The sequence below is a fragment of the Camellia sinensis genome, chromosome 13, assembly GCF_055761805.1.
Source record: "Camellia sinensis isolate YWXY chromosome 13, ASM5576180v1, whole genome shotgun sequence".
NCBI classification, from domain to species: Eukaryota; Viridiplantae; Streptophyta; class Magnoliopsida; order Ericales; family Theaceae; genus Camellia; species Camellia sinensis.
In genome coordinates this window covers 9,607,388-9,679,476 of record NC_138973.1, presented here as the reverse complement: position 1 = coordinate 9,679,476, position 72,089 = coordinate 9,607,388, and the positions used below count along the sequence as shown (strand labels likewise).

The following is a 72,089-nucleotide window of genomic DNA, read 5'->3' as shown; positions in this document are numbered from 1 at the left end:
TGATTCATAGACCTGCACAAGTTTTCATATATGAAATCGATATCTAATAACAAAGACATTCACTAAATGGCATACATATGCTGACAACGAAAGAATACAAACTACAACAATATCACATGTATACAAACTACAAAAAGTCACCAACAATAATTTCGAAGGGTTACATCAAATGAATACATTAAAATAATATCACGAGTGTGTGTTCTTCCACAGTAACCCCTCATCTGAATTATCGTAACCATGACATCTCTTCTGCATGTCTATAAATTGTAGTACCTCAACTATGATCATTTTCCAACCCATCTGAATAGTTATTTACAGCCCATCTACTTAATTTAATTTTCATGTATACGAGAAATGTCTTCAAGGGGTGCAGGCAGTTCACGCCGTCGAAGCCTTCCAAAAATTGTGGCTACTACCTCCATTTAGTTATGACTACATGACCGAAAATTACTCTAGCCCGAAGGATTATTATGCTGGTATTCAGGTAGAATGGGCGTTCAGGGTAATGGAGCAAGAGAGCTTGTTTAATGATCTACGTAACTTAGGGGCACCGGTACCTCATCGTCATTCATTGAACATGCCTAGATGAAATGTGGGTGACTATGAGCAAGCAGTTAGCAGAATTAAAAAGGACAACAATAGAATGTTGCTGCAGAGATGTCGACATTTCATGCTTCAACTAGCCACCGAAATGGCGGAAACAAGCAACAGAGAATTGACTGTGACAGAGCGAAATAATGTCTTAAACAATGAAAAATATCTCTCTGACCACTACATGTCAGATGAGGAATGACAAATCAAACATCTAAGTTTTTTTCAATATGTGTGTATGTTGTATCGGGTCTATGTTGTCGGTGTGTAAGGCATTGTTGTTGTTCAACTACATTGTTAAACATCCATTGCACTATGTATTACTGTTTTATGAAGCTTAAGTTTATAAAAAGTCTACATTTATGTGTGCAGACATGTAAACATGACCTGCACATTTCTCTTTGCATTGGTAACTCGTGGATAGCCATTACAGTGTATCTTATATCTTTTCGTCATACATCCAACCAAGTTCATTCATTATCATCATTATCAATTAGTATGACAGTGTCAGGTTGGTATATTCTTTTTTGAAATAATGTTCCATAATCAATTTCAAGGAAGCAAAAATAAAATGTTTACATTATAGGGAGCAAACGTATGAGCTTTGCTGAATAACCACATATCCCATGAAAGTATAGACCAATTTAATCTGTAAATTATGGATATAAATCAGAAAATAAAATGATAAACAGTTATAAGGGGCATTAGAAGGGGCATATGCCATATGATAATCTTTACAATAATGCAAGACAGATAATGTTGTGCATTTTAAGTGAAACCATTAGAGAAGTCGTAATTGAAAACAATATAGACAGTTTGTTTGACATTGTAAATTCTCATTTTATTGATAACTCGTGGGTAAGCATTACAAAGCCATTGCAAGAGAAATCGTTTGGTCATACATCGAAACAATTTCATTCATTATCATCATCATCTGACATCTCAATGTCAAATTAATACGTAGCATTCATGCTCCAAGAGAAATATTGTTGTGCATCATCCATTAACCCATCTTCGGTACACTCATTCGCTGTCTTCCAAAGTTTGGACCTTTGCAAATGTTGGGTCATGCAATTAACTTTGTCGTGAATACGATGCAATGCCCTTTGCAACAACTGTGGAGTGTTAATTGGCATACGCATAGCTAATCATCGATGAAATTTAATATGAACTTCACGGCATAGCTCAACATGAACACTTGCTTGAGTTATATGAAATTCCCACTCAGCTGTCATGGTATTGACAGTGTGATGTGAGTAACACAAATTTGGATTTAATAAGTATGCGAATTCATCTCCATCTGCAACCCAATGGCGACCCATTGTTGAATATAGATCAACCATCGTATATCTCATAATGATATCTCTCAGTTTTTCTATAAACAGGTAGGTCTGGTATGGTGTGATACTTATAGCAGTCATTCGGAAAAGTAGTTCCAACATGTAGAATACGGAAAAAGAAGATAGACGCGATTACTCATGTCTTTGCAATCAGACATGCTGACAATGACTTGTCGTTACAGTAAACTACACATGAGAGTTGTATGTTTTAAATTGTTGTAAGAGCGTTGTCATGTTGACCTTTACGACGTGAAAAAATGTGCATAAAAATTATACGAGTTGTCACTTCCACATGAAGTGACTAGTTAGTCTATATTGAAGGGTTTGAACCAGATAAGTTTTAGGTGATAGCTGTGTTTTAAAAGTTATTGTAAGAGCATTGTCATGTCAACCTTTATGACTTGGAAAACCGTGCTTCAACATTATAGGAGTTATCAATTTGACAGATTTCAAATCCACACAGTTTAAGAGGGTTTTTAGCATATTTGAAATCCACTACTCAAACTTTTCAGAAGAACTAAGCATTTACCAATATATAAAAATTTCAGAGAAATGACTGAATTGATAAAATGGCCTTCTCTCACGTAATGAATTTTTTTTAAAAAAAAATAGAAAAACAGTTTACCACCTAACAAAATATGGCAACACATTGAATATTACATGCAAGGTGAGTTTGACATTATATATGTGAATGACATTATATTTGGTGCTACTAATGAAACATGAAGTAAGGAATTTGCTAAGTGTATGCAAGGTGAGTTTGAGATAAGCATAATGGGGGAGCTAAATTATTTCCTTGGGCTTCAAATCAAACAATGTAGGAAGAGATTTACATCAATCAAGCTAAGAACATAAAGGGATTAGTCAAAAAGTATGGTATGTATGATTCAAAAAAAGCTGGAACACCTATGAGCACATCAATTAAGCTACACAAGGACGAAAAATCAATTGAAATTCAGAGCACATCAATTAAGCTACCTATGAGCACATCAATTGGAGGACTTTGATTTGAATTATGATCACATCCCTATTAAATGTGATAATACTATTGTCATCAACCTACGCAAAAATCCGATTCAACACTCATGGACAAAACATGTTGAAATTTGACACCAGTTTTTAAGAGATCATGTTCAGAAAAGATATTATTTTTGAGTTAATAAACACCGACAATCAATTGGCAGATTTTTTTACAAAACCCCTAAGCGAGGATCACTTTATCTTTATTCGTGGCGAACTTGCAATGTTGAATTCTATTTACAAGGTTTTATTGTGAATATGAAACTCAAATTTTTCTGAAAATGATGTATGTGTACTGTTACATTAATATGGAAACATTCATATCAATTAAATGATATCAAGTCTCTCATACATTTCTTTTGCATAACTGTTTGGTGTTATCAACTTTGTAGCATTTTCCTCTCTATCTGTTAATCTCTTCTGCATCTTTAAATTAATATGAATTTGCATATACTTTTTTACTTGTTTAATGTCTTAAAACCTCATCATCCTCTGTAGCCCCAGATTGCCCTTCCATCTTTTTTACTTGATTTGCATTATGATCACATCCTTATTAAATGTGATAATACTAATGCCATCAACTTAAGCCAAAATCCGGTTCAACACTTACTAACAAAATATATTGAAATTCAACACAACTTTTTAAGAGATCATGTTCAAAAAGGGATATTGTTCTTCAATTTAGAAACACCGACAATCAATTGGTGGATATTTTCACAAAATCCCTAAGTGAGTATCGCTTCAATTTTATTAGTGGTGAAATTGGAATGTCGAATTCTACTTAAAAGGTTTTGCTGTGAATGTGAAACTAGAATTTTAATATTTTGATATGAACATATTTATATCATTTGAATGTTATCAAGTTTCTCATACATTTCTTCTTCAATATCATTCTGATGGCAATCAATTTGTTTTTATTATTGTTGTTATCTAAAAGACAACCTAAGAGTGGGTGAATTAGGTTTGAACAATTAAAAAATAATAATACCCCAATAAATATTATAAATAGCACAACAAATAATTAATTCCAAGTAGTAGATGAATAACTGTTGATGACAATGTTGTTGCTATGCAGAGTGGTCGTCTACCGGATGTCCTCCCAGATGTCCACCCAGATGTTCGATGGGGTCCCGGTCATCAAGGATGGCTTCCGCGGATGTTGAGGATATTGCTGGGTTGACAGCCGGTGAGAAGTAGATTTGAACTAGAGCAAAACTGGGCCAGGAGCCATTGGCCGATCATCTGGACGTCTAGTCCCTGTTGGGTTAACTGTTGCTTGAACTGCTCCTGTGCTGGGCCGTTTTGGGCACTGACTTGGACTCATTCATAGCACTATTTTTGCACTCCAAACATATATTTTTAGGATAAGAAATTAGGTGAAAAATAATGGAATAAAACATAAGTTTTGAATCTATATTTCTTTTCCAAATAAATCAAAAACAGAATCAAATAAATCATCAAAATAAATAAGTCTAACAGTCTCTTCCTTTTTGATGATTGCACACCATGATGTTTTGATTTGTTTGGAAGTAAGAAAAGCTCCCCCTCAAGTCATGCTCCCTGAATAATTGCTCATACTAGATACACAAGTTAATACATTAGCAGTAAATATAATTTTAATCAAAACATGATATGAGACTAAGATACCAGATTAGTAGTTGACATAGTTTGAACTTTGAGGGCTAGACATGTCATGTGGATCAATTCATAACACAAATAATTAAGTCAAATTATCCCTAAAGATCATACATGAATGAAAATCATCAAGCTGAAGATCATATTAAAATTTTAAAAATATAAAAAAAAAAATCTAGGAGTCTGAGATTGTAAATGGTAATACGATGCAGAAGCAACCAAATGAGTGAACACATAAGAAGAGAAGAGAAGAGAATAGAGAGAAAGAGGGATAGATGTATAATTTAATAGTTTGAAGATTTAGATGGATGAATTGTGTTACTTCTGTAAAATAATGTCAATCTGTTATCTTTAGTACTTGTGGACTAGTCCGACATGAAGATTATTTTTTACGGGATCGGATATGAATGGAATTATTATAGAATTATGGAAGATTATGAGAATGAATAGAATAAAAAATTGGATAAATGATGTGTATAAAATTATACCCTAGGATAAAAGAATTGTTATGAAGAATTGGATTATTAGTACTATGGTTAAGATAAAATAAAAATATATTACATATATTACATAAATTTTTATATATTCAATCTAACTTTATGTGAAAGTTACCATTATCGTTATGTAAATTTTAGACCTTAACAATTTCACTTTGAAAACTTTTTTTTTTTTTTTTGTAAAATTGTATTTTATAATGAGCATTCAAAAAAACAGATTTAATATGGAATTTTGATTCTAAAACGAGTTAAGTTGGGATTGTTTGATTCAAGGCATAAAAAATTGAAAACTAGGTTGGTTGGTTGATTCAGTTTTGAGTTTAGCACTAACTAAATCAATTCAATCCACGTCCTATCTTATCTATTACCTACCTCCATACTCTATTGTAAGCAGGGCTTTGTTCGCTAGCTGCAACCTATTTTAGGGCTAGTTTGGATTATGTTTCAAGCAATCTTGTGGATTAGTACGATTTGAAGTACATGCAGTCACTTGAAATCGCATGTTCAACATGCAACTTCATATGAAATCACATCTTCAACATGCAACTTCAATTGAAATCCATCCACCTTCAATTGAACCCCCATTCTCACCATGCGACATTCCTATGGATTTCAAGTACGATTTGAATACACTCACTTGAATTTCACCAATCCTGTCCTGTGGATTTCAAGTATGATTTGAATACACTCACTTGAATTTCACTAGTCCTGTGGGATTTTAAGTATGAAATGAATATACTCACTTGAAATCGCATGTTGAAAACGCAACTTCAATTGAAATTGCATGTTCAACATGCAACTTGAATTCAAATCGCATCCTCAACATGTAACTTCAATTGATGTCCCATTCCCACCATCCGATTTTCAGCAGTCAGTATTCACTTGAAATCGCATGTTCAAAATACAACTTCAATTGAAATTGTATGTTCAACATGCAACTTTAATTCAAATCGCATCCTCAACATGCAATTTCACCACTCCTGTAAGTGTTACCCACTTGAAATCGCATGTTCAAAATGCAGCTTCAATTGAAATAGCATGTTGAGAATGCAACTTCTTTTGAAATCGCCTGTTCAAAGTGCAACTTTTCTTGAAATTGCATGTTAAACATGCGATTTCACCTGCCATGACTATTACAACGATTTCAAGTATGATTTGAAGTACGGCGTTTGCAGTAATATTTCTTTATTGTTAAAAAAATTTCTTATAATTTTTTTTTATCAGTGACAAACTTGAAATCGCATGTTCAAAATGCAACTTGATTTGAAGTTGTATATTCAACATGTGATTTCAAGTGAAGTTGCATCTCCAACATGCGATTTCATTGGTAACACCCACCTCTTGTCAATGTTAAATCGTGACGGATTTTCGAAAAATGTAAAAAAAAAAAAAATTATAAAACACTGAAATCATATTCTCTTCATTGGTAACAGGCAAGATTCTTCTATTCAATCTATTTTTTTTATTGCTTATTTAACTTCGAAAACAATGGTGAACGCCAAACTCAAACTTTTCAGCTCAACATTTTCTTTCTACGAATACTATATTTGAATATTTCAAGAGACAAAGCTTCCAACACAATAATCTTTATCATGAAGATTACATACGTAAAATATTCATTTAACACAAAATCATTTATTTATTCATAATTTTTTTTTATGCTAGTTAAGGGTTATATTCTTCAATAACGTTTTGTGTTTGATGATTTTATTTTCCAGTTTCAATGGAAGGAAAACGATACAATATTGCAATGTACTATAATGGTGGAATAATTAATGATGAGGGTGGAATTGCATATGAGGGTCCTGATCCAAAATGGGTATAAGTTAATCGAAATATTTCATTTATCGATCTCCGCAATCGATTAATCGATGCTACAGGGGTAGACCACAATGTTGGGAATGTTTTGATTACATATAGATTTCCATTTAGAAGTTACCCTCATGTTGTTTACTACACATCACTTGTTATCACAGATGATGATGGTGTTGATGGTACATTTGATATAATTGACTCAACTCCTGGTTATAACATTGCTAAGTTATATATCACTATGGAGCCTATCTATCATGACCCAAACCCAGTGCCCAAAGGTTCAGCGTTGTAACAATTTATTTTTTATTCGTGGTGCTAAAATTAATTAAATATTTTGGGTGTTATACCATTAATGTTTTTCCTTATACTAATGTTAATGTTGATGTGCTAGGTACAAGTGAACAGACTCCCATGGATGCGTATTCCCCAATTAATACACATGACCATCACTTCAAACCTACTTACTTTGCATCATCCAGTCATGACTCCCATGGAGATCATTTCAAACCTACGTACATTGTACCTATCGGCGTTAACTCTGATGGGGTAAAAGATATTCAACCACGGTCCACCAATGAAATGTGTGCAACAACCACATATGCTGTACAGGAAATGATTCCAAATGACATCCATATCCCAGGGGATGATGGTTTGGACCTTAAAGACGACAATGCGGATGAAGGAGTTGGTCTATCAACTGAAGGGGGACATAATGTTTTTGGTACTTTTCACCAAGTCGCATCTCCAATGTTTACTGAGGATACATGGTCAAATGTTAATGATCCGTCCATACTGTTGCTAGTTGATGTCACTGGGATATGAGATGCAACAAAGGAGTTAAGCAAATGGCTATTGTTTCGAAACAAGGAAGACTTACAAATTGCAGTAAACCGTTATGGCGTGATGAGAAACACTTACCATGTAACACCCTGGAATAATACACTATAATAAACAATAATAACTTGATCATTTAATCCCAAAAGGTCAACTTTCTTATTGAACTAATAATCAATTAATTACAATTTAATAGATACATTCCCACGATGTCCAAATTCATTTTTCAGTTCAATGAACTAGATGACTTAACAAAATATAAGCCCCCTGGGCGTACAACATCACAAAATACATATGGTAGTTCTATTACAAAATCCCAAAACAAAACACAATGGTTGGAACACAGTGCTTGCGCCAACCCTTCAATGAGGCTGAACTTCGTCAATTCCTGAAAAATAATTAAGGGTTGAGCTAGATGCCTAGTAGGAATACATTTACCCAGGTATCTAATCCTTTATGTAATGAAATAATACAATAAAATTCATCCTCACAAATAAATCATCAACAATTCACAATGAACTGTAATAATATAACACAAACAATTGCAATTCATATCTTCATGTAGAACTGTTAAACATCCACAACCATGGGGATCATGTCCCACATTCATCTACATGAGTCCTCTTGAAAACAACCTTTACTTTTACATTTAGAAAACAACCCCCACATTTGCCAACTATTTTACAGCGGGAAGTAGGCACCCTAAGGAAAACCATCCGGTTTTCCACTTTCGCCGGCTATTATACGGCGGGACTGTGTGGACACCCCAAAACTTTTTCACACATTCGTCCAGCGATAAGCCTAGACAGGGCATTTGGGCACCTTTTTAAACTCCCCGCGTGGGTGCTAACACAACACCACATTTACCCAAAACCGTCATCACACTTGGACTCATGCATGCTTAACAATTAAATCACATTTCAATCCCAAGATCAAACATCAAACATTACCATAGATGAACATCACATAAACTCGAAGAACAATAGCATACAAGCCACAATTCCTTTAACTACATCAACATCCACATTTCCATCTTTCCCCTTTTTACAAATTGTCATGGATCAAGAGAATTCCATTACATTTGGTATTTTCTATTCAATATGGGAGCTTAGGGTTTCATCTAATTTGGGGGTTTCCCTTCTTTATCACCAATCTAGATTCTAACCACATTTACATTCATATTTTAAAGACGGAATTGAGAGATTTCACACAAAATATTAAACAAATGAATTAGCAAGCGAAATAAGAGTTAATCCAACAAAGTCTTCAATTAATTCACAAATCACACACTATACCATGAAATCCCTTCAAAAGTGAAGACATACAAGGATAAAAGTATCCCTACCTCAACTATCAAGCCAAAAATCCAAGCTTCTTCACGAATCAATCGCAAACTCATAATCCAATCGGTGGATAATGATAATCTTCAAGTGTTCTTCGTCCCTAGCAAGCGATTTTGGGTGGATTTCAAAGGTATGAGGGGTATTTAGTGGTAGAAATCTAGGGTTTCATAGAGAGAGAAAGAGGAGATGGAAGATAGAACAAAAGAGATGAGAGAATGATCTAGAATCACCGAATTTAAAAAGCTGATACGCGTTCCCCACTCGAGCGTGACTTCTTATGCTCGAGCGAACAGACACAATAAATAAGGCTCACTCGAGCGACAACTTCTTTGCTCGAGCGGAGAAAGAGAAACCTCAGAAGTTTTGCAGCGCTACAGTGAAACTTTTGGAAGCTAACATTTCACGCTCGAGCGGACGGCTGCAACAAAATGCTGGGAGCAACAATTCTATGCTCGAGCGGCGGTTTCCCTGCTCGAGCCGCCCTGAAAACAAAATGTCACATACCATGTAATGGTGAAGTCAACAACAGACTTGTGGAAATTGCATTGCAAAAATGGGTGCGAGTGGAAGCTCAGAGCATGTAAGCGTGTCAAACATAGTTTATTTAAGATTACTAAATATGAAGGACCTCACACATGTGTATCTGCAACATTTACACAAGATCATGCAATGTTGAGCATGAAGTGCGAGAGCTTGTAAAGGCGGATCCATCAATCAAGATCTCTATACTGAGAGCCAGTATTAGGCAAAAGTTTGATGGTTTCTTATCATCTTATAATAAGGCTTGGAATGCAAAGCAAAAAGCCATTGCAAATATCTTTGGGGATTGGAATGAATCATGTAACGCCCTCAAAAATAAATGCATAAATCACTCATTCATAACATCGTTAGACATAGGAAAATAAAATATATTCATTCATCAGAGTATTCTTTACAAAAAGTGCTACATGTTGACAACAAAAGTAAATGCCCAACGGGTTTACAAACTTTCCAAGTCAACACTTGGTTATCACAAAAGAGAGTTCTAACTCTTTACATCTTAAGCCCTTGGCCTGGAATTACATATAACATCAACAAAATAACAAAAAAGAGTCTTCAACTCCTAAACCTCCCAAGCTATCTTGGAGGCGGCATATCACCTGCACCTGTAAAATAGTGTCTCAAATAGGGTGAGCCAAAGCCCAGTAGAGATATACTAAACCAAATATAAGAAATAACTAAAACATTAGCATCTAATAAATGTTCGACACATGTACATTGATTAACATCATTTCTATAACCCATCAACATTGATATTCATCTTTCAACTCGGTTTCATTTCTATTTCCAATTCACTTTATTAACATGGCTCATTTATCCGAGTAATTCAAATGAGACTACAACTCATAGAAATAACCACACTTCAATTCATCGACAATTCAAAATGAGACTACAACTCATGTCATTAACACTTCAATCATCAATGTTATTCAAACGTATATAAGATTTCAGGACTTTCACCCTGGACACTCCGGCCAACTTAATTATCAATGGAGTTCATCCCCTATCTCCTCCCAAACAATGGAGTACATCCCTTATCTCCTTCCACACAATGGAGTACATCCCCTTTCTTCTCCCAAACAAATATACATATGTAATGTATTTAAACACTTCATCACATACAATGATCAATTAATGCACATATTCAATGTGTTATTCCAACTGTCATATTCAATGACATATCTCAATTGATTAGTTTTGGTTTACCTAATCATCATGCAATTCTACAACAATCATGGCTATCCTCCACCGATAGCCCAACCCAGTTATTTCTACACAGATAAGTAAATTTACCAAACAAATAATTTATTACATTTTCCATCGGTGAGTGATTCATCAATCCAACTACACCAATTAGTTCCAATTCCATTCAATTTCACAATTTCCAAATCAATTTCATTTTCCCAAAATTACCAAATTAATTATACAAATTAATTGCTTAAATTCAATTAGGGCATTTTCCCATTTTCTCAAACATTGATCCTAAGACCCAATTTCACCTATCAAACCCACAAAACCACATTCTCAAGACCTCACATACATATTGAGCTTAAAAACATAAAACCCCTCTCTCAAATATTACAAATCACAAACCCCAACTTCCCAAATTTCCAACCTCACACCATTTATACAAAATGACTAACATTTAGGTTAAAGCTCATAAAGAGGAGTAGGTTATCCCTACATCAAATGAAGTGACTCAAAGGAGATGATGAAGAAAACTCAAGATGCTCCAAATCCAAGGATTTTCGGATCTAAATGTAGCCCACGTAAAGCTCCAACTTTCTTACAAAGAGACTAGGGTAGAGAGACCCAAGAACAAGGTATATTTGTAGAGAGAGAGAGTTTAGAGAGAGAGGCAGCCAAAACTAGGGTTTGGAGATAAAAAGATATCAAAAAGTATATGAGGGAACTGTTGCTGCGATCTGATATATGCGAAGCTCGTTCGAGCGAAGAAGTGGTCGCTCCAGAGACCAGACACAATAGACACCTCGCTCGAGCGCAAGAAGCCTCGCTCGAGCGCACAATTCAAAGCTTCAGGTCTGCAACCCAGACGCACGCTCGAGTGCAAGAGTGCTCGCTCAAACGAAGGAACACAAAACATAGAGCTCACTCGCTCGAGCGACAAAATCCTCGCTCGAGCGAAGAATACCAACCTTTAGGTTTTTCAAAGATGCAGACACACGCTCAAGAGCAAGAGTGCTCGCTTGAGCTAAGAGACACATCAAAAAAAGCTCGCTCGAGCACAATAACCTTCGCTCGAGCGAAGATGCCAAATTCTGGACAGCAATCATTTGTTCCAACTCACAACCAACCTATAGCAAACTCACCCAACTTGTCCCAAAACTCAAATACAAAGGGTCTAAAGGACGGAAACAAAATATAGACAACAACAACCATGACGGAACCCAAGTCCGAAACCAAATAAATGACGAGAAAAAACGGGATCGCTATAAATCATACCACATCTTACTAAAATGGATGATGGATATGATGGATTCCAATCCAGAAACTATCGTTTCATGGAAAATAATGTCGTCAGATGCTGCAAATAACGTTATAGTTGAACGAGTGTTCTAGACATTCAATTCTTCTATCGAGGGTTTCAAACATTACAAGCCAGTCATCAGCATAGATGGAACCTTTCTAACTGAAAAATATAATCAAATAATCATGTATTTCAAGTTGCCTTTACCGTAGTGGAGGAGGAAAGACTAGATACTTGGTCATGGCTTCTAACATGCATTAGGGAGTACGTGACACAACGGATTGGCCTCTGTCTTTTATCTGACAAACATGGAGGAATCTTATCATCTGTGAATCGCTTACGTTGGTGGCAACATCCAAATGGTTATCATCACTACTACATTCACCATCTTACCAGCAACTACCATGCAAAATACAACAATGTGATATTGCAAGACACGATCACTTCGGCAGCTTATGAGAATCAAAAAAAGAAGTTTGATCAGAAAATGAAGTCAATAAGAGACTTAAATTCCAAAGCTGCTGATGAACTTGATCTTGTGCCACTTGAACTGTGGGCGCTAGCAGATGATGGTGGCAAACGTTATGGAGTTATGACCACAAACCTTTCTGAAAGCTTCAATGAAGTATTAAAGGGTGCACGACATCTTCCTATCACATCATTGGTATAACTAACTTTTTATAAATGCGTTAGTTATTTTCAGGAGCAATGCAACAAGGCCAATGTTGAAATGCACGCCGGTGAAGTTTACAGTGCTTATGCAAAATAGATGCTCACCAAATGGGAAAAAAAGTCCAGGGGTCATTCAGTGCGGAGTTTCAATATGAATTTGGGTATTTTCGATGTTCAAACTACAGTGAACCCCTTATATTCGAATCGGGGTTTGCATCTTCATGTGGTCAACTTGATGGAAAGAACATGCGACTGTCATAAATGGAAAAATTATAAAATTCCATGTTCTCATGTCATTGCAGTATGTAAATTTGCCAGCCTTGGCCACCTACAATATGTTGATGAATATTACACATTGAAAGCACAAATGGCATGTTATCAACACACATTCAATCCTGTAGTTGATGTTGCTTATTGGCGAGAACTTTCCAAAACTCTATCCAAGGACAAATGGCATGTTATCAACACACATTCAATCTTGTAGTTGGCTAGGACTCGTGGTCGTCCAAGGACAACACGACTTCAAAATGATACGGATTGGCGAGTCTCAAACCAAACAAAATTGTGGATTGTGTGGACAACAAGGTCATAATTGGAGGAGATGTCCAAATAGCAATGTAATAGCCTCAAGTAGTCGGTCACATGACTAATTATTATCCAAATCGATTGTACCATGTGTTGTATTTCAATATTGAATGTAATGTTATCAATCTTAAGTTATTTTCTAGCTTGTGTTATTGCTTGTTGTATTTTCTTCAGCAAAAGCTCTGCTATTTATCAAGTAATAAATCATCGACAATTATGTGTTGGATGTGTTGAGAAGATTAAGTAAACATTGAGGTTAAATCGATGAGGCTGATTGATGACAAGTATATTTGAAAAAGAGTGTTTGCACTACTGAGTGTTCATCCACCGACTGTCCAAAATGAAAATTTTTCTTTAGAGACAGCCGCCCAGATGTCCCGCCTGGATGTCTGGTGGGGTCCCGATCGTGAAGATTATTTCCACAGTTGTTGAGTATACTGTTGAGTTGACAACTGGTGCGAAGCAAAATTGAGCTGCAACAAAACTGAAAAAATCCCTTGTCTGGTCGTTCGGCTGAATGTCCCTTAGGACGTCTGGTCCCGTTTGGGTTTAGTAACTAAAATATTATATTTTCCGTTAGTTTTTTAACGGAAATAGGCAGATGGCTTAAAATTAAAAACAAAGTTAAAGTTTACAATTTAAATTGATAAAATTAAAAAGTCAAGATTTATTTTGTTACAAATGACAAATCTTGAGATTTTTTATTTTATTTTATTTATAATTTTACTGAATTGTTTTTCCTCATTCTTTGTTTTTATTCTATATTTTTTTTTTTTAATTCTGTTCCTGGAATGTAACTTCTAAAAAAGAGATTTTGGAAACAATATTGTTTTTGTGTTTTCTAAGAATGAAAAAACAAAAAATAAATAATAAAAAAAACTCCCCTATTTTCTTACACTAGCCATGATTTCATATTTCACACTTTTATAACAAAAATAGAATTTATGAAGGCAAAGCATCTCAAAATAGTAGAAACAAGTAAGTTGTTGAATTGCCAATGATGTGCAAAGTAATTCGCATGCTAGGACAAATGAATAAAGGGCCAAATTAGCAATTCATGTTTTCAAATACAAAAAATACATTCCTCAAGTAATTGAAGTAGCAAATGAATAGAGAGAGAGAGAGAGCCAAATCCAATCATGTTTTCAAGTATAAAATACAACAATCTATCTTCATTCTTCTTTTGCTATGAAAATATGATTGTGCACATCAAAAGTTTTTAACAACTCGATTTAATCTTACAAGGACAACAAGAACCATCATTCTGCAATTACCCGAAAAGCAAAAAGCAGATAACATAACACAAGCCTTCTGTGATGTCATTGCACCGATATTACTCTCCTAGACTTACTCCGAGTTGTGAGGGAGGGAAAAAAACTTGGAATTCCACTTAAAATACTGGAATAGGAATTCAAAGACTGTCTTTATCACGATTCGTTGAAGGAACCGCTTCTAGATTTTTTTAACTCCTATGATGGTAAGCAGCCTTTGTAATGGGAATGTAGAAACAATGAAGGTGTTGATACCTCCCTCTCCCACTAGTGCATTGAAATTGATGACAAACAACTGAAGAAGCTTCTTAGTCTTTCCTTTTTGTTGTCGTAGCCTTCGAAATTTGAGCCATACCGGACAACAGAAGTTTTAAAGACCTCACAGAGTACGCAGTTGCACAGTGAACCTAAAGGGAACACCCAAAACAAAAAAGGAAAAGGTTAAGAATGATCTCTTTAACAACCACCAGAACTCAGTTCAAAAAAATAAATAAATAAATAACAACCACCAGAACCAAATGAACTTTCTGAACAAGCACACAAGTGTTTGTAGCTTCTTACAGGATCCCTCAACCTTGTTTGGGAATAACTTAAATAAGCAGCTTTTTTGCTAAAAAAAGCCGAAAGCAAAAAAAGTCCTGTTTGGGATGACTTCTCCATAAAAAAACAAATTTTTTTACCAAATTTGTGAAAAAGAAGATTTTTCCCTCAATACTTTTAGAAATTCCACCGTGTCCCTACAAGTGTTCCACAATACTAATATGGTAATTTCTCACCAAAAAGCAAGTTCAAAAATACTCAAAAAAATGGTTTTTTTTAGCAATTATCAAATGCATAAGCGTTTTTAGATTCTTAAGAAAGCAAAAAAGCTACTAAAAATGCAATAGCAAAATACATTTATGGACATCCCCAAATTTGACATTCGGAACAAGCCTCTATGCCACTGCCAGACACATTTAGTCAGAAAAATTTGTAAGTGCATGTGCGTGTGTGAAGTAAGACCACACCACAAGGATGAAGAAGAAAAAACTATAAATTCATTCAAATCCAATAGACAAGTTAAGAAGAAGTGTGTTAGAAAAGAAGCCAAATACCTATTCTTGCTAATCGATCTACCCATTTTGGGATCTTGTTTCCCGTCAGCCTGCAAATCCACCAAGAAAATTGCTATTGGTTCCACAATAATTCTATGATAACCTTGCTCCGTATTATGCTAATTGGTCCTTATTATGAATGCAATTATGTGTTTGATATGATTCTGTGTGCCATTTATGTGAAAGTATGTGGTTTTGAATTTCTATCTATTCACCGTAGGAATATCTGTTTGATTATCTGCTTCGGAATTTAAATTGAAGGCCCTATCGGCCGCAGAACCCAAAATTGACTGCGCCATTGTGATGGGCGTAATTTTTAGAGCCTACGGTGAAATTTAATTGAAAATTGATTCGAATCAAATTAAATAGATTAAATTGGTGCTTTAGTGCTCAATTATTTAATCTTAATCAATTGTGCTTATGAGAGCCTATATAAAGGACCCTTATACACTCAATTCCTCTCTTTTATTTCATTTTGGCTGATTTTGGCTCTCTAGAGAGTGAGAGAACTGAATTAGAGAGGAAGAGTGTAGGAGATTGAAGGGTTGGTCAAGAAATTAGAGGATTTTGAAGCTACACTCAAGAATTTAGCATAAGTTTGGAAGATTAAAGCTCCTAGGTGAGTAATCAACCCTTGATTCATGGGTTTGAGTTGTAATATTGTGAATTGAAGACTAATTGATAAGTTAGATCATAAGTTGTGTTGGTTTTTGTCACGACCCAAACCCGCCCCTATGGGTTTAGCACCGTAATCGGCCAGTAATCCGAGATTACCGAAGGCCTGCTTAACAGTAATACAGTAATACAGAGTATAGGGGCTGGCGAAGCCAAAACAGTAAATAGACAGTATCCAATGAGCTGTGACAGTCTGTATGCAAAAGACTTTTCATTCAAATATATATATATATATATATATATATATATATATACAGTCAGACCAAACAGCATGTACATATATACAATCATTCAGTTAGGGACCTAATCCCTATTAAACAGTACAGTACAGTACAGTAAACAAAACGGTTACAGAGACGGAAGGGGAAGCTAAAACACCCCTAAGCCATAACTTGGCAGGCTCGGAACCTCGTATTGAGGCACATAGGTTGGCTTGACAAAACTGGAGTTCACCCCGGTGCTCCTAGCTGCGGTCTGGTGCCTGTACACCTACATATATATATAAGCAGTGAGCTGAAACCCAGTGAATAACACAGTGCGTAAAGGGGTTAAGAATGAATGTCCTTACAGTAATGAAAATAATTCATTAAATCAGTATTTCAGTCGTTTAGTCAATACAGTCATATGTGGTACATCCATTAGCATAACAGTACAGTAAACAGTAGGTCTTAAAAGACCGAGCAGTAAATGATGGCCATCAATCAGTACCAGTAGTGGTTCCAACAAGGGAACCGACAGAGATCTCCATAACAGTAATAGTCGGTAACAGTAGTTGCTAAGGATGCCACAATACAGTTCAGAATAGAGGACATACATTCATTTAGTTAACAGTAATCAGTTCAGAAAGCAGTACAGTTCAATCGTTCAGAAGATAATCAATTTGAACATATCTTTACACAGTTGTTACTCACAGTGTTCTGGGCTACAGTAAAGCTAGAGCGCGTCCCCAGTCGCCAACCCTACACAGTTACAGATTGAACACACACTAAGCTACACAGTTGGGAAAGATAACAACTTAATCCCTAATCTGCCTCGGTGTGGTTCTACATCTATATCCTCAATAAGATGTCTTAAACTAGGCCTAAGAATGCCTAGAATGAGATGAGGATGCAAAGATGCACTTGAAAAAGCATTTTCAAACTTTTCAGAAAACAGGGGTCACGCTCGAGCGTAGGTTACCCCGCTCGAGCGAACATGCAGACAAAGGTTTCCGCTCAAGCGTAGACTTACCTGCTCGAGCGTTCTGCAAAACAATCAAAAGTGTTGGATAGGCGAAAATCACGCTCGATTGGGCACTCGACACCCGCTCGAGCATGAGACACAATGTCCCACTCGAGCGTCAATTATTCCGCTCGAGCGGACTTCAAAACAGAACAAAATGCTGGGAGCACGATTTCCACGCTCGAGTGCCAGTCGCCCCGCTCGAGCGTGAGTCCAAATTCTGGAAATTCCAGATTTGAACCTCAAGCTCAAAACCAAGTTTTAAACCATAAATTTCGATCCTCTTGGGCCAATTTTCCAGAAAACACATCAAAACTCATACTTTAACATGATTCAAAGCTCAATTTGTAAAATCAAAGCCCAAGGGTGTTTCAAATAAATCCAATTCAAACCAATTTCCATGAATATGAAGAACATGCAAACATGCATGAATTGAAATCATTTCAAAGCTCAATTTGATGCTCTAAGGAGCCAATTGTTCCAAAAACAAGATGAAAACATGGACTTAACATAACCATGAGCATGCATGAGACAATTCTCCATGGAATTAACTCAAAATTCAATAGTATAGGCATGCATGCATGAATTAAGCTAAAATTCAACAATTAAGAGCCATAACTTGGCTCTAGACTCCAATTTGCTCAAAACCATGCAAGAATCAATTCAAAACATACACAAGAGGCAATGAATCTACCTTAGGTCTAGTAGTTCAAGATGTACAAGCTCAATTTTGCAAAAAACTCCTCAATATACTTCAATCCTCCTAATTTCCAAGCAAGACCAAGCAAAATGAGATGAAATCCAACTCTCTCCCTTATCTCCCTCTCTCTAGTCGGCAAAGGCAAGGAATGAGCTGAGCAAAAGTGTGCCTAGGTGTATACTAAGGCTCAAATGTTGATCATGGTGTGGGCCACTCATGTGGCAAAATGGTAAATAAGGCCAACTATGCAATTTAGCTCATTTTAACCTAATTTAATCGTACCTAATCAGTTTTCAGGTAATTACACCATAAAATCACATAAATTACGATGATCATAAAACACTAATCGATTTCCGGTTCGGCCGCCGATAAGGCATTCAATTAGCAGTTTAAACACAAAGACACGAACAGATAATCAAATAACCAAACAGATAGAATTACAATTAAACAGATATACTCAGCCATTTCAGTTTCAAATTTCAGTCAGTCAGTTCAGTATTTTATTCAGTTCAGTTATCAATCATAATCAGTTTCAGTTTAACGGTAATCAGTGGTTATTTGGTAAACAGTGACGAGGGTTGTTACAGTTTTGATGAGATATGCACATGCATGCATAGAATTGCTATGAATTGCCATAAATTTTCATGATCTAACATGTAGCATGTAAATTATAAAAGATTGAGAGTTGGATCATACATGCAAGCATGTTTTTGTTGAGTTTCATGAGAATGAACACCATTTGCACCGTATTGTTGACATGCATGTTTGATCATTGGAGATATGGAGCTCATATGAGATTTGAGTGCATGAGCATTGATTATACCAAGAAATGTTGTTTTATTTTGAAGAATTGGACCATGATTTTGAGCAATTGGCCTCATCTTGCTTGTGTACTCATGATCCATAATGTAAATGCATGTTTTGGAACCCAAAATTACGAATTTTGAACCTTGGAGGTCGAGTTTGAGCTCAAGAACAAGTTTTGGAAAATCCAGAATTCTCGTCGTCCGCTCGAGCAGGGGAACCGCCGCTCAAGCGTAAAATACGGGCTCCCAGTATATTTTGCAGACATGATGTCCGCTCGAGCGGGTAAGTTCACGCTCGAGTGGGGAGCTATGTAGACTGACCTTAAGCTCGAGCGTCCGAGTTCGTGCTCAAGCATAAAAATGATGTAACTAGAACTTTTGCAGACCTAATGGGTCCGCTCGAGCGGGAGAGTCCACGCTCGAGTGGGGACCCCTGTTTCTGAAATTTCGTAAATGTGTTCTGTGTTTCATTTTCCGTTCTCTTCCACTTTTAAGTACTCTTAGGCATGCATTGAGCATTGTAAATGAGTTATAAAGATAAGAATGAAGCCTAAAGAGGAATATGTAAATTAAGAACGGATTGAATTGTTTATGACCCATTGTGTTCATGGAATGTGTAGGGTCAAGCTCCAGGGCGAATCATCCAGCCAATCACTGTGAGTAATATCTTGACAAAGATATCTGAAGTATGTTATTTGTCTAATTGCTTACTTTCATATAAGCCTTGTAAGTTTGTTATATTGAATTGGGGACAAATATTTGTTATGCCATGTGAGTGGGCCATAGGCCGTTAGACATGAATGATTGGGCCGAAGACCACTGGACATGAACGATTGGGCCAAAGGCCATTGGACATGAATGATTGGGCCGACGGCCGTTAGATATGAACGATTGGGCTAAAGGCCAGTTTGATATAAATGAAAGTATGAGTGGGCTGAAGGCCAGTTTGACCTAAATGAAAGTATGAATGGGCCGAAGGCCAGTTTGACGTAAATGAAAGTATGAATGGGAAAAAGGCCCGTTTGACATAAATGAAAGTATGAATGGGCCAAAGGCCCGTCTAACATGAATGAAAGTATGAATGGGCCGAAGACCAGTCCGACATGAATGAAAGTATGGATGGGCCGAAGGCCAGTCTGACATGAATAAAAGTATGGATGGGCCAAAGGCCAGTCTGACACGAATGAGAGAATGGATGGGCCAAAGGCCAGTCTGACACGAATGAGAGAATAAATGGACCAAATGCCAGTCTGACATAAATGAAAGAACGAATGGGCCAAAGGCCGTTTGACATGAATGGATTGGGCCCGAGGCCGTTCGATGTGTTTGGAATCGCAGTTACTTGACCTATGTATGTATATATATATATATATATATTAGATAGAAATATGAATTGGGCCCAAGGTCGTTTGGTGTACATTGTTCTAAGTACCGTTCGTGTAACTTCTTTATTTGATATTATTCACTGGACTTTCGCTCACGCTCATTCATGTGTTTATAGGTGAGCCAAGAGAGGTCCAAACCCAGCCTCAGTGAAGTTTGTGTGGAATAACCAAGGTTTTGAAGAGTCAGCTCTTACGTCTCACGCACGAGACCAGTCCTCGCCCTTTTGCTATCTTGTTTTATTTTGTTATGTTGGCGAGGACTTTGGATACGTTTGTATATAGTTTTGATTGGCTGACCTAGACTTGAATGATCCTGTCTGTACAGAACTTTATGTTACTATATTTTTTTATGTGAGTTATTAATATGTATATGTATGGTTTGTTATGATGTACCATGTAAGCACAGCTTTATGGACAAAGTTTTAGAAATTGCTTCCGTTTGGCCCCTTTACTCTGATGAGTTATGTTTGGTTGGTTTGAGGCCGTAGGTAATCTCAGGATTACTGGCCGGTTATGTCCTTAACCCATGGGGGTGGGTTCGGTCGTGACAAATTCAAATGTAAGCACAAAGACAAACGCAGCAGCAACACTACTATCAAAATAAGTAAATAGCAGGATTGCAAAATGACAGTGTTCCTATTTCATAAAATTTTATATTGTGGGAGTACCCATCTCATAGTTCAAAAAGTTGAGGACATCTCGCTTCATCTTCACCACCTGCACAATCACCCCCCAAAACATGTACAAGCATTGATAGATTTTATTTGTGGCAAAAGAAAAAAAAAGAAAAAAAAAAGACGAAGACAAATTCGTGGGGACAAACTCACATTTTCCTTTATATAAGTATTATCTATTATATAGCAAAAATCTTCAACATGGGAAGGACTGATCACTTCATATTTGCTGCATTATCAACCATAAAAGAGTACCATTAAGAGAATCAACCCACGTAATGACCAAGAAAAATAAGACTATATATGATGGGGTTCATGAGCATACTAGGCAACAAGCATGCAAGAAACACCAAGAAGCTAAAACTTGTTCCTGCTTACAGCATGAGATAGGAATCTGTCAATGTAGGATACAATGAGATAAAGGGTGTCTGAGACAAGTTTGTATTCCTCTGCAACCTCAACCAACCAATCCAATAGAATATCTCGCATAGTTTGATTAATATCATTTTGAACCTTTTCCATTTAATTGGGTAAGGGTCTCCTCTTTTTCTCTACCTGAATTATAGTCCATAATTGGATTAATACAAATTCCATTGTCCCAAATTAACACTACTCTTACCAAGTAAGAAACAAAGCTTAGCACCAATTTCATGTTCCTGAAATCAAACCATCCAGAGAATTGAAACAAAATTGAATAACACATCAAAAGCCCTAACACTTGAATGAGAGAATTGTTCCCTATGACAGAATTTTGGACCCTTACAAAAATATGTAAATGGCTATCAAAACCAAAAACCCTAATATTCCATCGGAAAAGATTATAGGATATAGACAAAAATTATACATTTGAAGTACAGATTCGTTTAAACCAGGAAGTCCAATGAAAATGACAACTCTGGTAAGGAAAATAAGCTCTTAGAGAAGTTAAGAATTTTGTGAGTTAATCTACCCAAACTTCTACAAGAAAACTTCAAGAAGGGAAACAAACCACAAACAAAATTTTGTGTCACTAAAAATTAATAATACAACTACTTCAGCAAATAAGTTCAACTTGTCTAGCCACAAACAATATATAAACTGTAAAAATAAATTGATGTATATTATTGATTGATAAATTGATAGATTACAAGATTGATAAATTACAATTCCTATACAATCTATATATAGAAGAAAATGTGGTAGTAGGTGTAGTGGAGGTGATAGTGGGTTAGGTGAAGTGGAGTGTGTGGTGAAGTGGAGGTAGGTGAAGTGGAGTGTGTAGTGGAGTAGGTGAAGGTAAAGATGAGAAATTCTAACAGCCCCCCGCAAACTCAAGGAGGAGAGAAACTAACCAACTTGAGTTTGGAGAGAGTAACAAAACAAGAAAATACATAAAAATAAAAAAGGATAGGAGACACTGTATGGTCGTGTCAGACCATTGGTTAAGACACTGTATGGGGTGTCATAACGGTGTAGAGGACACTGTATGGTGGTGTCAGACCGATGTAGAAGACAGTTTATGGGGTCATGTCGGACCGTTGTAGAAGACAGTTTATGGGGTCATGTCGGACCGTTGTAGAAGACAATGTTGTGACAGTTTACGGAGTCTTGCTGGACCCTTGTAGAAACTAACCGGAATCAATGTCGGGACAGTTTACAGAGTCTTGTCGGACCCATAAAGGAGCTAACCGGAATCAATGTCGGGACAGTTTACAGAGTCTTGTCGGACCCATAAAGAAGCTAACCGGAATCAATGTCGGGACAGTTTACAGAGTCTTGTCGGACCATTGTAAAGTTGCACCCTCAAAAGGTGTGCCCAATTTTGTCAAAAAGGCGTGCCATCAAAAGGCGTGCCCAATTCATCAAAAGGCGTGCCATCAAAAGGCGTGTCCACTTTGTCAAAAGATGTGCCATGAAAAGGCGTGCCAGTTTGTCGGGCGGCAAGAGGCGCGCGATACGCGTGGCTGCCTCGGCTATTTAACCAAGACGAAGGCTGAGGCTGAGGCATACCATTCTGAAACCTCTGAAACCAACCCTTCGCTGAAAAAACTCTGCCTCTGCGGAGAGAGAAACTGTGGAACACTTTGTTGCCATTCTGTCACCAACCCTTCCGAACATTACCAGTCTGAAATTGCTATTTCGCTGAAACACTTAGCAACCCAAAAACATGGCCTCTTCTTCCCGTCCAGCTACCCAGAACCTGCTCACGCTCTTTCCAGAACTGAACGAGCCCACAAGAGAAATAACTGGTGCGGTGGCCAGTGAACCTCAACCAAACACCTCTGGTTTTGCTCCATTGAACTTTCCGATGCGGTCGGTGGAGCAAAAAATGGCGGTGCAAACTGATATTGAGGCTAATCAGTATACTCTGAAGTCATGCGTGGAAACCATGACGGCGGTCACAAATTTGTCGAACCGGCTGCAGAGTAGGACAAATGAGGTGCAGCATTTAAATTCCCAGCTGGCTCTGCTCCAACGCATGTATAAGGATGCGCGAGCAGAGATCAGTGTGCTAAAGGCAGAAAATAAGGAACTGAAGCGGAAGGCCACCGTGATGTTCCGATTTGGAGGGCCGCCATATGCTGCAGTGGAGGAGCAGGGAGTAGTGATCATGCCCAGTGGAGTGGGAAATATGGAGACAACACCGGCAAGGGCTGCCCAGGACGGAGGCAAAAAGAAGAGACCTGCAGTAGAGTAGAGGAGAAAAAATTCCGCCTGTGGATGAGGTTGTTGTGTTTTTTTTTTTTTTTTTTTTTTTTATTTTATTATTTTTTTTTTTTTTTTGCTGATGTAAAAGTGTGACCGGGGTTGATCCCCTGATATGAATAAAATGACAAGGTTGTGGAATGTTGTTGGTGTTATTTGGTGGTGTTGTTTTGTTGAATAAGAAAAATAAAATAAAAGAAAACAATGGATAAAGAAAAGAGAGAAAAAAAAAAATATATATTGGTGGATGGGTGATAAGAAAAACAGCGGTGTGTTTTGATTGGATTTGATTTGATTTATTATTATTATTATTATTATTATTATTATTATTATTATTATTTTTTTAGTTTATTTTATTGTATTTATTTTATTTTATTTTATTTTTTGTTATTTTTTTTATTTTATTTTATTTTATTTTTTGGTGGAATATAAAAAAAAATAATAAGTAGAGAATGGATGTCGTGCATGTGAGTGGAGGGGGCAGTGTGTTGAGTGTATGGGGCAGAGAATGGAATAAATTAAGAAAAAGGATGGACATGATTAAAGGGAGTATGGGAGAGAGAGAGAGGGAGTGGGTGGAGTGCATGTGTATCTGTGGAGTGCATGTGTAGCTGTCGGTTTTTTTTTTTTTTTTTTTTTTTTTTTTTTTTACCCCAAACCCGAGAGAGTGTTATTAGAGAGAGAAGAGAGAGAAGATGTGCTTCAGTGCCCTGATCTTTTAAAAGAAAACCCAATTGATGATTTGGGTAGACTTGCTCTTCAAGAAGATTCGTCACTGCTCGAAGAACTCGAAACTCCCGGCAGCGGAACCATTAGAGCCAGAGGAACCACCTGATTTTCACCATCATCTTCATCTTCAGCACTGTTATTGGTGTGGATACAGTAATCGCAAACAGAGACAGTAGGCCCGAGCTTGGGTCCAGAGGCGGTCCACGGAGTCGGAGACTGGCAAGCGTGGCAGAGGAGAGTTCGGGAGTGTTTGGCTACTAAGAACTTGGCTGCGTGAACTTTGGAATTGCAGTCCCAACAGAGGATGGCTCGATCAGTACGCGATCACGAAGTGTGCAGAGGAAAAGCATAAGAATCTTCCGGCGAACTTCAAGAAATTGTTGTTGTTCCATTTGAAGAAGCTAGTTGCATCTGGTACACTAAGATGGAATTTGTTAGAAACTACGCGGGCTCACGGCAAGGCACCACTGATGGGAAGGTATGTGTAGAAAATAAGCGGAATAGATTGAGGTCCGGCGGACGGCTAAGGTGAGATTGCCGTCCGCCGGTGAAGCGAAAAATACTAGGGGCTAAACTTGCTCTGATACCATGTAAAAATAAATTGATGTATATTATTGATTGATAGATTACAAGATTGATAAATTACAATTCCTATACAATCTATATATAGAAGAAAATGTGGTAGTAGGTGTAGTGGAGGTGATAGTGGGTTAGGTGAAGTGGAGTGTGTGGTGAAGTGGAGGTAGGTGAAGTGGAGTGTGTAGTGGAGTAGGTGAAGGTAAAGATGAGAAATTCTAACATAAACCATTGACCAAATGAAATGAAGCCAAGAGTACGACTATACACTAAACAGAAATAATACAAAAGATGCCAAAGCCAAAGCTTTTATGTGGTTAAATGATGACCTGTTGTGTAAACAGGTGGATCAACCAAGAACACTAATTCCAGAGCCAATTTTTTCTAATAAGACACATTTGTTACAGCCTAAAGGCAAGATAAAATTACAGACAAACATCAAGTACAAGATGACAAATCATATGAGGGAATAATAACTTACTTGCCAGCATAGATGGTGTCCCCAATAAGCCCATTAGCCTCTTTAATTTCCTCAATACAAACCTACCGTCAAACCAAATTAAGAAAACAATATTCAAATCAGAACCCAAAATCAAAAATTAAAACATGAAACTGTCAATATTCAACTTAACATTTTCTTTCCTATTTATACTTTAAATACTAAAAAATATAACTGTCACAAAAATAATATATGTTATACATCACTACTGTTTGTGCCGAGCAAGGGGAGGTGTATGGGTGCCACATCCAGGATGTCTAATTTTGCGAGTTCCCTTGCGACATGGGGTTTCTGGAACCTATATGACACCCTCCTCAGTAGCTTAATGTCTATCTCGTTTCCTCCTATAAGGAACAGGGTCCACAGGCGCAATAGGTAGTACTCACTCATCAACATGTGACCCCCTTCCTCACAATGTGTAACTCTCTCAGTATTCAATGGAATCCAATCTCCGCTCTGAGCACCTTCCTCTTCAGATTGTGTAATAGCAGATACTGGGACCTCCTCGTGCAATGCATGTGTAGTCCTAAGATGTTGCTCATCAGCATGTGATCCCCTCTCTTCACTATGTGTGATTATCTCAGTAAAGGCTGGAACCCTCTGAGGTGATTGTGTCAGTCCGTCTTTAGAATGTAGAGCCCCTGCTGCTGTATGAGAAACACCCTCCTCAAAATGTGTGACCCCCTTTTCATGTTGTTCTGTCATTGCATTCCCAAAATCTTCCATGTGGATAGGGGTTTGACACCAATCATTTAACATGGATTTGAGGTTTGGTATAGAGGTAAAGTCCCTCTCAACTTGTGGCTCACTATCTACCCCATCAGATGGTTGTGCCTCTGCATATGCATGAACGCTAGGTTGTGGTGGAGATACCCCTACGAAGCGATCTTGCTCATATGTGATCCTTCTAGAGATACGTTACATATTTGTACCAAATGACCACTCTAACAAACATAATGAAAATGTTAAAATTGAAAAACCATATTGAATATGAGTAATAATGTTGACAAATAAAAATAATATATATATATATATACGTACCACGAAATCATATGTACATGCAGCACGACTAATGTGTCAACGAGTGATACGTCGATACCATACCATGTAAGGATCATCATCATGCATATCACCATCCCATGGTTCACCTAGAGCAATGCGGGTTCAGCGTTGATCCCATAATTGAATCCACTCTTTGTGATGCTTCACCCAATCTTTAGTTTTGGTTCCACATAAATCAAGGTCATGAAGAGCAGTGACAGTGTCACAATCGTAGGGTATAGTCTGCCAAAATCCAAGTTGTCGTTGTACTCTATCAGGATGGTGCATCTCGACAATGAAAAAACAGATCAATGGAACTACTGCTTGCCATATATCTACACCATCCGATCAATGTGGTGGAAGCTCCTCAATCAACTCAGTACTGTAAGGTCGCCACAACACCTATGACATAAGTAATAAGTATAAGTTAAAAAATGGAGCAATATAAGTAACTCATTTTTACTACGGTAAAACATGAACAGAACACTTACTTGTGCAAAGGTTTGCATGTCCAAGGAATAACGATATTAATGGAGGACACGAGTGGAAATCTCTCGAACATTAAATGCATCCCATCAACTGAAGATTTTAAACAAATGAGTATATTATTTATCAATACTATAATAATGTCTAAATATTCATAGCAAATTCAAATATAATAACATGTAAATGATTAATACTGTGTGATGAGCAGACCGTCCGCTATTATATAACGATCCCAGTTTTGACCCGACACTTGTGGTAGTTTGGACTCGGGTTTATAATTTTTGTATGTCGTTCATTGTCTTTTGCTCTTTATTCCTCCTTAAATTTGGTTATTTGGATGTGTTGAGTGTTCTTGGAACAAGTTAGTTGCTTGGTTTTCAAACCTTGTGTTGCCTAGAATTTTGGTCATCCGCTCGAGCGGCCCTTCTTGCGCTCGAGCGGGATTTGCAAACTCTCAGTACTTTAAACGTCTGCAAAAGTACTGGAGGGGTGTTTTCCACACTCAAGCAGCATTTTCTACGCTCGAGCGACCTTTTTTACGCTCGAGCGATTTGTCTGTCATCTACAAAAGTACTGGATGTGTGTATTCTGCACTCGAGTGGGTCAACTCTTGCACTCGAGCGGAACAACTTATTGTGTCTGACGCTCGAGCATCAACTCTTGCGCTCGAGCGGACTATGCGTATATCAGAACGCAAAAATGACTTTTTACATCACTTTTTCAGATATTTTCTTCCAAAAACCCTAAAGTGGGACTCTCAATAAAATACAAACTCTCTCTACATTTTCTCCTTGATCCGTTGATCTCTCCGCCCTAGTGTCTTTGGAAAAAAAGGTAGAGCATCTTGAGAGCTTCATTTTGATTCGATTAGAGTTTGGTTTCGGCGTCGTTGGAGTTTCGTGCTTGCTCCATTGGTCTTCTAAACTTGAGGTAGGGACTCTCTATACCTTAATATGGGTTTTAACTTGGTTATGTGTTGTTATATGAAACTGGTAAGATTTGGGGGTGTTTTGAGCAAACCTAGGGTTTGGGTTCAAGTTTGAAAAGAGGAGTTTCTATGTAGGTGTTATATAAATAATTATGAGATTTAGATATAAAGTTATTGTGTCAAAATAAATGATTTTGGCCCTTGGGTTAATATTTGGAAAATGGGGAGCTTGCCCTATAATATCTTGAATAATTGTTTTGTACAAATAATGAAATTAGTATGAAAAATGTGAAATTGGGAGGTTATGTACATGAATGGTGTTGTTGGATTTGCTCAATCACTCACCTATGGAAATTTAAGGATTTATCTGTTATAGAGATTGTTTATCTGTTTAGAGATAACTGTATTGGGTTATCAGTGGAGGAAAGTCATGATTGTTATAGACATTACATGTGGATTAGGCGAATTGAAACTAATTCTTAAACCATTATCACTGAATATGTTTATGAATGATATACATTGTATATGTATGATATTTGGGAGGAGAAAGGGGATGTACTCCATACTTTGAGGAGGAAAAAATGGATGGACTTCGTTGAACTAAGTTGGCCTGTGTGTTCAGGATGAAAGTCCCGAAAACCATTTCTATACATGGGTGCCGATTCCTGCGGACGAAATTTCCGTAAAATGGCAAATAGAAGTGAATGTATGGTGTGATTGATTTTAATTTGTTGGAAACCTGTGAGGTGTATCCTCTATTGGGTGGATTAAATGCAGTGGATGTATCTATTGAACCAAAATCAAAGGAATGAAATGTAAGTTTGGCATACCGTGGTTTTGGAGAAAGTCATAAAGATTTTGTTGTAGGATAATGAAAATGTGCATCATACTTATATCTTGTTAATTCTCATATACTTTGTTAGATTGTTTATACTAGGCTTTGGCTCACCCTACTTTGGGAAACCATTTTCAGGTATCGGTGACATGCTTCCTCCAAGAACGTAGCTTGGGAGGACCTAGGAGCTAGAGGCTCTATTTTATTGTTTTGTGCTTAATGTTTATTCAACCCGAGGGCTTTATATGTACAGAGCTTATGGCTCTCTTTTGTTGTAACCAAGCAATGTCTTGGAAAGATGTAAGCCCTTAGGGTATTTATTTTGTTGATCATTAACTGGTATTACATGCTAATTCAGGATGTTTATTTATGAATGTATGTTGCATGTGTTATCTTTTGTAACACGAACTCTGATGAATGAAAGTATTTTATTTCTGTTATTCTTCCGTTCATGAGTGGATTTATTATATTATTTTGGGGGCATTACATATTGGTTGTCTAAGAAGACGACGCGGAGTAATGTGGGGAAAGCTATACCACGCCCAGATTTGAACAAGGATGAGAAAACCAGAAATGTGATGCATACGTTCGCGAGATGCACGACATAACTCTCGATACAACCAAGCTAGTACTGCACTCCCCTAACTGTATTCCCCAGTAGCATCAAAGTCCTCTAGTAAAGGCAGAAACATCAATTACACCATATTACCAGATTTGCTTTCAACAATGCTACCACCCAAAAGCTGAAGAATGAATGCTCTAGCATAACGCTGAATTATGACATCATCAGCATCAATGGGTAAGTTATCACAAGTTTGGGAAAGCCACGTCATGTTCAACCTCAAGCCTTTGAGCTGGTTGGTAGATGGAACTGTCCCTAGAAGACGATTGCATATAGCAAGCCAATCATAACCAGTATTCCCTGTAACAGCGTTACCATCAACCTGTAGTCCAGATAAGATATTGACATCTTGCAATGAGATGGTTACCTCCCCAGATGTTAAGTGAAATGTGCGTGTCTCCGATCGCCACCTCTCTACTAGTGCAGTAATAAGATACCAATCTAACTGTATGAACGACACATGGATGAGTCCATAAAATCCTACTCTCTCCAAGTATGGGACTATGCGTGCATCAGGGCGTCCCATACGTGCTATCGTAGCCTCACGACGTCAACATGTACGTATAACGGAGTCAACATCATCTTGTGTAAAAATCACATAACAATATAACAAAGGAAGTGTCACATATACGTACCGAGGCAGTCCATGCTAAAGTAGATCGGTGAGACTGTTGTAGCGTCAACACAGTAGGATCAGTTGGACCCGGGTCCATCGCTACAATAACTTGCAAATAATATATCGAACATGTAAACATCAACATTGTGTTCAAATTTATGATACAATAAATGTGAACAATATAAATCAATAAACTTTTAATTAATTAAAATGAATAGTATCGTTTATTAATGGGTCAGAACAAGATACTATAGTCAAATATGTTAATAAAAACTATGATAACTAATTTAAATAGAAGTTTACTATCTCTGTAATCTACTTTTTGTGTACTCACATATAATACAAGGACAGTTTCATTGTAGTACAATTTAAAGAAAAAAGTTAAAGTAAGTTATCTCAATTGGGATGCAAGTGGATGCAATGGCTAATGGTTATACTGATCATGAATTGTTTTGTCTATGTTCTATTAAGGCCAATTTTCATCATGTTTTGTTATTTAATTGTATTGTTGGTTTCAAACCATAAATACAGATTTTTATTTATTTATTTATTATTTTGTATCCTATTATCTATTCTATTATATTATACAAAGTTCACAATGCAGAACATATTCTAAAGCTATATCGAAAGTGTCCAAATAAGCATTAGACAAGGGGGTCATGTCTACAAGTGTCGAACATTCCAAATTTCAATTCAATGAAATTTGTTTTCATGAATTCTTTTCCACTATGACATAGAATGTTATATTTAATGGATGACGATATTTTTATTACCTTGGCAACAAGATTGGAAACATCAGACACAACATTATATCAAAAGGTTAAACTATTGTAACTAATTACAAAGCATGTTTGATGCTAATGTAGAAATAACCTTCCTAGCAATACTTGGCATCATGAAATATCTATGCATCAAGCAATTATAAAAAAACATGTATGGAACAGTACAATGGGGTGTGTGTGTGCAAGGCATCACCAAATATCACCAAAATGCCTTCATACTTGGAGTTTTTTTAAGAGTTAATGCAATTATGTACTGAAATCGCAGCTTCAAGATGCAATTTCAATTTTAAATTGCATCATTAATATGCGATTCCAAAAAGTGAAATGATTTGAAGAGATAGTCAATTACATTATAGAAAGTTGAAAATTTGTTTTTATTTGGACTACAAAAAATAAATGTCACACAATCTCAAAAGTCTAAATCATCGAGTTTTTTTTTTTTTTTTTTGTGAATATTCCAAAAAAGTAAACTATTTCAGCAAGTCAAGTGAATATGAAATGGCATCTTCAAAATGCAATTTTCATGGATGCGATTTCACCATGCGATTTCACCATGAAATTACATTTTGAACATGCGATTTCATGCTGGAAAAAAAATATATTATCATTACTAATATTATTAGATGGTTTCACCCAAATTGTTGCATAATAAACCCATTAACAAAATGTCAAAGTCAAATCCTCCACTTCCATTTCACCATAGGCCCATTTGGATCCTATAATCACTGCTCACCTAGGGTTTTATTGATATATCATGTTTACAAATTTGGTCCATATCCAAGAGGGCTAAACTATTTGTCTGTGTTTATCTTTTTCGTACTTAAATTCCATTTCTCTGCTGCAACTTATTCCAAGCAGTAAGCTATTCTATAAGCAGAATCTAAGATAAACATAAAGAAAATATATATATATATATATATATATAAACACTCTGTTCAACCAAAATCGTGAAAGAAAAAAATATAACACTAAATTCAACCAAAATCATAAAAACAATTCTTTCAAAACAGTTTGATAAATCCAATGCTCATGTTCAACAATGTAACCTTTGCAAGACCATCTTATTGGATTCCAAATCATACTTCTTTTCTGAAAATATCTTCCACATATGGTTCTTCTAATTAAGCCTTTTATGATTAAACCTTTTTTAAATACTTAAAGACTTCAGTCAAACCTATCAAAATGAAAATGCAAAAACCAACACAATTGAACCACAACTAGACCGACCTCAAGAAACAAACAAATGATATGGTCTGTAAATTGTATACCAACAAAAATTAGCCACATATTACTAGTTGTCCATTTCTTTTTTCCCTACGTAAAAAAGTTATGAATATATGCTGCTATTGACGAATATAGAGATAGGAATCAAAACTATGTCAGACTCCCAAAACCGGTGGATAAAAACAATTTTACAATGACTAAGAAAGTGCACCTTAATATGTATGACAAACCCACATAAGATTCTGGTGGTGGCAAAGGTTCTCGCCGTAGCGGCAACTGACGTTGTCGTCTTAAGGTTCCTGCCATTTCTTGTACCATTCTTTCTAGTCTATCAAGTCGGGTTGCGGAAGAGCCTTCCAGCTCGTATGCCCTTAATTTAACCATCCTCTACACAATTCTCACTAAACCTTGCCAAATACTGGGATGCCCAATACAAAAATAAACACAGATACACATAGTCATATTCGTATATAGGCACGTCTTTATATTCTCATTTCACATATCGTACGCAATTAATCACATACGTAACAGATAATTGCATACTAATCAAATATCACATGCTGAACATTTACTAAGTAATTATATACTCAAATCATGTTCATATTCCACATAGACACCCATTGGCAGAATCGGATGCACATAAACAACTTTTCGTGATTCATATATTCATGTATGTGCGTTATATCAAAACAAACTTGTTGTATACATTAGTGTAACAATTCATATCTCATATTCCAATCATGTGTGGTACTTCTTTTAGCGTAACATAACATGTTGGTCAAGCATAACAAGTTCCATAATGGAACCTCCGGTGCTGAGTAACAGATCTCATACGGGCGAGGACCTCATGACCATAAGCCACAGTATTATGTCCCCTGGGCGAGGGCCTCTGCTAAGGATACCATAATTACGTTCCAGGAAAATTTGGACAATCATTCATACAAAACATAGCATTCCAGGGTACTTGTCATTTCATATCATCAACAAATATTTAAAGTTAAACATAACTTTTAAAGTTAAACACAACTTTACGGAGTTCTTACTCACCATCTGATTAAACTTGCATTATACAATATACAAAAGATTCTACAAATATGCATATACTAGAGAGCATATGTAGTCAAACAATTTACAATGCAAGTACAGCACAACTTATAGCACATAATTGCCCAAATCAAAACACTTATGCATATTCTCGATGCTTTCGAATTCATACTTATCACATGAATGCATCCTAGATCTTTTCTAGACGCTCATTGCTCTTTTAGACAAGTGCGTGAGTTATTAACTCGTGCTCTGATACCACTCTGTCACGACCCGAACCCGCCCCTATGGGTTAAGGCCATAACCGGCTAGTAATCACGAGATTACCTACGGCCTCAAACCAAATAAGACAAGACTCATCAGAGTAAAAGGGGCCAAACGGAAGCAAATTTAAAACTTTGTCCATAGAGCCGTGCTTATATGCACACCATAACATTCCATATGTACATATGTTAATAACTCACAACAGAAAGTGTAATGACATGAGATTCTATACAGACAGGATCATCCAAACTAAGTCAGCCCATGAAAACTATATACAGACGTATTCAAAACTTCGCCAACCTGACAAATGTAAATACATAACAAAAGGGCGAAGACGGGTCTCGTGCGTGAGACACAAGGGCTGACTCTCTCAAAACCTTAGTTGTTCCATACAGACTTCACTGAGGCTGGGTCTGGACTTCTCTTGGCTCACCTACAAACACATGAATGAGCGTGGGCGAAAGCCTAGTGAATAATATCAAATCAAATACAGAAGTTACATAACAATGTAGGACAACATGTTCCAAACGGCCTTGGGCCCAATTCATATTTCTATTTAACAGATATATAACTATACGAAATTCAAATCAAGTGACTGTAGTTCCAAACATTCTGGCCTTTGGCCCATTCAAATTTCCATTCATGTCAAAATGGCCTTCGGCCCATTCGTTTACGTCAAAACGGCCTTCGGCCCATACATTCGTGTCAAAACGGCTTTCGACCCACTCATTCATGTCAAAACGACCTTAGGTCCATTCAAACATGTCCAAACGACCTTCGGTCCACTCATTTCTATCAAAACGACCTTCGGTCCATTCATTTATGTCAAAACGACCTTCGGTCCATTCATTTACGTCAAAACGGCCTTCGGCCCATACATTCATGTCAAAACGGCCTTCGGCCCACTCATTCATGTCAAAACGACCTTAGGTCCATTTATTTCTATCAAAACGACCTTCGGTCCATTCGTTCAGGTCAAAACGGCCTTCGGCCCATACATTCGTGTCAAAACGGCCTTCGGCCCACTCATTTATGTCAAAACGACCTTAGGTCCATTTATTTCTATCAAAATGACCTTAGGTCCATTTATTCATATCGAAACGACCTTCGGTCCATTCATTCGTTCATGTCAGACTTTTGTCCACAATCCCAATTAGCAACTCATAAAGCTTGTAAGGGAATAAACAATTGGACATTGCTAAGCCTTCAAATATCGATATTACTCATAGTGATCGGCTTGTGGATTTGCCCTAGAGCTTGACCCTACACATTTCATGAACACAAAAGGGTCACTAACAATTCAATCCGTTCTTTAATTCACATATTCCTCTTTAGGCTTTATTCTTATCTCGTTAACTCATTTACAATGCTCAATGCATGCCTAAGAGTGCTTACAAGTGAAGAGAATGGAAAACGAAACACAGAACGAGCATACAAAATTTCAGAAAACAAGGTCCACGCTCGAGCGTGGACTTACCCGCTCGAGCGGACCCGAGAGGCCTGCAAAAGTACTAGTTACCTCAAAATTACGCTCGAGCGTGAGTTGAGTGGAAGGCTTGTCTATAAAAGCTCCCCGCTCGAGCGTTAAATATTCCGCTCGAGCGGACATCCAACTCTGCAAAAAGTGCTGGGAGCACGATTTTCCCGCTCGAGCAGCAATCATTCCGCTCGAGCGGACATCAAAAATCTGGGTTTTCCAGATTGAGTTCTTGAGCTCCCTTCAACATTCAAACCATCATTTCTTACCTTTAATGGCTCCAATTTCACATATACTTGTACTAACATGGTATACACACCAAAACACATCTTCATGGAGCCCAATTTCATAAATCAAATACATGCATGGCTCAATTTAATTCAAGCTCAATTCCATCATACACATTCATGCATTCAAAGCTCCTATCTTTAATTATTCAAACATGCATGCTAATTTTGACTTCATTTCCATTCCAAATAATGCAAATGGTGTTCATTCTCATGGAGCTCAACAAAACATGCTTGCATGTATGATTCAACATTTACCTTTCCATATTCAACTTAATACATGCTTGATTATGCAAAATCATGGTGATCCTACACATGCATGTGCACATTAGCTTCAAATTCATCAATTGTAGCACAACTCTTGTTCTTGATCACCAATTAGTCTTTAATTCACAAAATTACAAGTTCAATCTCATGAATTTACTCACCTAGGAGTTTAATCTTCCAAACCCTAGTCAATTCTTGGACTTAATCTTCAAGATTCCCAAGCCTTGAGCCAGAACCACACAACTCTCTCCCTTCTCTCTCTCCCCCCCTCTCTCTCTCTCTCTTCTTGAGTTCAAAATCAGCCAAAGTGTTAAAAAGAGGAGGAATTGAAGTGTAATGGCCCTTATGTATAAGCCCACTAATCAAGTTTAATAATAATAAATAATATGACACTAATTCATTAATTAAATCAATGTAATCTGACCTGAATCAATTTTTCAATTAAATTTCACCGTAGGCTCTAAAAATTATGCCAATCACAATGGCGTAATCAATTTCGGGTTCTGTGGCCGATAAGGCCTCAAATTTAATTTTCAAAGTGGTAAAGTCAAACAGATATTCCTACGGTGAACAGATAGAAATTCAAAACCACATATTTTCACATAATGGCATACAAAACCATAACAAACACATAATCACATCATATTAAGGACCAATTAACATATTACGGAACAGGGGTATTACAATACTCATGGATATATGAAATTAAAATAAACTTGGAACCCATAGATAAATTCCTTATATTCCACCATGACTCCATGGATTGTTGTTTTATTTGAGTGATAGTGAGAGAGTGTATAAGAAAAAAAATGTGAGAATTATGAGATTTATTTAAATGCCTTAGGCTTGGCATTGTTATATTTGTTCTCATGAGTAGATGAGAGATTGTGTGTGTATATATATATATTGTTGCCTCGTTCTCATGAGTAGACGAGTGCCTTGATTTACGGGCGCAAGTATGTGCTACCCATCCGAGGAGTGTAGGTCAAACTCGGGACGATATCCCCGTGCAAGTTTGGCTTCGAAGTGGTGTTAGGTATATGGGAGGCACATGGGATATATGTGTAGGCCGGAAGTGAAGAGCCAAAGTGGTGGAATTAAGGTACAAATAATTAAATATGAGTTTATTAGTATAGTGTGAATTGTACTAATTTGTACATCCTGAAAAATAGTAAACGACCTCGTTAAATTATTAAATTTGGGCAGAGGCATGTATACGTAATTTTAGACAACTTTTGTGTTTTAACTTTTTACTAAAAAGATCGATTAGAACTTGTAATCGGATTATCTTGGTTACAACAGTTTTTGTTCATTTTAGTATTGCAGATTTTAGATACTGTTTTAACCCACGAAACGAGCTTATTTTTATTGGTTTCACTTAAACTGAAGTAAAACATTATTTTGCACACTTTTCATGTTTTCAATTTTTCTGAAAAAAATCATCTTAGGGTAGTTTATTTTCGTTTTCAGCTTCAGATTTTTCGGTTGAATTCCATCTAAGTTCTTCTATCAAGTTTTTCTCTCAACATGTTCAGTTTCTACTAAATTCGTTTACATAACCTTTTAGGAAATTTGATTTTGTACAACTTTTGTTTTTTGAGTTTTGGTCCATTCAAATTATTTAAATATGAAACGGTGCATTTTTATACTTCTTCAGCAAGTTATTTATGATTAAATTATACTAACTTTATTTTTTTTGCAGAATGGTGAGTCTTACTAACTTTTTATGCAGGGCTAACCCACCATATTTTAATTTTTATTTGGTTTATTTTATACTCAATTTATCTTTAATTGTGTACAGGTAAAAAATTAAATGCCACTGTATCTTGGGAAACTACCCCTTCGTCTCGATACGAGTGGAACTACTTGTCTTATCTCGTAACAAGAATTAATGTACTTTTTATTTGTGTCTGGTGAACACATGGGTGTCAATTCTTGTACTCATACTAGTATACTTGTATACTAACCCGTTTTGTCTCTTGGCAACTCGGTAGGAATTGATGGCGAGCTGCATCGGGTTCAACTTATAGTAATAGAGGACTTTGCGAAAGAGGATGTTGAGTGGGAGCCTAAGTTCGCACTCGATAAAAGCTACAACAGGGAAGGGTATAGAATCAGTTGTGGGCATGATAGAGTCATCCTTCCCAGCCAACCTCAGATGAACGTCGGCCGGGATGTCAAACTCTCACCTAAAGTGCTCTAACTTGGTTGGGGTATCTACCCTATGCTTCCACATACCCATGATATCGGCTTAACTGGAGGAGATAGATTTTAGAAGGGAGTGTTTTGGAGGGTTTTAGGGACCTCGGCTAAAGCCTAAAAATGCACAGAATCTATGGGGAATGGTTTCAGTTTTTCCTAAAAATTCGGGGGTTCTACAAACAAATCCCAAACCTACGTCTAAGCAAATGGAGATTGAAGGCACGAATTTGAAAAGGAAACAAGAAAAAACAGAAAACAAGAATGTGTTTCAGAATCAAGAACAGTGGCAACAGTGAACAAATTTGTGAAGCAATACGTGTATTCAGGACATGAATTGGGCAAAAGCAGAATCGTAATGTGCTCAAATACATGATTTATGAATCAAGAACTTGAGCAGAATAGCAATAACAATAGATAATAAGAAAAAAATTTCTCAAAAACTGAAACCAGGAGGAACAGTGGCTTACCAGACAAAGTGAAGCCGGTGTGAGGATCGCCGAAGTCAGACAACGGTTGCAAAAGCAACAAAGTGGTGAAAAGCACGCCGGAAGAGATGAATACAGCAAGTTGCAAAGCTAGGAAAGCTTGAACAATGGCAGATCTTTGGAAAAAAAAAACTACAGAGAGAAAAAGCTTCAGAAACAATGGTGAAAAGTGAAAAGTGAAAAGATGGGGGAAGGAAGGAAGTTTTGTTAAAACGCAAAAACGGCGGCAAAGAGGCCATTAATGTGCCTAAAAGAGCGTATGCGTCAGACGGTGCACACGAGAAAAAATCGACTTACAGGCGCGTAGCAGGTACGATCTAGTAAGGGGTAGACGCGTGTCCTAAACGGTTGAGTTACTATGCATAACAGCTCATACGCATGAAGGAGCTCTTGGAATTCATGTTCTATAGAAGACATGTCGACCTGTAGAATGATCTCGGCTGAGAAATTTGAACAACCCTGATTAGTGGTTCTAAAGCATTGATAAAGAGCAGACTATAGGTCTTGGTCAAACTAAGTCAACGAGTTCTTACTTCGGCAGTGAATAAAGAAGCAAGCTTAGCTGACGTTCTGAAAGGTAGAACTGGTATAGGTTCCATGACCTCAGGATGCCGAGGTAATAGAACCTAGGGGGCAGTTGTGGGGATATATTTTTTGAGTACCAACACGTGGCCGAGGTGACGCCAACATGTCAGCCGAGGTGCCACGTATCCTGGTCACGACGCCGAGGTGATCTCGGCTAGGCCGAGGTTATCTCCGAAGATATCGGAATCTGAAATAAGCAGATAAGGGATAAGAGTCCTAGAATGAAGAGGGATCTCATCTTAGATAAGGATAAAGCTCTTAGAGAGTTTATCTTTATCCGTTGGAGAGTCCAAGATGAGCATTGAGCTAAAAGTCCATGAAAGCTAGGCTTCTATTAGGACTAGGATTAAGTTAACTATAAAAGAGAGGCACCCCCATGGGTCTAAGGTACGCAATTTATATTCTGAATAATGAGTTAAGCTCTTGGTTTATCTTTGAGGGATAACTGACTTGATCGTCGGAGTACCCCCGGGTGGACGAACCACCACCGGAATCTCTTCTTTCTATTACAGGTCAATCAGGTGCCATCTATTCTGCCAGTGCTCTCCAACTGAATACTGAGTTGGCAGTATGATCAGAAATTCACTCACACAATTTGGCGCCGTCTGTGGAAAAGAAAGGAGAATAGATGGCCAGCGACAGACAGAAGGATAAGGTTGGAGGCGAAACCCCTACTGGGAACGGTAAACAGGTTGATCCTAATATGGAGGAAGATGGATGCAACAAGGAGACTCAAAACCAGAATCACGGAAAGAAAGACGTCGGCCAGGATGGCAACGTACCAAAGAAACCAGATCGAAGTGGGTAATACAACGAGGACGACCTCCAGGTATTGTAGGATAGATGCCTGCAAAGGGACGAAAAGGTGAAAGAGATGGCGAATAAATTGCCAGACCTGTAATCGGTCGTCAATTTTATGATGCAAAACAACATCATGCAGCCACCATTCTTGCTGCACGACATGCCGATTCCAATGGCCAATGCCCAGAAGGGAGGGCAGAAAACACTCCCTATAGCCCCCCAGCACACCAGGAGTGAAAGACACTCTCACCGACCTTCAAGGGAGGTCGGGCGAGGAGAGTCAAGGAGGGAAGAGTCTCGAGGGACACATCTCACCAAGGAGGCAGACCCCAAAGAACATCAACATGTTCAAAGGCAGGCGCTGTGCTTCGACACAACTAATGGAGAAAGGTCAAAGAGGGCTCACAACGAAGCCGAAAGTAGTGCACCAAAAAGGTTGAAATCAGGAGATAGCCGAGCTCCTGGGTGGACAAAGGAGGACTTGAGAGATTACCTCAAGAGGAAGCAACAAGATGCTGAGGTAACCTCCCCTGTTAAGCCGAAAACACCATTCTCGGCGGAGTTGGACAAATTTGAGGCCGCAAAAAGATTCAGTATGCCGAGGTTCTAGATATACGACGGAAAGTCAGACCCCAACTTTCACGTCGGATTATACCTGAACTCAATGGCACTATACACTGGGAATGAGCCGTTGCTCTGCAAGGTGTTTCCCTCATCCTTCGGGGAGATTACATCAGATTGGTTTCACAAATTGCCAAAGGGAAGTGTGAAGACTTGGGAAGGCCTGGCCGATAGGGATGGAAATTTCAACTCGGCCCGACGGGGACCAGACCCCCTGTCCCCGACAAGAGTGGTTTTTTCCCGAAAAATACTCCCGACGGGCCGGGGATGATATTCAAAAATAAATCCCCGGTGACATTCGGGCTGGAGACGGTGATACATATTTCATCCCCGGCCCCGGCCCGGCCCAACCCTGGCCCCGTTCCCCGCCCCGATCATCCCCCGATTTATATATTATATATATATGTTTGGTTTGCTTACAAGCTGTCTCTTTGAATATTATATTATATATATATATATATATATATATGTTTATATGTTTGTTTATTATATTATATATATATATATATATATGTTTATTGTTTACAGATCCACAATATAAAAAATGTGTAACTCTCTCTCTTACGCTGTCTTACACACACTCTCTCTCTCTCTCTTCTCTTCTCTTCTCTTCTATCACCCTTTCTTCTGTCTCACCCTCACCTCACTCTCTAATCTATCTCTCTCTCTCTTCTCTCCGCACGCAGTCGGCTGCTCCGCCTCCTCCACTGCCACCTCCTCCTCCTCCTCTTCCGATCGTCATCCTCTGTCATCGCACTCACAGTCGGTTGCTCCGCGACGCCGATCGTCCTCCTTCATCCAGGGCTTACCCACCATCACCGATCCTCCTTCCTTCGTCCACTATCCGCGACACCGATTTCAGATCTGTTTGTATTTATTCATGTATGTTTGTATCTATCCAATTTTTTTTTTTTAATGATCCGTTGATGATTGGGATGTTGTTGATTGGGGATGATGATGATGTTGTTGTTATTGTTGATTGTGTTGCTGTTGAAACAGGTTTGGGGGCGGAGAATTTTCGGGATCGGGGAAACCCGATCCCCGTTGGAGGGCGGGGATGGGGATGGTGGTAGGGTTCCCGTCGGGGATCGGGGCCAGGGACAGGGGGATTTTCACAATCGGGGATAGGGGACGAGGAGTGTGATCCCCGGCCCCGCCCCGCCCTGCCCCGTTGCCATTCCTACTGGCCGAGATGTTTGTGGCCAGGTTCGTAACAAACAAACTACAGCCATTAAGGGTAGATGCTTTGATGGCTCTGAGAATTAGCAAGGATGAAGGCCTTAGGGCCTATGCAAAAAGGTACTATGAGGTGTTCAACCGAATACCCGAGTGCAACCAAGAGGTTGCAGTCGTATCTTTCAAAAACGGCCTAAAAGATGACTGTCCACTGCGAAAGTCTTTGACAAAGACATTGCCAAAAAGTATGGAAGAGCTCATGCCAGAATTGAGAAGTATGCCAGAGCTGAGGAAGACACATCAGGAACTAAGGAAACAAAGCAAGGAAAAAGAAAAGGCTCACCGAAGTGAGGCCGAGGTAACAACGGACCCAACAAGCAAGAGATAGGATTGAGGGCTGCACAGGCAGTCACAACTGTGTTCCGAATCCCAATTCACAAAGTCTTGGACAAAATTCGATCCCAGCCTTATTTCAGAGCACCAGCTAGGGTGCCAGGAGAATTTATGGGAAGAAGCCTTGGTAAGCATTATTCTTACCATAACGAAGATGGGTATATGACTTAGGGTTGCAGAGCCCTGAAGGCACACCTAGAAGACCTGGTAAGGCAAGGCCATCTGAGAGACCTTGTAGATGAAGCCAAGACAAGGGAAGAGCAGGCAAGATTGCCTCAGGCACCAACAGCTCCACCACCCCCAGCACAACAACCACAGGCAGGAGGACCTCGGGTAATTAATGTAATTCACTCGAAGGTCAACGAAAACGAAATAAGAGGGGAAACCCAGAAAGTGAAGCACTTGCAGCATGTGTACCAGGTCAGGCAAAAACGACATCGGGTTAAGGAGTACCGAGGACCAGTAGTGTCCTTTACTGAAGCCGACCTTGAGATGGTCCAACATCCGCACAACGATGCCTTGGTAGTATCCTTCCAGGTTGGGGAGTGCCAAGTGAAGCGCATCCTAATCGACCAAGGCAGCTCTTGTGACATCATGTATGTCAGGTGTTACAAGGAGCTTGGCCTTCACCCAGACGATATGGAGCAAAGCAATGGCCCAATGGTCGGGTTCAATGGAACGCCGACGTGGCCACTGGGAGCAACAAGCTTGGAGGTGCAGGCTGGCACCAGGAAGATAAAGACAGAGTTCACCATAATCGATACGCCCTCCCTTTACAATGATATCCTGGGAAGGCCATGGTTGCATGCAATAAGGGTTGTCCCCTCAACATTGCATCAACTATTGCGGTTCCCAACAGAGCATAAGATAGAGGAGATCAGCTACAAGCAAAGAACTGCTCCGTGGCAGCAATGAAATCCACCTGCAGCATACGAGAACCAGAAAGGGCAGGGATCGAAGACGAGAACGTTAAGGTCTTAGAAGATGTCGGCAAGGAGCCAGCCGAGAAGAATGAAGAAGCACTGAAGAAAATCCTCGTCCAGGAAGGGGATGAAGAACGCTTTTTCCTTCTCAGCTCGGGCTCAGCCGAAGAAGAGGAAAAAGAGTTGGAGGCTTTCTTGAGAGCAAACATTGGGGTGTTTGCCTAGACGCCTTATGAAATGCCTGGCATTGACCCCGAGGTCACTTGCCATAAACTGAACGTTGACAGGTTAGCCAAACCTGTAATCCAACGAGCAAGAAGACCGACATTGATGCACATCAAGGCAGTGGAAGAGGAAGTAAACAGACTTCTAGAGGCCAGGGCCATTCGAGAGGTAGATTACCCGACATGGCTATCGAACATAGTGGTGGTAAAGAAAAAGAATAGTAAGTGGAGGGTCTGCGTGGACTTTACCGGCCTAAACAAGGCATGTCCCAAAGACAGTTTTGCTTTACCCAAGATTGACCAACTAGTAGATGCCACTTCAGGGCATGGAAGAATGAGCTTCCTGGATGCCTACAGGGGGTACCATCAGATAACCATGTACCCCCAGATGAGGAAAAAATTACCTTTATCACCCCAAAAGGGCTATATTGTTACAAAGTGATGCCTTTTGGGTTGAAAAACGCAGGAGCAACCTACCAAAGGTTGGTAACCAAGATATTCAGACACCTGATTGGCCGAACAGTTGAAGTTTACATCGATGATATGGTCGTGAAGAATAAAGAACCTGTAAGTCATCTGGCTGACCTAAAAGCAGTCTTTGATATCCTTAAAACATATCGGCTCCGACTCAATGCATTGAAGTGTGCATTTGGAGTTGGATCTAGTAAGTTCTTGGGGTACCTGGTGACCAGAAGGGGCATTGAGGCCAGCCTAGATCAGATCAAGGCCATCCTAGAGTTGAAGAGCCCGACGTCGGCAAAACAAGTGCAAATGCTGACTGAAAGGGCCACTGCCCTGAATAGGTTCATAAGCAGAAGCTCAGACAAGTGTAAACCTTTCTTCAACTTAGTGAAGAAAGCCACAGACTTCTTATGGACCGAGGAGTGCGAAGCCGCCTTGGCCGACTTGAAGAAGTATCTGACCACAGCTCCAGTTCTTTCAAATCCAGCACCTGGAGAGAAGCTGTTCCTATACTTGGCCGTTTCAGAACATACGGTAAGTGCAGTGGTAATTCGAGAAGAAAAAGGGGAACAAAGGGCTATTTACTATGTAAGCAAAACCCTGGTTGATGCAGAAACCAGGTATTTACCCCTGGAGAAGTTGGCGCTGGCTTTAGTAATGGCTTCAAAGAAGCTGAACCATTACTTTCAAGCCCATAAAATTGTGGTGCTAACTAAACACCCTTTGAGGTCCCTGTTGCAACAAGGGGATTTGACAGGCAGAATAGCCAGAAGGGCAGTGACCTTGGGCCAGTATGACCTGGAGTTCAGACCCAGAACAGTAATCAAAGGCCAAGTTTTGGCCAACTTTGTGGCCGAGTTCACGCCAGAATCCATCGTACATCGGGCTCTGTTGAGCCAAGATGAACGATGTCAAAGTAAGTAAGGAGAAGCCCAGCCAAAGGCAACGGAACAAAGGAAGAAAGAAAAACTCAGACCATACAGCATTTACATCGGCGACTCCTTTCGACTATTTGTCAACGGAAGTTCAAACCGCCAAGGAGCGGGGGCAAGAGTAGTACTGGTATCTCCAAATGGACAGATATTAGAACAGTCCATTCGTTTGGGGTTCAAGGCCTCAAACAATGAAGCAGAGTACGAAGCACTGATTGCTGGACTGAAACTGGCAGTAACAATAGAAACAGATGAGGTAATTGTCTTCTGTGACTCTCAGCTTATAGTCAACCAGACAACAGGCGAGTTTGCAACCCGAGATGAACGTATGTCGGCATACGCAAAAGAAGTAGGCAGGTTGGTAGCCTTGTTTCAAAATTACCGACTACAGCAGGTTAACCGAGATGACAACAGTCACGCTGATGCCCTGGCCAACCTGACCAGTGCAATACAACTTGGAAAAGCAAAGACAATAATGGTCGACTACTTGTCGGGCCCAAGCATCGAACCACTAACCACGGAGCGTAAAGCAATGTCTGTGGACATGAGACCAAGCTGGATGGATGCAATTATAGCATTCCTGAAAGAAAGAAAGCTGCCAGATGACCACAAAGAGGCACACAAGATCAGATTGAAGTCGGCAAGATTCAGTCTGACAGAGGGACATCTCTATAGAAGATCCTCTACTGGACCCCTTTTGAGGTATGTACATCCTTCACAAGTCAAAGATTTTTTATACGAAATACATAAAAGAATATGTGGAAGCCACGCAGGGGCAAATCATTTGCCCACGGGACCATTACCCAAGGGTATTGGTGGCCCTACATGCAGAAAGATGCAGAAGCCTACGTCAAGAAATGTGAAAAGTGCCAAAGGTTTGCACCACTGATACACCAACCAGCAGTAGACCTGAACCCAGTCTCCAGTCCTTGGCTGTTTGCCCAATGGGGCATGGATGTTTTTGGACAACTGCCCCAAGCAACTGGACAAAGGAAGTACCTGCTGGTAGCAACGGATTACTTCATCAAATGGATAGAAGCAGAACTCCTTGCCAAGATTTGAGATGTGGACGTAAAGAATTTCATATGGAAAAACATCATCACTAAATTTGAGATTCCAAGAGCAATAGTTACCGACAATGGAACACAATTTGACAGTAAGCTAATCATGAACTTCTGTGCAAAATACAAGATCAAGAATTATTTTTCAACCCCAAGCTTTCCTCAAAGCAATGGATAAGCAGAAGCATCCAACAAAGTCATCTTGGATGGGATTAAGAAGAGGCTACAAGCAGCAAAGGGAAAATGGGTAGATAAACTATCAAGTGTACTCTGGGCATATCGGACTATGCCGAGAAGATCAACTAGGGAATCCCCATTTGCCATGGCTTATGGCACAGAAGCAGTCATTCCTCTAGAAGTCGGCATCCCAAGGATCAGAACTCAGGGAGTAGAGAATGGGACTAATGATGTATTATTAGCCCGAGGTCTGGATCTGCTAGAAGAAAGAAGGGAGAGAGCTGTAATTCAATTGGCAGCTTACCAGCAGCAGCTTGCCAGGGCCTATAATAAGAAGGTCAACCCAAGGGAGTTTCAAATCGGTGACCTCATCTTGAGAAAGGTCGTCGGCAACAAGAAAAATCTCAAAGAGGGCAAGCTTGGCGCAAAGTGGGAGGGACTCTATAGAATCATCTTGGTGTTGGGCAATGGGGCATATCGGCTTGAAGATTATGAGGGCAAAAAGTTACCAAGACCTTGGAATACTTGCAATTTGAAATTTTTTTATCATTAGATTTTCATGTTCTTTGTTACTTACCAAAGTAATAAATACAATTTTAGCTCGATTCTTCTTTTACACCTATGACTAATATAATACTTGCCAAAGTTTCTGGAATACATACATAATGAGAACCCAAGTGGAACTTAAGTTTACATTAGGAGGCAGAGAGTTGGAAAATGGTTTCAACACTTGTTGAAATTTGTGAAAAATTTACAAGTTGAAATTAGGCCGAGATTATGTTTAACACTTGTTGAAATTTGAGAAAAATTTACAAGTTGAAATTAAACTAAGGTTATGTCTAACACTTGTTTAAATTTGTGAAAAATTTAGAAGTTGAAATTAGGCCGAGATCATGTCTAACACTTGTTGAAATTTGTGAAAAATTTACAAGTTGAAGTTAGGCCGAGATCATGTTTAACACTTGTTGAAATTTGTGAAAAATTTACAAGTTGAAATTAAACTAAGGTTATGTCTAACACTTGTTGAAATTTGTGAAAAATTTACAAGTTGAAGTTAAACCGAAATCATGACAAACACTTGTTGAAATTTATTAAAAAATTTACAAGTAAAAACCAAGGTTGTACTAAACTGAGTACTGATGTACTTACCGATGTAAACCGTTGTTGGGTATAGCCGAGGTATTTCACTCCGAGAAAATTACACAGTTAAAGTGTGCAATGAAGATATGCAAAATATTCTAAGTATGGAATCATATGAGAGCAGTAAGGGGAAGACAAATATGCAAGCAAAACAAAGAAGTTGTATTTATAAGAAGGTACACCGGCCATGTGAAGAGCTTACATTGTTTCAAAGGAAAACCAAAGTGCAAAGTATAGAAGCAAAAGAAAAAACATCAAAACTAAGACTCTTCTGCGCCTTGAGGAGGTTGGGCCTGGAGTTCAGAAGACTGCTGAGAAGACATCTTGGCGGCCTTCTCAGCCGCGAGCTCGGCATTTATCTCTTGAAGGGTCTTGTCGAGGCTCTTGTCGGCTATAGGCGCATCCGATGATGCCTTCTCAGGAGTAGCATCTTTGGAAACCTCCTCACCTTCCTCATCCTGAGTCAAGTCCAGGACTTGCTCATTTGGAGTAGAGGACTTGGCCCCAGCAGCTTCCTTTGACTTCCTCCCCAAAGCCTTATCCTCAGACTCAGAATCGTCGTCAGATTGGGTTGGAGTTGGGGGGAATGGAAGAGGAAGGGCGTCGAAGTTCCTGAGGGAGGAGTCCTTGGGGATTTCAAGATTTTTCAGCAAAGTCATCCAATCAAGGGTGGACCCCTTGTTGCATGCTTGCTTGACCTGTTTCTCATAATCTGTCGTGATATCGGCCACCCCCTCATTGTATCCCTTCTCATCGGCGGCCTTGAGCTCAGCATCTTTGCTGGCCAAGGCATCCTGGAGTTCCTTTTGGGCCTCGGCCGTCTTTTCCTCGGCCTCTTTTTCTGGGCCTCAAGAACCTTCTTTATGGCATCAGTAGCCTTTGCCTTTTCCTCGGCCACGTCTTTGGCTTTGACAGCAACCTCGACCTGATCTGCCAGAGTCTTCATTTTGGATTGCAAGTTTTTGTTGGTCTTCTGCAGACTAGTAGCCTCTCTAGTCTTGTCGGCCAATGCCTTCCTTGTCTCAAAAGATTGCATTGAGAAGGAGTGGGCATGCTGGATTGCCTGAAGAAATAGACAAAACAAAAGTTATTAGAAAAATTTTCTAAGTATAAAGAAAGAAAGACACCAAGTGTGAAGACTTACTTGAACAGAGCGCTAGAGCATCAAAGCAAAGTTTTCATACTCGCTCATCTCGGCGTTTCAGTCGAGATCTCCCGGGAGGCACAAAGCGGTACTAAGAGCGACGCCGACATTAACGTCATCAGCACTATCGCCAGCTCTGACTGGCCTATCCTCCAGTGTAATTTGGGGGGGCCAAGGGGAACCAGACTTCATGGAGCCTGAAGCTGTTGCAGATTCGGACCTCGGCCTCTTTGACCGAGTGGATTCGGACGGTTGGGCCTCGGCGGGCCTCTTCTCGGCAACAGAAGGGGTTTTCTCGCTCAGAGCCAATTTGGAAATTGGAAAGGTGTCCTCAGTATCAATCTGAGTCACCGTTGCCTTTGGCTGAGCCTTCTTTATCCTTTTTTATTTCGGCTTTGGCTGGGTTGGTGCTGGTTGAGCATCAACTGAGTTAGGAATATTAGCCAAAAGATCCTTCGCGACTACTTTCTGGTGGCCCATCTCAGCAGCAAAGGTAGTTCGGCGTCATCGATGGCGTTAAGATGGTGGGATCAGATATAGAGCCGAGGTTGACGGCTGCTCTGCTAGATCGGAGGTCGACCCTTGATCTGGCCAAGATGTAAAGGCAACTTGAGGAGTTATGGCAGAAGGGGGAGATTGGCTTTTCTTCCTCTTTAGGACGTCGAAGAGAACTAATTTATAGGTTGGGATGAAATTAAGGACCGAAGGGGCTCTGCGCTTGTGCACTGGCAAATCCAAAAGCTTCTTCAAGTCTTTGCTGGGGAAGAAGGACTGACGAAAGCCCTTTGGTGGCTGAGGAAGAACTGCAAAGAGAATAGCACAGACATTAGAACAAAGTATTGAAGACTTTAAAAAATAAGTAAGTATAAACACTAGGCTCTTGCCATTACCTTCTACAAAAACTGTTCGAAGAAGAGGGTAAAGGTGGAAGTCCTCATCTGGAGCGAACTCTCAGTTCCCCGAGGTAATGAAGTAATCATCCTCAGCTCCCTTGTTGGAGTCTGGGAGGTCGGCCACGATTTTATACTCTGTGGACCTCGGCTTGAGGTAAATATAACCTTTCTCTTTCAGTGAAAGGCCACACATGGTATAACAGTATTGGATGTCGACTAAGGTAACCCTGGCATTCTCTTGTCGGGCAAAGGTTATTATACCATTGATGACTCGGTAGGAATTGATGACGAGCTGCATCGAGTTCAACTTATAGTAATGGAGGACTTCGCGAAATAGGATGTTGAGTGGGAGCCTAAGTCCGCACTCGATAAAGCTACAATAGAGAAGGGTGTAGAATCAGTTGTGGGCATGATAGAGTCATCCTCCCCAGCCAACCTCAGATGAACTTTGGCTGGGATGTAAAACTCTCACCTAAAGTGCTCTAACTTGGTTGGGGTGTCTACCCTATGCTTCCACATACCCATGATATCGGCTTAACTGAAGGAGATAGATTTAAGAAGGGAGTGTTTTATAGGGTTTTAGGGACCTCGGCTAAAGCCTAAAAATGCACAGAATCTATGGGGAATCGTTTCAGTTTTTCTTAAAAATTCAGGGGTTCTATAAATGGAGATTGAAGGCACGAATCTGAAAAGGAAACAAGAAAAAATAGAAAACAAGAATGTGTTTCAGAATCAAGAACAGTGGTGAACTATTAAGAATACTGTGACGGAGTGTGTGCAAGGGTACAAGGCCAAGAACAATGGCAACAGTGAACAAATTTGTGAAGCAATACGTGTATTCAGGACATGAATTGGGCAAAAGCAGAATCGTAATGTGCTCAAATACGTGATTTATGAATCAAAAACTTGAGCAGAACAGCAATAACAACAGATAATAAGAAAAAGTTTTCTCAGGAACTGAAACCAGGAGGAACAGTGGCTTACCAGACAAAGTGAAACCGGTGTGAGGATCGTCGAAGTCAGACAACGGTTGCAAAAGCGACAAAGTGGTGAAAAGCACGCCGGAAGAGATGAATATAGCAAGTTGCAGAGCTAGGAAAGCTTGAACAATGGCAGATCTTCGGAAAAAAACTAGAGAGAGAAAAAGCTTCAAAAACAATGGTGAAAAGTGAAAAGATGGAGGGAGGAAAGAAGTTTTGTTAAAACGCAAAAACGGCGGCAAAGAGGCCATTAATGTGCCTAAAAGAGCATATGCGTCAGACGGCGCATGCGAGAAAAATTCGACTTACAGGCGCGCAACAGGTACGATCTAGTAAGGGGTAGACGCGTGTCCTAAACGGTTGAGTTACTATGCATAACAGCTCATACGCGTGAAGGAGCTCTTGGAATACATGTCGGCCTGTAGAATGATCTCAACTGAGAAATTTGAACAACCCTGATTAGTGATTCTAAAGCATTGATAAAGAGCAAACTATAGGTCTTGGTCAAACTGAGTCAACGAGTTTTTACTTCGGCAGTGAATAAAGAAGCGAGCTTAGCCGACGTTCTGAAAGGTAGAACTGGTATAGGTTCTATCACCTCAGGATGCCGAGGTAATAGAACCTAGGGGCAGTTGTGGGGATATATTTTCTTAGTACCAACACGTGGCCAAGGTGACGCCGACGTGTCAGCCAAGGTGCCACATGTCCTGGTCATGACGCCGAGGTGATCTCGGCTAGGCCGAGGTTATCTCCGAAGATATCGGAATCTGAAATAAGCGGATAAGGGACAAGAGTCTTAGAATGAAGAGGGATCTCAGCTTAGATAAGGATAAAGCTCTTAGAGAGTTTATCTTTATCCGTTGGAGAGTCCAAGATGAGCATTGAGCTAAAAGTCCATAGAAACTAGGCTTCTATTGGGACTAGGATTGAGTTAACTATAAAAGAGAGGCACCCCCATGGGTCTAAGGTACGCAATTTATATTATGAATAGTGAGTTAAGCTCTTGGTTTATCTTTGAGGGATAACTGACTTGATCGTTGAAGTATCCCCGGGTGGATGAACCACCGCCGGAATCTCTTCTTTCTATTGCAGATCAATCAGGTGCCATCTATTCTGTCAGTGCTCTCCAGCTGAATACTGAGTTGGCAGTGTGATCAGAAATTCACTCACACACTAACCCGTTTTGTCTCTTGGCAACTCGGGTGCGTTCTGTTTGAGCGCAGCCGAGCTTCCTTTGCAAGATTAGTTGGGACTTCGGTGGTAACGAGAAATAACTATAGTTGTTGGACATGTTATTTGGATTTCTTTTGTTTTCTGGAGTTTAGAGTTTAGGGATTGATGTTAGTTTATGTATTTATTATTTTTGTTATGACCTTAGTATTTTGACAATTTGGCATTGTGAGTTATTTTTCAACTTTACATTATTTAAGTTATTTTGACTAGTTGTTGCTACTTTAATGTTGGAGGTATTGGATAGTTATGAATTTATGATAGATAGTTTGGTTGGAATATTGACTGAATATTTAATTGTCCAAATTTTGGATTTGGATGATGAAATATTGACTGAATATTTAATTATCTAAATTTTGGGCATGACAGTTTTGTTAACCTGAAGATTTTTCCCTCTTTAACTATGCTCAGTCTCACCAAGTTGTCTCTCTGTCAGAATCTATGTTGGTCCTTGTATGTGTTTTTATTCTCATCACAAAGTGTCTCTTTTTATTCAATAAATTGTGTATAAGCACTTTATGTTTTGGATGTTGAGATTTATATGCTACATTGTTCGTATGATGTAATTATTTAATCCTCAATGAAGCTTGCGTGAAATGAATTGAATTTTCATACTTGTTATTTACTTCTTTATATATTTGGATGAAAATAGCATTTAGACTAGTTTTTCTATTATATGGGGATATAATTTTTGTTTTATTTTTAAAAAAGAGTAACATGATAGCTTTTAGGAAATGCTATCAAAGAAATTTTATAGCACTCACAAACTACTGTGCTAAAGTTTTTTTTTTTTTTTTGGTAAAGTCCAACAATGTAATAGCATTCCTAAAGCACTATAACATATTATTTTATGTCGTTTTTCCATTGCATGTAATAAATGCTATAAAAAATATAAATTTTTAATAACATGGCCTAACACAGCATGCCAACAAATGCTATTATATACTTTTGATAGCATTCATTGCATGCTATAAAAAATGATATTTGTTGTATATGTGTTCTTCTGGGTATTGCTTTGTTCTTATTGTATAGAAACCCATCTTCATCTCCTGCTTCTCAAAACATGGCTGTGAGGAAATCCCCAGATTTAATTGTTTTTGTTTCGTACTGCGCTATTATTCATATATGTGTTGCATATTTTTAATTTTAATTTTTTTTGAAAAACTTTTATGTTTATTTGATGTTAGATGATGTTGCCCATGACACATGAGTTTAGTAATAAATTTCAGTTTCTGTCTCATATTATTTGACAAATTATTGGTAGTATTTTGGTGCTCTTCTCTTCAGTTTTCTGCCTCTATTTATTTACAGTGCTTTGTTTGAATTATGATAATAAAGAGAAAACAAGAAATAGAGAAGTTTGGATCACAACTAATTTAGATTGAACTACTTTACAGAAGTAGTAAAAAAAACTGTGAAAGCAAGGGAAAAAGCAATAAATAAAGCAAGACCCATACGAAAAGTATATTGTAAAAGAGAGCAGTTACCTGAGAGCTCGAGCTTCACCATCAGATTGAGAGTGAGAACTGAGAAGTTAAAGTCGTTCTCTACCATACTAAGCATAAGATGGAGAAGAGAAACCTTCAATCGTCGGAGAGAGCTATTGCACAACGTCAAAGTTGCCGGCAAACCAAATGCCAAGGAATCAAGTCGAGATCGAGAGAGGAATACGAGGGTTTCTCCAATTTTGATTTTCAAATGGGTTTCTCTGAATAGGGTTTCTCCTATTTGGATTTTCAAAGTTTACTTTTGACTCATGTACTTCATTGAAATTGTATTTTTAACTCACGGTTTCAATGTACAAAACACAATTACAATTTGCTACGGTGGCTGTTCATGTCATCATGAAATCGCATGTTGAAAGAGTAATTTCAATTTGGAAGTGTATTTTGAAAATGCAATTTCTAAAAGGAAGTTACTTTCCCAAATAATTTCAAAAGTGGATCAATTTTCTAAATAATTTTTTATTTTATAATATTTAAAAAAAAAACTCCATGTTCCTGGTGAGCTAAACTAGAAGAATATATTTTATTTTTTTTTGGTAAAGTAACAACTTAGTTAATTATATTTGCCACATAATTACATTTTGCTATTATTAAATTTAAATTTAAGTATAAATGCAAGATTTCTCTTCCCTCATTTACTTAAATTTATACCAAAATAAATTTTATTTTATTTTGTTTACTTAAAATCAAGTAAGGTCTTTTTTCCTTTTCTTTTTTTTTTTACCTTAAATTTCTCCAAACCATCTTCTAAATTTATAATCATATGACTTATCAATTTTGTACTTAAATTTATATTAAAGTTTAAATTTGGCTATTGAAATACTCTATTTCAAATGAAATTTGTATTCAAATATGAATAAATTAGAAGCAAGGCTAGTGATGACCTTTAGTGATGCACGTGATACTAAAAAGACAACAAGAGCAACAGTTTTTTTTTTTTTTTTTTTTTTTTTGGGGTAAAGTGAATTCCATTTTCCTCATTCATCAAACAATACAAAAGAGTTGATGTAAAATTTGTTGGAAAATGGCTTTTATAAAATCTTATTTTTTGTTAATTTTGAACATTAATTAAGGTGGAATTCAAGTGTTATTTTTAACGTTACTAATTAGGTTCGTGTTTAATGCCGCGTAGTAAATAATATCGTGTATTTGGTTGCTCAAAAACATTTTCGGATGAATGAGAATTCAACACGCATTTTTAGGTTCGTGGATATTGCTTTAGGTGGGTTTCCTACACATTTATGAAATGTGCTTGTCCCACTTTGGAAAAACTTAGGTAGCGTTTGGTAGAGTTTTGTAAATGTGATTTGAGAGTATGAGTTGTATTTTGAGTTTGTGTGTTGTGGAATTATGATTTGAGTGTAGAAAATTTGTTTGGTAAAGAGTTTTGAAAATAGTTTTGGAAAAGATGTTTGATTTGAGTGGGGAATTATTGATGTGACATTTGATATGTGATACAAAAATTTACAACTCATAACTAAACATACAACTCAAAATTATTTTAAAGTACATAAAAAATTTAAAAATTTTCAGAAAATATTTGTCCCGATTATGTAAATCAATTGCAAAAAAAAAAAAAAAAAAAAAAAAAAAAAAAAATCTGGAAATCAGCCGGACATCCGAGTGGACATCCGGGTGGTCTACCGGGTGGTCTACCAGGTGGACAAAAAAGGCGCCTGTGCATCAGAATTCTCTCTGCAGAGTGTAGAAAATTGATTTGAAAACGAAACCAAACATCATGCTCCAACACACAGGTAGAAAACTGATTACAGAGCACAACCAAGCAGAGCCTTAAGGATTTATATGGGTATATATATTCTAACTTGGGATACTTGAGATGGGCCCCAAGGGGTACCCAAGTTTGTAGAATGGTGAGGTTATGGGTAAAGTGGGCTAGACCCATTGGACCCAAAACAATAAACGCACGCCGCCATCTATCTGATTGGGTGGGCTAGGCACGAATGCGAGGTTAGGTTGGGCTTATCCGACCCAATACTTATCTTTTTGGGCGAAAAATATTTGTAATTTATTTATTCATTTTTAATTTTGGTTTCAAAACTTAAAATAACTTGGTCAAGTTTTTTTTTTCCCTTCACCCAAACAGATTTACCCACCCGAATAGGTTCAAAACAGGTTCATACCTATTGAATTCAAACCGGGCAGATCTATATCTGTCCAAACAAGTTTTTTCTTTTATTAAATCTGTCCGAACAGTTACCTATCTGTTGGCACCTGTTCGGAAAGCCACATGTCCTCCTATTTATACCTTGCCATTCCAGCATTTCTTGGCATCGAAATTTTTTCCAAAACTCTTCCCTTTCTTCTTCTGTTCGTCCTCCTGTGCTCCTACATTTGTTTAACATTTAGTTTCTAGGAAAAGAAAGAGAAAGAGTTACAACATAGTTTGGTTCACAATGTTTGATTTTGTAATGCTGCAAATCAAGTAGTAGTAGTTGTTGCATCCTAAGAAGTAGACGCCGTTAAAACTCGAAGTATTGAGCGAGGGCGACATCTACTTTAAGGAGATTGTGTTTAACACAAATCTTGATATTTAAAATTTCTGTAAGCATTTAATTCAGAATTTAATTCGTGAAGTTAATTTCTGAATTATTTAATTTATTTTGTTGTTTGTTTTATTTATGCATTTATTTACACATACACACATCCACTCTGGGAATAACAAAATTGACCTTAGTGATGACCTTAGTGATGCATATTTAAATAATTTTCAAATTTAACTCATCTTTCTCATTGAATCAACAAAAACTTTAGATGTAAAATTACAAAAGAGTGGTGAAAATAAATGTGTCCAATATACTGTATACAAATAATTCATGTCATAGGACAAATATAGTGATTGGCATGTGAAGCTCAACCGTCAACACCCAAGAACCTTTCCAAGCAGATAAAACAAGCTTGCTCTCTCCTGAAGTAAGAAAATTCAAAAATGATGTCCAACATCAGAAATTCTATAAAATAAAATAAAATAAAAAAATTGAACAAAGATCTCTCTCTATCTGCTTATAGGTTCTAGCTGAATTTCCATTCTTTCAGATATATCTAACTCTTTTTGTGAAAATGCCCGCATTGGGCTCAAGAGATCTGTATCATCCTCCTCAGTGTTCCCCAAAACCCAATTGCTTCCTCCAAAAATTCTATCCCTTTTTCTCTTTTTCTCGCGATACTCTAAATACACAACTGTCAGAGCACCGATGAAGAACCAAACTATCAAAATCCAGTTGAGTCCGTGAACATTTTGGTCACCATATTTATCTCTTAAATGCATCATTCCACTAATAAGAGCTGCAACGCCAACAACAATGGTAGATCTGCCGACAACAACATGAATATACTCCCAAATAAGCCTGTTTGAGGCAATCTCTTCCCCATTTGCAGGCCTTTTAGGTCTGAGATATGCATTCACGGGTTGTGCACAAGCCAAAGATATAGCGGCCATTCCAAACTTAAAATGAAGCGAATCAAAATGGAGACCCTGAAGCTCAGCTACAGCGAAAAGAAAGCCAAGCAAGACAATTGTTAATCCTGAATACTGCAAGTAAACATGAAGCTGGTACCATCCATCACCCTTAACATGTTTTAAGTACCGAGCTGATAATATTCCAGCTGGGAACAAAATTCCCCAAGCAAGAAACATCATGAACCCATGTACAGCTAATACAGGCCGTAAATCCTCCTCTGCCTCTGCAGAACCACGTCTAAGAAGCACCCGAACTGGCCTGGTACTTGTTGCAGAATGCATATTTGCCTCACTTAAATTGACTTGAGACCATCGAGCACCCATGGCCCAGACAACTTTCAGAGGGGTTGTAGGATCAATTATGTTTTTACATTCTGGCCTCTCACTATCACTGCATGATGGAGTCAACGGGCGAGTGAACTCCAAAGTGATTATTCCGTTTTCTGACTTACACCTTACGTGGGTCAGATTCTCATTTGTCATATGTATACTTGAGGCTTCCTTTCCATCAATCCAATAGGTCTTAATCTGCCCTTTTCCATTATCTTCAGCCCAACCCACATAGGCGAAGCTATTTACCATTCCACTACCAAAGCCTATTGCAAGGTAACCACTTTTTTTCTCACCACGAACTGCAAAAGCTATCGAATATTCTGATAATGTCCAAAATAAAGTAACTTGCTGATCATCCAAGAAGACGCTGCTGTTATACATATCTGCCAAACCACCATCAACAACTTGAACTTTCCAACCCATTTTCTGTGTAAACACTGACTGGTAGTAAACTTCATCTGGGGTGCTTCGGTCAGGTTCCCAAACTAATTCCATCGGACTGGCTTGGACTCCTTCAGCTTTTGGCCCTCCAGCATAAATAGTCTCAGACATATTTCTTAGTGTTGCATTCCCTCCAAGTGGGTCAGAAGTAACATACAGTGAAACATCATGACCAGCTTGTATCGAGAACTTCACTGGAACCCCCCTTTCTACCCTCAAGAGAGGGGCCTCTTTTTTGTTGATGTAAAAAACTTTTGTAGGATTCGGTGGATTTGGGTAATGTAAAGCAGGGCCTGTGGAAACAACAAGCGGTGCAGTTCCATCTGCAATGATGATATCTTGGTCCTCCTTGTCTTCTGCATCTAATGGTCCCAAGCAATCATTCACATGCTCTGAAACATTGAGCATCAAGTGCCCAAAAGTCCCACCATGATTTTGGGGAAGATAGTAAGGGTGAAGACTATCGGGCGGTTGAATCAAACCAATAGCCCAAATCACAGTCATGTTATCCATATGATTCACAGGCAAATCATACTTTTTATCTTCTGATTTCAATGGCCTTTGAAACCGGATAAATGACACCCCATCTTTCCTATGCCCGTAAACCAACCGCGTGTTGTTCAGCGAAGTATCATTGCCTGTTCCTTCATAAATTATGTCGGGACACACACCTTGAACACTACCATTCTTGTCTTTTGTACACTCAACATACTTGGTAATGAAAAAATCATCAGCAAATGGCATACCATCCTCCTTCAACCCTGTCACTGTTACATCGGCACCAAGCATAGGATTGGACGACGAACTAGGATCTGCCCATCCAAATGCCATATAATTCAGAATCCCTGTTGCAGCCTCCAACCCAATATCAATCACACCCTCCTCCACCTTCAATGTCCATCTAACCCTATAATTTGGCAACAATGCCTTACAATTCTCAAACATTGTTGGCTTCTCATGAACCCAAACACTCAAGTTGCCCCCACCAACCGATGGCGAAGGCGATGGGGCAGAATTCTCCGACCCATTACTCAAATTTCTCAACACAACATGCCCAAAGTCTGACGCGGTTGATATTTCCCAAACCGCGACGACTCTGATCTCATCCCAAGTCACATTCTTCATCAAATTCACAACAAAGCTATCATTTTGATAAGTTTTGTTCAGTTTCATATCAGATATCACAAACCCACTCGTTAAATTGTCGAAATCTTCACCAATAGCACCCCACCAACGCACATTGGACCCTTGAAGCATATCAAATTCACTGACCCTAAATGAGCAATCATCGATCAAATCAAACACCCCTCTCAACTGGTGTTGAAGCATTGCGAACTCTGACTCGAAATTGAGCAGAGAAGCATTGTTGGTTTTGGGACAACTCGGGGTTGGATCCGAATAGGAGAGGAGAACCCAATGGAAGAGAAAACCCAGAAAGAGTTGGGAAGCTCTTGCCATGGCAATGTGAAGATCCGAGTTAACGGATCTGAGGTGGACTTGGACCCGGAAATGGTGGTGATTTTTTGTAGTTTTTGTGATGTTTGAAGGGTTTGTAGAGAGAGAAAGTACCTGAGGTCGCCGGAGGGAGCTCTGTGATCGCCGGCGGAGAGGGGTGTGTGAGGAGAGAGAGAGAGAGTGGGGTGAGTCGGAAAAGCTGAGTTCGGAACTCGTAGTTGGTCGTTGAGCACAGGGTGTTTTGTAGTTTCATGGTTTTTGAGTGGGCCAGAGAAGGGATTTGGGGAGACTTGTACTAGGATATGCATATCTGGGGCAAGTTTGTTTGTCTATTCATATTTTGATGTCAACTTTTTTTTTTTGAAGATACCCCTATGATTGATGTTTAATTTTTTTAATAATTACACTTCCTATGCATTACAAATTATACTATTTTTATACTAAAGTTGAATGTTAATATATACAAATAAAAAAGTTATACAAAATAATAACGTCTTCAACTTTATTGTGTCAAATAGAATAATTGGTTTAGTCCAAAATTCGAGCTCTGACCCTTTCATTATAATTTAATTTATTAACTCCTAACACCTTATCGTATAACTAACTCCAAAAAAAAAAAAAAAAAAACTTTCAATTAGTCATGACTAGAAAGTACAACAACGTTAATTTTTTTTTGAACTTATTAAATTTATTTTCAATAAAATGTTCAAATTAAGCAAAAGTGTTTATGCTAAAAATTCATTAAAAATTTTAAAATTTACTAAATCAATTAATTTTTTTAGTATCAACTTTTTCATAATTTTAGCTAAATCCTCCGGAGGGATGTCTTCATTTAAAAATGTAATACCTATTATTGTAATTATAATTTACAAATATATCACTAGTAGTCAGATTATTCTGGAGATAAATTTTATATAAAAATTATGGAAAATATTTGGTGACCACAAATTATGTGGTTCAAATGGCCCGAAAATGCCAAAACGACGTCGTTTTGGCATTTTTAGAATTGTTTTGTATCCAAAACTCGTTTGACATTTTCGGACCATTTGAGTCACAGAATTTGTGGCCACCAATCATTGCCGAAAAATTATTGTGATTTAACATTTTCCAAGACGACATATAAAATGTATTCATAAAAGGAAAGAGTTTGAATAACACTCCTCTCTTCATATTATTATTATTATTATTATTATTATTACAAGAAACCAATAAAAGAAACAAACAAAAGAATGGACAAGGACATTCACATGTTTGTCAATCTCATAATGTGTGCTTATATTTTCATTTCACAATTTGTTTTTGTGTAATAGTTTTGTCATTATTATTATTACTGGGAAATTGTGAATAAGAAATTGAATTGTCCAGTGGGCAAGATTGAGGCAGTGATTAATGACCTACTCATGTAAAGTATGAGAGTGACCTCAAAGCTCTCTCTCAAATCATTTCACCTAAAAAAAAAAAAGAGAGAGAAACGAAGGAGACTTGCTTGACTAGGAAGGGCAAAATTCTGGGGAGTTCTGCAACAACAATGAAAAGGACAAAGGAAGGTGAGTTGTTTACCAACTAGCAAAACATAACCAGCTTGGTTGGAGGATTCCAAAAATTATATATATATATATATATATAACAAAAAAATGAAAAAAACCTAACTCTTTCAAGACTAGAAGGCCTCAAAAAGAAAAAGGAAATGATACAAATTTAAAAATATATATATTATTAAAGACAAAAAAGTACGAAAAAAATGTGGCCTTTTTAGGTGTTGCCAAACAGCATGATGAGTTTAAAAACCTTAACATCTTAAATACAATTTTGAATAGCAGCTCATTAAAAAAAGGATTCAGAAAAAAGGTGGAAACTTTGGGAAATTGACAAAATTGTGGAAATTTTGAATAAAAAATAAAACTTCAAGAAGAGAGAAATATACGCTGAATTCCTATGACAAAAGACTAATATGAGCCCGAAATTTGCATACCAAAAAGCATGGCTTAAAGTAATGAAACCGAGCCTCCACCAACAGTTTTAATATCCCAAATTGTGAAAATTGACTCCACTCACCTGTAACATCTGGTTCAGGTATCAACTGCAAAGACACATCATGCCATGATACAAGTAATGTGCAACTTGAAGGGCACGATCCGGATTGGTATTAGTCTAGAAAAAATCATTCTATTAGATCAAATGTACTTATTTGACAACATATATAATATTTATCGTCTGTAAGTACTAAGCAACGATTCAAAGTTGACAAGCAAGATCCGACTTTTTGCTATACATGTTTCAACGAATCAATTCCACCAAATCAACAGCTGGTATATGTACTAAAAGATTCTTAAAGCTATCAATTAGAACGACATTTGTAGGCTCATTGGAACAGCCAAATCCATCAAATTAACTAGAATGATAGAAAGTTGAAAGAAACAGCGATTCAACAATAAACAAGAAAATAATTCAAGCTAGGTGGCGATGTAGGGCTCAGGAAGCACAATAACTTTTCACCACAAATAAAATACAATTAGCTGAGAAAAGCACACCAAAGCACTCTTGCATCGACAGTGGATATAATAATCTCATGGTCATTGAATCAGAATATTCAAGAAAATTTCTCCATCATGAGCTTAGTATGCGTGTGGGGTTTCTCAGTGAAATAAAGAGAGTGCAGGGCTTGCTGAATAAGAAATTTCTCTGCCCAATTCACAGAAATTAATCAATTTCTTTTATCTCTACGATTTGCTGCAAGATCTTCATTGAATGACTACAAAGACAGCTATGCAATAGGTAGAATATACAAAATCAAGCAATGATCTATGAAAATGGGCATGGTAATCATTTTGAAACACATGGGTTTGCATACAAATCAACAGGCAAAAGTAATAGACATCAAAACAGGACAATGTATGTTGGTGAGTGAATGTACTGCATTGACATATATGTATCAGATTTAAGGTAACATATACATGTGGAAGAACCAGAGGACTTGTGGCCTAATGGCATGGAGGTAGCGCTTTAGTGCTCACAAGGGAGAGGATGCGGGTTCAAACCCCCCAAGAACTAATCTAGCAACTAACAAATAAATTTCGCCGATTTAAAAAAATGTGGAAGAACCACAGTATCCACTCTTAATAACTCCTGTAGTGTCCGCTGTAAAGCATGTATTTTTCCTCCCAATCACGGGGTTGCAATTTCCTGCAAAAACCACACAACATTCATTAAATTGAACAAGGTTTTTTTCTCTTTTCCCAACAAGTAAGTGACAAGTCTAAAGATAAGGGCTGTAAAGAATGTAGAGAGGGACCATAGTCAAACAAGAGAGTGTTAATCCAGAATTGGCATGGGGATGATCATGTCAAGGGATTAATTTAGGTGCGTAACTATGCTAGATTCCTCCAGTGTCGTTTAGTTTGAAGTCCAAAGACATCACCCTGACATGTGTTTTCAGAGGGCTAACACATGTGGGTTCTTGAGCCAAAGCATAAATCACATGTCATCATCCAATCCATGTGTACACAACACATGGCAATCTAGGAGATATCCACACATATTCACAACCATCACCCAACACGAGCTTATACTGGCACACTATATACTGAATGCTCATATCCCTAAGAAATCATTAAGCTATTGAATCAAAACCGAGGAACTCTCGCTAAGCCAAAACGAATGAGGACGTCAACATTAATTATTTCAAGCTTGCAGTTGACATCAGATAATTAATATAGATAGTTAAACAACAAAATCCAAAATAAAATCACTCAAAAGCTGAGAGGATTTTTTATGTGGTTGTAACCCATGTGTCTCAATAAGGGAAAACAGACAAGAAGGTTTGAAGTACCCAGCAATGTAAGAACCAACACACACTTCCACCCATTGACGTTTGCTGCCCACTGAAAGCAAACTGTGTACTCACATCTCCTGCTTTTGAAAATTGTCATCTCCAATCCCCATCATCTTTACAATAAAACATTTACTTGGCCATGTACCCGAATCATTTGCCAAAGATCAAGGAAAGAGAAAAGAGAGATTAATCATCTGCAGAATGTAGAAGAAATAACAACAAAAAAAAAAAACCCTTTGCAACTTGCATGTTTACATAAGTGAAGATGTGGTTCAAATGGTCTTAAAAAAAGGAGAGGGAAGAAGGAGAAACTGGAAAAGGCAGTTAACTGTATGTTACTGCCGGTGAAGAAATATCAACAAAAATAAAATATAATTTGCAACTTGCATGTTTACATTAGTAAAGATGTAGTTCAAATGGTCTTGGAAATAGAGGAGAGGGAAGAAAGAGAAACTGGAAAAGGCACTTTATTGTATGTTACTGCCAGTGAAGGAGCCCGCTAGTCAACTAATGCATGTGATGATCAGGCCATTTCAAGGCTGTAAATTGCAGCATGCCATGCCATCATGGAACTAAATGGAATGAAGATTTCTGTTGATGAGAGGCTTTGTTTAATATAATCGAATCATTTTCATCTCCGTTCACAGCACTGTTACTTTCAAGCAAAAAACAAGTTAGTTTTAGTAATATAAGTTAAATGTCGCCCATCTTCTTGGTTAGTCCAGGAGCTTATCAAGTCCTGTCAATCTAAAGCAAATACCCTGTGGTGACCTTGTCCCTAGTTGGCTCTTGAGTTTTCAGGTTTACGTGCTTGAATTAAACTTTCTGCTCAAAACTGCTATACCATTTATTTTAGTTGCATTCGTACAGTGATGCTGACAATTTAAACATTTTAGTCTACTAGACTCTATTAAAGTCAACCAATTTTCAAGTGTGTTAAGCCTAGAAAAAACTATGATATTCATCAAAAAGTGGATTGACGATGGCACATCAAAGTGGAAGGAAAGAAGAAGAGTAGAGAGGAGGAGAAGAATAGAGATGAAAGGAGAACAGGAGAGAGGGAGAAGAAAATTAATTAACTCAACATGATAACTCATACACATCATGCGGTCATAGAATAACTTGACACAAGAAGAAAATTAATCATTGAGGCATCTAAGTCACCAAGTATATCTCTTTTAGCATAGTTAAAAAAAATAAAAACAAAACAATAAATTTGGAAATAATCTTACCAACACAGACCACAAGTATTAATCTCTGTAGCATGCCAATACAGATGTGGTGAACCTCTGAAGTTCCACACAGTTTGCAAGCTTTGCAAGATTTGAAACATGTATGCAAAATCTGGTTAGCATATAAAAGGTAGATAATTAATTGTTATAAAACTTACTGGGAATAAGACTTCTTCACAAAGACTATATATCAATGCAATAAATTCATCTAACCTGATCTTGAATCCCCACAACTGAATTTATACCACTGCCACCAAATACATGAGCCACCGCAAAAGTGTTTCTGATGGCCCAAGAGAAAAGCTTAAGGAATTTCAAAATACAATAGCTAAATTTGTAAAGAATATAAGGGGCACAACGCACGAGTGATTCTGATAGTCTTAAAGAATTTCACAATACAATAGCTAAATTTGTAAAGAATATAAGGGCACATTTCGTATCATTTTCATTTATTGTTTTAGTTCCTGGAAAAAAAATGGAAATGGAAAGGAAAACTAGCTTGGTAAATTGCTTTCGGAAATGTTTTTGTAAACACCCCATTTTCTAGTAAACACTTACAAGTTGTGTTTTGGATTTCAAAAATTGTTTTCACACAAAAATGAAAAGAATAAGTAAATAATTGGAGTATTCAAACTTTTCATTGTTTTTGTTTCCGAAAAAATCAAAAATAAAAACGATATCAAACAAGCCCTATGCTTCATATTTGACAAAAAGTTTAACCCACTACTAATTGACCTAACAAATTCTGATCATGTCAGCACACCCCACATATAGCCAACCTCTGCCGCCTACACCACCATCTACACCGCTTCCCATTTGAAACGGCCTCCTCTCCTTCCCTTCTCTCACCGATAAGGTACCCACCTGAAGAACTCTAGAATCCAAGTCTAGCCCGGCTTGTCTGACGCTGAGTTTACACGAGCTGAGGCCAATTTCAGTTTTCGCTTTCCCTCTTGACATCAAATCAGTTGGGCTTGATCACTTTCCCTTGTGACCTCAAATCAGTGGCCTTGATTTGGTGGTAGAGGAAGAGTGGGGTGGTTTTGTGCTTGATTTCTTGGCTTTAGAGGGTTTTGTGCTAGATGTGGGATTTGCCCATGAACGCCAAGAAGAGGGAGTACTTGAAGAGGGAAGAAGGAGATGACGGCAGATATGTAATTTTCCTTTGGTGTATGAGGGTAATTAGGTAAATGTATTTTTGTTACTATGTTAAAATGACGGGTGCATTGTAATTACTTAGGAGGTATATTTGTAATTTGCCCGTTAAAAAGGAAGAAATGAAGACTAAGGTAAGCATCAAAACCCAACAAGCCCCCAATAGCTTATATCTGGAGCTAAATATGAAATCCTATTTTCTTGCAAGACCTGTTTGGTAAGGGAAAACTCCAAAGTTGCTTCGAAGTAAGATTCTTGAAGTTACTGTTTGTATAGTTTCTAGTTACAATTATAATTATCCTCAAATCCCACACTATTCAGACTGACATGCCCCAAGTGTTCTACAGAATCCTTCCACAAGAATCAAAACAGCAAGCATGAAGGACAGCAAACACAATCTTCTGCAAGTAGGGTAAATCCACAATAATATAAAAATCACACATCTTCAATAACTTAACAGATCATTGTTCATTACCCACTCAACCTATACGTAGAACAGGCAAGGGGATGTGAATCAATCTCAAGATAATCTTATTAACAAAGTGAATATTTACCCACTCAATCTACACTACAAAAATATACACCCTTCAAAATAAAAAAATTCATCTACACATCTACTTCACGTGCATTATGATACCAAAATATATATATATCTAGGTAGATCATATAAATGCATGCCATGATTAAACACTGAAGCACTTAAAACAATATGACGAAAAAATTAGCACAAGAAGAAGTTGCTAAAATGTTAAGATTGTTATTGAAACAGTAAATGTGATAACTTTACAGTACTCAAGCTACAACACCCATTGCGGGTTGAGTTACACATAAGCTCAGAAAAAAGAAAAAGCAACAAAGGAAAAGCAACAACTTTTTCCCATTTGTGTACAGATGGAAATGGGAGTTTCATGCCTAACTGATCATACAAGCATTCATTTTTTGCCAACCATGCCTAACTGGACAACCAAACATTCAATTGTTTGCCAAACATTTATTTATCAGAGCCATTCTCGACACCAAGACCATACAGAACACCAGCATATTTCTCTGTGGAGCCATTAAAAAAGTTGTCTTTCAACTTCTTAAATGCACAAGAAGTAAGTAAACTATCCGAACCTGCTTGATGGCAAATACCAATCCTCTCGACCTCCAAAAGCTCAGCAAGCTTGTTCAACCCACCATGAAGGCTGTTACAAAACTTCATCAAGTGCTTGATATCATACACCATGGGGAAATACATATTGATCAAATCAAAGAACCCAGCTTGCGTATCAGGTAAAGCTGTGCAAGTCAACAACTTGAGCAAATACCCAAAATCATACCCACTGTGAAAGGTCACCCAATGCACACCATCATTCAACACGATCCCCGAAGACATCAAGAGCTCGCCAAACCGATTCGCATCAATACCCATCTCATTATTCTTCTTGAAATCAATACCACATTGCATCAGCAACTCAATTGAATCATTAGCGAAGATATCTTCACTGACGTTAAATTCGCGAAAATTGAACTGCCAAATGCAGTGTCTATCAGTCCCACAAGTAGGCAAGTTCCCATTTTCATCCGAAAACGTGAGACCCAACTGAATCAACTTCAACATATCAACATTGTCCTTCAAAGTCTGATAGTTATAGTCATTGATGTTCTTGAAAGTCCCCACCGGCCGAAGAACAACCCCCGGAAACTCCGTATCCATCGCAACATAGGAATATTCATCGACAATTTCTCGAATCAAAGCGAACTCTTCTTCGAGATTGTCGTTCCATACCTCTCGGATATGAATCGAATCGTTTTTCGACAGCTCTGACATCTTAGGGAATCAATTTTGGGCAAAAAAGTGATTAAACCCCCTTAAATTCAACTAGATCTGCAGCAACAATCAAATGAAAATTCAAAACCCTAATTTTAGTTAAAGTGAACAGTATAATTAACCGTTAAAACTAAAAAGACCCGTTAAAATTAGTGAAATCAAACAGAGAAATACTGTGTGGGGGGATGAGATCTGACCTTGGATCAGTGAAATTGAGGGTTGAAGTGAACAGATCTTGAACTTGTGAGTAGAGGTGAGTTCGTTGTCGGTCAGTGATGAAGATTTAAACTCACAACTTTGTGATGATTTGTGAGTCAACGCTTGGGATTTGCAGAGGAAGCAGAGAGAGAAGAAGAAGAAGAGGACGATGAAGACGAGAGAGAGAGAGAGAGAGAAGAGAGAGGCGGGGAGAAGACTCCTAAAGAGAAGATGACATTAACGTTACAATTGAACAAAAAGGTAAACGCGACGGCGTACTGTGTTTGGTGAGTTTGAAACGGTGTCGTATTATAGGAATTCTATCGGCGGCCCCAGATTGACCTGGTAAAACAATTTTCTCTTCAAGGAAAAAGAAAATCACAGAGAAAATCATTTGAGTGTGAGATCAAATTGGAAAACCTGAAATTCATCAAGAGGGGGTTTTTTTGGGGGAAAAAAAAAATCTATCTCAATATGGATATTTTTTTTGTTATATCATTTCTTGCCAAGCGGATTTGAAATTTGTAGAAATTACAAAAAAGAGTATATAAATACATTTTTATGCGAAGATCAAATTATGTTTGAAAAGACGATTTATATTACATACCTATGCAATGCAATCTTAATTGTTATAAGAACACATTAGATTATAATTCGAATTACAACTCAATAAGAAATTGTTTGACAATCTAAACTTCTCTTGTCTGACTTTTCAGGAAGGGAACAGAGCTTCTTTGATTACGCTCAAAAATAATTGTTAGGATTGATCATTTCTCTTAATTTTTTTGTTAAGCAAAGATGAGCTTTAAATAGTAATTTTGAACATATTGGATTGTAACTGAAACACCGCTAGAGTGATTCACACTATGAATTTTGAAATTTTAAAATTATGGGCGGGAGGTGTTTTGATATGAAATAAAAATATTTTAAAAATAATGGACGGTATGTGTTTTGATATGAAATGAAAATAGTGTTAGTCAAGTAATTATGTATAAAACCATTGCATATAAACGTAATTTATATATCAGTACTGTCAAATAAATTATGACATAATCTAATCATCTCATTTCATTTATACGCATTCATATTAGATATGCGGAGATGTTTATAGATTACATTAATTGAAAACATTGTCAAATTAGTCTAGAATGACAATTCAAGGAAAGGTTGTTATTCTCAATTTATGCGTAAAAAATGTATTTAAAATCTATAAATATATAAAACATGTGAAATATATATGTAAGAACGTTTGAAAAAGTATTTTAAAATTTTAAATATTTTGATATTTTATTTGTCATATCAACAATTTATAAGATTGTCATTAGTATATCCTAAAAATTAGTCCTATGTAAGTCAATTACTATTTATTATTTATATTCTAGTCTACACATATTATTTTTGAGATATTTTTGTAGATGTGTAATATCACTCGAGTCTGAAAATGAGTATGAATGGCTTACTTTCACAATCCTAGAATAAACTATCTTTGAATAAGATAAATATTGATAGTGGTAGCAAAGTGAAGTGTGATTAGTTGAGGATATTAGGAGAATCTGAGCATCAATTTCTATTTTTCGATTCAAAATATATTAGTTATAAATATTTTGCTTAAAAATGAAAATTACTTGTTAAATCAAAACTATTGATCTCCAATTGGGACACAACCAAATAAACTAGTCCCGATGATTAATTTTAGTTGTCACCTTTTACAAAAGTTAAAGCCTAGTTTGGTATTTTCCCCTTTTTTTATTTTGATTATTATTAATATTTTTAGTTTATTACATAGTAGGAAGAACAAGAAGTTTAGCTATTACCAAAACGAAAACACTACCTTGACATTGTCATCACGTAACCTTCTCTAAAGTATAGCTTAGAAATTCAAGACTGTCTTTTAAGTAGACATGTCTCTTTCAATGACCTAATAGCCTCTATCTAATTTCAAATGGAAGATAAAACAGAGAATATAATGTTTTCTTTATGAATATAAAAAGCTAAGAGGATGTTGATCCTTGTTAGATGCAGCTATACATGTGGTGCTATATTTAAGTGGTGCTTATCAAATGTGAAAGGATGGGTCTCAACTTTAGAACTTGTTTGGTAATAGCTTTGTTTTTTAAAAATTTGAAATTGAAAATAAAAATATGTTTGGAAATTGTTGTAATTTAAAAAATTAGAGGCATGGATATGTAGTTAAATAAATCATAATCAATTATTAAGTTTGAAGTATAAAATTCTAAAATGTGTATTTTGACAATAGATAAGGGCAATTTGGGGGAAAGAAAAATATTATGTTTTGAATTGTATACTTTATGCAATGATATTAGTTTTCAAATTTTAGAAATTAAGAAAGAGAAGTATTTTTTACTTGTTTTCAAAAATAAGGTTTCATTTCCATTTAGGGCTGGTTTGGCATATTTAAAAAAAGTCAAAAAGTTGCTATCTTATTTAAATCATATCATCCTATTTAAGTCACATCACCTCTCTAATCCATCACTTCAAACCCAATCCAAACCCAACTCATATTTTATAAAAAATCAAAAAATACACTTATTTAGATCATCCCAAACAACCTCTTAAACTCCCCACCTCCCGTTGTCATTTATTGTCTCTCTTACTTTCAGCCACCTTCCTAATCGACCACTATCTCTAGTTGTCTCGTCATTGATCACCATTATTGGCCATGGTTATCTCATCATTGATCACTATTACTGGCCACGACTTCTGACCATGATCTCTTGCAACTATCTTTGAAATTCATGATAAAAAATTAGTAATCAATGTGTCACGCTCTAAAATTTAAATAATTAAATATTAAATTAAGATTAAATCTCAATTAATATTTCATTATCCAAATCCTAGAGGTGTGACAATTTGGTATTAGACCTTTAGGTTACTCTACACTTGTGAGAGTTTAGGTAAACCTTGAATTATGGAAACATGGGTTAGCTGGTTTAGTTTGGTGGTTGAATTTATTCTAAGTATTTATGAACGAATTTTTTTTGTGTATTTAACTTGAAGGTAATGGCTGGAAAGTATAATTTGGGAAGTGCTTAGTCCAATGGCACAAGGGAAAAAACAACTGCTAATGCGGCGGTAGCGACGGCGACGGCGGCGGCAGTGGCGGCTGCTACTGGGGCAACCAATACGGTGCAGGTTAATGTGGGGGAGATGATGGCTCAATTATTTCAGGTTGTGCAAAACAATAATCAAGATCAGCAGGAAGATCCATTTGTGAAGAGAAACAAAGATTTTGGTTCTTTGGGAGGTCAGAAATTCTCTAGAGATGGAAGAAGCATTGCAGCTGACACTTGGATTCAGAAATGTAAGATGGTGTTTGGTCGTATGCAGCTCGCCGAGGTCCAAAAACAGGAGTTGGCAACACATCAATTGAGAGAGCAACCCTATTTTGGTGGAACTCGTGGAAGGGGGGTCTAGATTTGATAACTTGGGCAGATTTTAAGACCCGTTTTGACCAGAAGTTTGTTCTTACTGTTATTCAGTCTCAGTTGAGTGATGAATTTTCAAAGCTGACCCAAGAGGCTAGAACAGTGATCGAGTATGTCACCAAGTTTAATGAGTTATCTCGTTAGGCCTCTTACTTGGTTGACATGCAGGAGAAAAAGAATGAGAAGTTTATTAAGTGATTAAATCATTACATGTCTAAGTCCTTTATTCCCTTTGATGCTGAACCGTTTGACAGAGTTCTTGACTTGGCACTGAAGTATGAGAAAAATGAGAAGCAGTTTAAAGAAGGGAAGGCCAAGGTTAGAGAGACTTCTAGAGGGAGTCACTTCCAGTAGCGTGATGGGAACAGATATTGACTCTATGATCAAAGGCTAAGAGGTCAGCAGTTTCAGAGGCCACAATAACAGGGTAGTCAGGGAAATTTCAAACCTTAGGATAATTTCAGGCCTTAGGGCAATTTCCAGCCCTAGGGCACTATTATCAAAGACAAAGTGGTCTGTGCCCCTAGGGTTATCAAGGACAGCGGCAGCAAGTGTCACAGTTGGGTTATCATCCTCCTGTACCTCAGTTTGAGGGACCCCCACCTATCAAGGCAGTAGCACCTCAACCGATCAATAGGAAGTGTTTTGGGTGTCAGCAGTTAGGATATGTAGTCAAGGATTGCCCTCAGAGACAAGAAGCGCAACAAGCTCAGGCAGCTCCAGCCAGGGCATTTGCAGTGATACTAGGAAATGACAAAGTGCAAGGTACTTTTAATCTTTTTCAAGAACCCATTAGAGTACTTTTTGATACTGGTGCCTCTCATTCTTTCATATCTAGATAGTTTGTAAAAAGAGAACATTTTGTAACTACTTCCTTATCTAGACCTATTCATGTTGAAACCCCTTTAAGAGAGGTAGTTACTCTTTATGAGATGTGTAAAGATTTTGAGATTGACTTTGCAGGCAGAGTCTTGTATGCGGACCTAATTGTTTTAGGGTTTGAGGGGTTTGTAATTATTTTGGGTATGGATTGGTTGCGAAAACACTTTGTGACTAAAAATTATGCTAGAAAGACTGTAAATATAGATATTCCTAGTATGCTGTGGAAAAGAGTCGGCGAGGACGAGTTTTTTGTGCTTGGTAGAAATCCCTAAACAGGATATTAGTGAGGTAGATGTGGTATGTGAGTTTGAGGATATATTTCAGGAGATACCTAGACCTCCACCTCGACAGGTCGTAGAATTTCGCATTGACCTAGTGTCAGGAACTGCACCGATTTTTAAAGCGGCATACAAAATGGCGCCTAAAGAGCTTGTGGAGATGAAGAAGCAGCTAGAAGAGATGCGTCAGAAAGGGAGCACCTGCGATCTTTGTTTCCAAGAAAGATGGCACTCTCCGCATGTGCATAGATTACAGAGAGCTGAACAAGGTGATTATCAAGAACAAGTATCTGCTACCTAAAATTGATGACTTGTTTGATCAGTTAAAGGGGGCAACCATGTTCTCTCAGTTTGATATCAGAATGGGTTACCATCAGATAGGTGTGTCAGAGGAAAGTATATCGCCTACTGTTTTTCAGACTCGGTATGGGCAGTACTAATTTCATGTAATACCTTTTGGTTTGACCAATGCTCCTACCTATTTCATGGACTTGATGAACAGAATTTTTCAACCGTATCTAGATAAGTATGTGATTATCTTCATAGATGATATTCTGGTGTATTCTAAAAATGAAGAAGAACACAGAGAACACTTGAAAGCCGTGTTACAGAATTTGAGGGAGCAGCAGTTACATACTAAGTTCAATAAGTGTCATTTTTGGGAGAAAGAAGTTCGGTTTTTGGGACATGTTATGTCCAAACAAGGGATAGCAGTAGATCCTGAGAAAGTTGTTGCGATCAAAGAATAGAAGTAGCCTGCAAATCCTTCAGAGGTGAGGAGTTTTTTAGGACTAGCTGGTTATTACAAAAGATTTATAGAGAAGTTTTCCACTATTGCAGTACCCATGACCAAGTTGACCCACAAGAATGTGAAGTTCTTATGGACAAATGATTGTGAGAGAGCTTTCCAGGAGTTAAAACAGCGTTTGACCACAGCACCAGTGTTAACTATACCAGTACAAGAAGAAAAACTAGTAGTGTTTATTGATACGAGCGGAACTAGGTTGGGATGTGTGTTGATGCAGTATCAGAAGGTTGTATCTTATACTTCTCGATAGTCA

At 37.9% G+C, this 72,089-nt stretch overlaps 3 protein-coding genes and 1 pseudogene across 17 annotated transcripts; all 4 read right to left on the bottom strand.

Annotated features, from left to right (window-relative positions):
* Positions 1-14,520: 14,520 nt before the first annotated feature.
* LOC114301983 (uncharacterized) lies at positions 14,521-52,825 on the bottom strand. Of its 14 annotated transcripts, none has more exons than XM_082901424.1 (11): positions 52,468-52,825; positions 32,424-32,630; positions 30,226-30,314; positions 27,211-27,298; positions 26,720-27,121; positions 25,880-26,622; positions 25,661-25,722; positions 21,343-21,418; positions 21,184-21,232; positions 15,729-15,778; positions 14,521-15,041 (listed from the first exon to the last, which is right to left on the bottom strand). In XM_082901424.1, the coding sequence occupies exons 6-10, from the start codon at positions 26,435-26,437 to the stop codon at positions 15,774-15,776; spliced, it is 750 nt and encodes a 249-aa protein (XP_082757550.1). In that variant the 5' UTR covers positions 26,438-26,622; positions 26,720-27,121; positions 27,211-27,298; positions 30,226-30,314; positions 32,424-32,630; positions 52,468-52,825; the 3' UTR covers positions 14,521-15,041; positions 15,729-15,773. The 14 variants fall into 14 exon arrangements, 9 of the variants coding, with proteins under 9 accessions (XP_082757550.1, XP_028102748.1, XP_082757544.1 ...); XR_014348281.1 differs by lacking the exons at positions 14,521-15,041; positions 15,729-15,778 and adding exons at positions 16,602-16,892; positions 21,515-21,744; XR_014348278.1 differs by lacking the exons at positions 21,184-21,232; positions 21,343-21,418 and adding an exon at positions 17,315-17,362 and having other exon boundaries at positions 15,729-16,892.
* On the bottom strand, positions 29,664-30,116 carry LOC145805201 (serine/threonine-protein phosphatase 7 long form homolog pseudogene; annotated as a pseudogene).
* A 2,385-nt stretch (positions 52,826-55,210) lies between the features above and the next one.
* On the bottom strand, positions 55,211-63,595 carry LOC114301990 (cytochrome b561, DM13 and DOMON domain-containing protein At5g54830-like). Of its 2 annotated transcripts, XM_082901417.1 has the most exons (5): positions 63,470-63,595; positions 63,257-63,368; positions 61,147-61,375; positions 60,248-60,343; positions 55,211-59,709 (listed from the first exon to the last, which is right to left on the bottom strand). In XM_082901417.1, exon 5 carries the CDS (start codon positions 58,193-58,195, stop codon positions 55,499-55,501), a length of 2,697 nt encoding a protein of 898 aa, XP_082757543.1. In that variant the 5' UTR covers positions 58,196-59,709; positions 60,248-60,343; positions 61,147-61,375; positions 63,257-63,368; positions 63,470-63,595; the 3' UTR covers positions 55,211-55,498. The 2 variants fall into 2 exon arrangements, 1 of the variants encoding a protein (XP_082757543.1); XR_014348275.1 differs by lacking the exon at positions 63,470-63,595 and having other exon boundaries at positions 59,443-59,709; positions 62,022-63,337.
* A 1,553-nt stretch (positions 63,596-65,148) lies between these two features.
* Positions 65,149-66,888, bottom strand: LOC114319793 (putative CCR4-associated factor 1 homolog 7). Its single transcript, XM_028266844.2, has 2 exons — positions 66,422-66,888; positions 65,149-66,281 (listed from the first exon to the last, which is right to left on the bottom strand). Exon 2 carries the CDS (start codon positions 66,222-66,224, stop codon positions 65,403-65,405), a length of 822 nt encoding a protein of 273 aa, XP_028122645.2. The 5' UTR covers positions 66,225-66,281; positions 66,422-66,888; the 3' UTR covers positions 65,149-65,402.
* Positions 66,889-72,089: the final 5,201 nt, after the last annotated feature.

Coding starts and splice junctions, on each gene's coding strand:
- LOC114301983 (XM_028246947.2), bottom strand. CDS start 26,437: ATGTTAAATGATTGGTGTCAAACCCCTATCCACATGGAAGATTTTGGG. Junction 25,723..25,879: donor TCGGCACAAACAGTAGTGAT/GTATAACATATA, acceptor GTTTGACGGTAG/GTTTGTATTGAGGAAATTAA. Junction 15,779..25,660: donor GACACCATCTATGCTGGCAA/GTAAGTTATTAT, acceptor GTGGATTTGCAG/GCTGACGGGAAACAAGATCC.
- LOC114301990 (XM_082901417.1), bottom strand. CDS start 58,195: ATGGCAAGAGCTTCCCAACTCTTTCTGGGTTTTCTCTTCCATTGGGTT.
- LOC114319793 (XM_028266844.2), bottom strand. CDS start 66,224: ATGTCAGAGCTGTCGAAAAACGATTCGATTCATATCCGAGAGGTATGG.